Source organism: Camelus ferus, chromosome 9, assembly GCF_009834535.1.
Source record: "Camelus ferus isolate YT-003-E chromosome 9, BCGSAC_Cfer_1.0, whole genome shotgun sequence".
Lineage (NCBI taxonomy): Eukaryota > Metazoa > Chordata > Mammalia > Artiodactyla > Camelidae > Camelus > Camelus ferus.
In genome coordinates, this window is record NC_045704.1 from 7221927 (window position 1) to 7290794 (window position 68868).

The following is a 68868-nucleotide window of genomic DNA, read 5'->3' on the forward strand; positions in this document are numbered from 1 at the left end:
CATGCTTAATGTCACAGGAACATCTGGGTGCGTTCTTAGAAGAGGCACATTCCATCTAGTTGGCTGCAGCCTCCTCCACTCCCTCTTCGACCATTTCTGCACTGATTATGGTTTCCACTGGACCCAGGGGTCTTACAACTAGCACCATTACCTCTAAGAATTGTGCACATCAGAAAGTATCAGGTTCCTTGTAGACTGGGGGAGCACAGGTCCATCAAAAGTCTCTGAACACCCCGTAATCTCTAATTTGACAAAAGGAAAAAACTCATGCCACTCTCAGAAGCACCTGGAGTGAGAGTCAACCCAGCCCTATGGCCCCCCAGTTTCCCCAGTGTCCTTACACTGAACAAGGAAAATGCACATTCCCTGTACATTCACGGCTTTCTCTACTGAGAAGTCCCCAACATTGAGAAAGATTTGCCCGTTAAGACATTTCCCACATTCAGTGCACTCTTAAGGCCTTTCTCCTGTGTGACTTCTTTGACGATAACTGAGGGTGGAACTACCGGTAAAAGATTTCCCAGTCAGTGCATCTGAAAGGCCTTTCTGCTGTGAGCCCTCTGGTGATAACGGAGGCTGGAGACAGCGGTAAAGGATTTCCCACATTCACTGCACTTAGGTCCTTCTCCAGTGTGAGCTTTCTGATGACCACGTAGGAGGTAATTTAAGGGAAAAGATTTCCCACATTCAGTGCATTTGAACGGCCTTTCTCCAGTGTGAGCACTCTGGTGATAACGGAGGTTGGAGCTAGAAGTAAAGGATTTCCCACATTCACCGCACTTATAAGGTCTTTCTCCAGTGTGTGTTCTCTGATGAACACGGAGGAGGTAATTGGTGACAAAAGATTTCCCACATTCAATGCATTTGTAAGGCCTTTCTCCAGCATGAGCTCTCTGATGATACTGGAAGCTGTGACTAAAGGCAAAAGATTTTCCACATTCACTGCACTTATAAGGTTTAGTTCCTGTGTGAACATTGTGGTGTTCACTAAGCCTACACTTATTATGGAAGGATTTCCCACACTCACTACACACATAAGGTCTTTGTCCTGTGTGAACACTCTGGTGTATTCTGAGACCATTTCTACGGATAAAGGATTTCCCACATTCACTACATCTATAAGGCCTTTCTCCAGAATGAAGTCTATAATGAATACGCAGAGCATCACTAGAGATAAAAGATTTCCCACATTCACTACACTTATATGGCCTTTCTCCTGTGTGAACTCTCTGATGATAACACAGATTGGATTTATTAGTAAAAGACTTCCCACAGTCACTGCACTTATAAGGTCTTTCTCCTGTGTGAGATCTCTGATGATATGTGACAGAAGACTTAGACATAAAAGATTTCCCACAGTCACTGCACTCATAAGGATTTTTCCCAGTGTGAACTTTCTGATGGGAACGGAGGTTGTATCTATTGGTAAAAGATTTCTCACATTCACTGCACTTATAAGGCTTTTCTCCTGTGTGAGATCTCTGATGATATGTGACAGAAGACTTAGACCTAAAACATTTCCCACAGACACTGCACTCATAAGGCCTTTCCCCAGAATGAATTCTCAGATGGTAACGTAGGGCGTTGTTACTGGTAAAACATTTCCCACACTCACTGCACCTTTTATAAGATCTCTTTCCAGAATGAACTTCCTGACGGGAACAAAATCTGGATTTAAAGAGAAAAGGCTTCCCACATTCACTGCACTCAGAAGGCCTTTCTCCAGAGTGAACTCTTAGATGACTAAGGAGGCTAAAACTAGTGGTATAAGATTTCCCACAGTCACTGCACTCATAAGGCTTTCCTCCTCTGTGAGATTTCTGATGGTATCTTAAGGCAGACCTAGAGAAAAAAGATTTCCCACAGTCACTGCACTCATAAGGCCGTTCTCCAGAATGAACTCTCTGATGACAACGGAGGAAGTAGTTAGTCTTAAAGGCTTTCCCACAGTCACTGCACTCATAAGGCCTTTCTCCAGTGTGAGATTTCCGATGATATGTGAAAGAGGACCTAGACGAAAAAGATTTCCAACAGTCAACGCACTCATAAGGCTTTTCTCCAGAATGACTTCTCTGATGGTAACGGAGGTTGGAACTAAAAGTAAAAGACTTCCCACATTCACTGCACTTATACGGCTTTTCTCCTGTGTGAGATCTCTGATGACGTGTGAGGGCAGCCTTAGATGTAAAAGATTTCCCACAGTACCTGCACTCAGAAAGCCTTTCTCCAGAGTGAACTCGTAGATGACAACGGAGGTTAAAACGAGTGGTGTAAGATTTCCCGCAATGACTGCACTTATAAGGCTGTTCTCCTGTGTGAGATCTCTGATGATAAATGAAGGAAGACTTCAAGTTGAAACATTTCCCACAGTCACTACACTCATGAGGCCGTTCTCCAGAATGAACTCTCTGATGACGACGGAGGAAGGAGTTAGTGGTAAAGGCTTTCCCACAGTCACTGCACTCATACGGCTTTTCTCCTGTGTGAGATCTCTGATGATAAATGAGGGCAGACCTACAGCTAAAAGATTTCACACAGTCATTACACTTATAAAACCCTTCTCCAGAGAAAACTCTCTCACGTGGAATCAACTCAGACCTATCGGAAAAAGACCCTGCACAGTCACTGCACACGGAGCTGCTTGCACCATTGTGCAATTTCTGGGGATAAATGAAGTCAGACTTGTGGCTCAGGGATTTCCCACATTTGCTGCACTTGTCCTGTCTTGAACCAGTACACATTTTTCCATGTTGACTGAAGGTTGAGTTTTGCCTAAACGTTTTGCCACATTGGTTAAACACATGAAGCGTTTCTCCAGAGTGGATTCTATGGTGCATAACAAATGAGACTTTGTACCTAAATGTTTTGCCACACTCACTGCACACAAAGCGTGGTCTTTCAGTGTCGACACCCTGGTCCTGAACAAGTGTGTGTTCAGGGCCGAGGGCTTTGTCGCATTCTCCTGAAATGGGACGACTTCTGCTTTGTAAAGCTGTGGCTGTATTTGGCTTCTCCACAGTAGGTGTGGCCTGTTGCTGCAGAGGTCTGGCATTGGCCACGATTTTCCCGGAAGTAAAAGGATCATGTGACACGTGCAATCTGTGGCTCTTGAGAAACGAAGCCCCTTGCACACTGCTTTCCAAAGGTATATAGAATTGTGTTGCACACGCCCCACACCTCAACAGTTTCTGGCTGTGTCCTGTTCCTTGCTGCTCAGCCACCTGGAAAATGTCTCTCAAAACAGGACCACACATCTCACAGGGGTGGGTCTTCTGGGAAGACGAAGCGGCCTCAGGAGACCCAGCCTGGGTCACCGCTTCGGGAACAGTCTCTTCACAGGATGTCTCATCACCCCCAGCTCCACAGCAGCAACCTGAATGCAAAGTGACAATCGTGAAGGACACGTAGACTTCATGGGTGTGGGGGAGGGGGGCCGAGCTCACCACAAATGTGTGACAGTCTCACGTAAGAATGAGGGTTTTCACGCAGATGGGATGCTTTTCAAGACTAGGGAACTGGAATTGAGTTTGAGCAGCAGCTGCTGTGCATTACTGGGCCCCTAGAGTCTGACAATGGTGGAGACCTTACCCGGGGAAGGACACAGAAACAGGCTGTGACACAAGGATGCGCAGAGTCTAGTACTCACTTCTCCGACCACAGCTTCCTGTGGGGCCTTTTCCACTGCTGATCTGAACCTCAGCAGAAGGGTGGGATCAAGGCCATGAAAGCACAATCACAACACATGCAATGGCACCAAAACCCTGTATGAACAAAGACACAGGCCAGCTGTATTCATAACACAGCCCTGATGCTACACTGTCCCCAGCTGCCGTTTACCAGGATCAGGCCCCTCCGAGCCCACCTACCCATGGCTGCAGTCATGTTCATACCACGATGCACAGAGGACCCTTCTCTCTAAGTCCTATCTGCAACCACCTGGGACATGCAGGACACAAGCAGTGAAGGAAAAACGGGACAAGCGAATGGCCACTGCTGTCCCACAGCAACGCAGCACACAGCAGCCCCGAGAAGGGCACAAGGTGAGTGACCTCACCAAATAGCAGAAAAGGAGACACCATCCTTCACCAGTGACAAAAACAATTCCACGGCTGCCCAGGAAGGAAATCGCTTAGCCTTACAAGGCTCAAGAGTCAAATTAAGAGCTGACTACAACACACTGGAGCATAAAGAAAGGAACCAGCACACAGAAAGGATGGCTGGAGACACTGTGTTAGCACAGACATCTGGAGAACACTAGGAAATAAGGGCTGGGCTGTCACTGGGCTTACTATGTCAGCCACAAGGGGGAGCCATTGCAGCCCTGGTGGCCTGCTCTGCAGGAGACGCCAGCTGCCTGCTCCACAGAGGACACTGGAGCTTGCGCCAGCCAGCTACCCAACAGCCACGGCAACAGCACATGCCCTGGAGTGTCCGAAGCTACAGGGCCACACCTCGGTGAGAGCTGCCGTTGTGACAATCTAGGATCAGGGCTGCCACCCCCTTCCAACCCTGTGCACGTCCTGGAGCCAAAGTGCTGCACCTACTCTGTGGCTGCTGGCATTCCAGAACCTGCCGCCACTCTGTAGCCACCGCTACATCTCGTACTACTGTGTCTCAGGGCCAGAAGACCACTTCGCTACAGAGTCGCCAGCTCTACCGCCCCCTAGCCACTGTGATCAGGTGTGCGGCCACACACAGACCCCGGGGCTGCTCCCTGCGTGGCCACATCTCACAATCCAAAGGCAAGGCTGCTCAAGACTAGGCAACGACCCACACCCCAGAACTGCTGTCACCCCACAGGTGCCCGCCTGTCAGACACCAGGGCCAGCACAACCAACAGGGAGCCCAAGAGCCAACTGGGCACCAACATGGATGGATCCCTTTGGCCAGAAGCTCCTCCGTCCATGGGAGAAAGAGTTCGCGAGTTCCCCAGCAGCCTTCCCCACCGCTGTGGACACGCTCAGCCTCGCTGACTGAGAACTCCTGATACCTTCACCGGGGGTGACTTCAGGTGAAGCTGCTGCACTGACACCAACACACCTGGCTCTTCCCCAGAGTCACAGTGGCCACAGACGATCAAGCTGGCACCGCTGCACCCACCACAGGTGGGGTCTTTCCCCACCAACACGGTAACACCCAGTCTGCAGGAAACAGGCTGCACCAACAAATCAGCACACATTGGCGCAAGGCTACAGAAAACCACCACCGCCCAAAATCAAGGAAACGTGAAACCAATACAGAATACCATAATTTAGCTGAAATCACACCCAAGGAAATGGAGATCTACCAAGTATCAAAGAATTCAACGTAAATGTTTGAACAAAGTTCAGCGAGCAACAACATAACCCAGAGAGACAATTCAACAAAATAAGGTAAACAATACACACACACACAACTTGTTCAACACACAGATAGAAATAATACAGAACTAAACGGACTGACTCAGTGTGCACTGGGTACACCATGCAGAGCAGAGTGAGCACTATGCTCACCTAAGCGCTCACCTGCAGGTGCCTGCACTCACTCACCTCACGAATACTGGCTGCGAGGAACAGCAGGATGCAGGAATCACCCCATAATTTCAACCAGTGCTCCTGAGTTTCTGGCGTACCCGATCCCTAACAGGGCACTCAGATAGGAACAGGTGGGAAATGAATCACTGATGGGATTCTTAATGGGATACAACAGGCCGCTAAGATACATCAACATAAGAAGAAATGCAGTGGGGAGGTGGGGATGGTGTATCCCAGTGGGTACAGCATGGGCTTAACATGCACCATGTCCTGGTTGGTTCAAGCCCCAGTATTTCCACTATCAATCAATCAATTGATCAATGAATCAAGCAATCTAATTACCACGACCCCCCCCCCAAAAAAAGAGAAAATAAACACCTTTATATCTCAAGGAACTGTTGAAAGAACAAACTAAACCCAAAATTACCAGAAGAAAGGCAGTAAGAATTCTCAGGGCAGAAATAAATGAAAGAGACTACAAGACAAAAGACAAGGAGTTCACTTTTGAAAAGTTAAACAAAATTGACAAATCTTTACGTCCACAAAGAAAAAACACTCAGATAAAATCAGAAATCAAAGAGACATTACAACTATTAACACAGAAACACAAAGGAGTATAAAAGACTACTATGATGAGTTAAATACCAACAAATTGCATAACCCAGAAGAAATGGATACAATCCTACAAACCATTTAACCGAGACTGAATTGTGAAACTGAAAAAACAAACAGACCTAACCAGTAAGGAGATGGAATCAATTATCAAACATCTGCCAACAACCAACAGCCCAGGACCAGACAAATTCGCTGGTCAAGTCCATCAAATATTTCAGAAGAATTAGCCCCATCCTCCACAAATTTCCAAACATTGAAGAGGATGAACCTCTTCCAAACTCATTTTATGAGCTCAGCATTACCCTGCTACCAAACCTACACAAGGACACTACAAAAAAGCTGCAACCCAACATTCATGATCAACACATAAGCAGAAATATTCAGTAAAATACCACAGACCCAAATTCAGCAGCGCAAGAAAACATACACCCGGAACAACTGGAGTCACCCCTGCGATGTAAGGATGCCTCAAGGTACACAGATCAATGCGATACATGCGATACAGCTCTTGAGCAGAATGGAGAATAAAAAGCATATGATCTTTGCAATTGATGCAGAAAAAGCATTCCAAAAACTTCGGCACACTTTTATAGTAAAAACTCTCAACAAACTAACTACAGGAGAAGCGTACTTCACCATGACACACGCCATATATGACAGGTCACAGCCTAGTCCATATTTATAGTAAAAGCTAAAAGTTTTCCCTCTCCAATCTGGAATGACACAAGGATGGACTCTCTCATCACTTCTGTTCAACTACAGGAGTCTACCCAGACCAATTGGGCAACAAAAAGAAGTAAGTGGCCTCTAAATCTGAAAGGAAGAAGCAAAGTCTTCTCTACAGATGACACTTAAGGACTCTCCCACAGAACTGGTAAGAGTGCATAAACAAAATCAGAAAGTTGGAGGATACAAAATTAACATACAAAAATCACTTGAACTGCAGCCCAGTAACAATAGACTATCTGAAAAACAAACAAAAAAAAGAGTGACAGTTTCGAAAGGAAGAAACAACTGCAGTTAACAGCATCAACACCAATACATACTTAGGAAGGAAATTAACCAAGGAGCAGAAAAATGTGTATGTGAAAAAGTGTTTAGTCACTGATAAAGGACATTAAAGGTGGAAATAAATGGGAAAATGCCCAGTGTCCAGGGATTGGAAGAGTTAATATTGTGAAAATGGCCGTAATACCCAAAGTCCTCTAGTTTGTATGCAACTCCTACTGAAATTCCAACACTATTTTTCCCAGAAATAGAGAAAAACTACCTGTGCAGACAACCACAAAAGAGCCTGAACAGCCAATGCAATCCTGAGAAGATCAGAGTGAAAAGCATCTCAGTCCTACCCTCGAATCATATTACAAAATGACGGTAATCAAAACAGTATGGTACTGGCATAAAAACGGACAGGCCAGAGAACAGAAGAGACAGCCCAGAACAAGCCCAGGCATCCGCAGGCAGCTGGCCTTCGGTAAGGGCACAAACCGCACACAGGAGCAAAAGCACAGTCTCTTCCGTGAACACTGCTGGGAAAACTGCATATCCACATCAAACGTATGAAACTGGATTCCCATATTCCAGGACTCATGAAAACGAACTCAACAAGGATTAGACACCTCAATGGAAGAGCTGAAACCGTAAACTCCTAGAAAAACATACACAAGAGGGCTCCGTGACACTATCCTTGGTAATCAATTTCAAACTTTGGCACCAAGGAGGGAAGGTATAACTCAGTGGTTAGACTACATACTTAGCATGCACAAGGTTCTGACTTCAATCCCCAGAACCTCCATTTCCATAAATAAGTAAACCTAAATACCTCTGCCCCTCACCCCAGAAAAACATACAAAATATGGCACCAAAAGCACAGGCACCGAAAGCAAAAGCAAACACGTGGGACTACATCAAATTAAAAGGTTGCTGAACAGCAAAAGAAAAATTCAACACAGTGAAAGAGATACAAATGGTTAACCGGTGCTCACAATCACTAATCCTCAGCGGAAATGTAGATCAAAACCATGAACTGTCACCTCAGGCCTGTTAGAATGACTTAGCCAAAAGACAACAGGAAACATGTTGGCGAGGATGTGGAGACAAAAGAGAGCCTTCGAACATTGTTGCTAAAAATGCAAATTAGTGCAGTCACTGTGGAAAGTATTACAGTTATTCCTCAATAACTCTAGGTATATATGAACTAAATCAGTATCTCCATTTTTATTGCAGCATTATCTGCACAGACAAGAGATGGAAACCTTCTAAGGCGTCTATTAGTGGATGAAGTGACCATGAAAATGTGGTATACACACATGCAAATATACGTGAAGAAATATTCAGCCGTGAAAACAAAGAACCCTGTCACTAGCAACAACATAAATAAACCTGGAGGACATTATGCTAAGTCAAAGAAGCCACTCAGACAAAGACACATAAGTATGCTATTACTTATAAGGAGAATCTTCAGAAAACAAAAATAAAGTGAACTCAGAAACAGAAAGAGAAGGCCAGAGGCTGATGACTAGGTAAACTGGGAGATGCTGGTCAAAGGATATACTATCATTTACAAGACCAGAAAGTTCTGAACATCTAATGCACAGTATGGTGACTGTAGTTATTAACACTGCATTGTCAAGCTGCAATTTGCTAAGAAAGTACATCTTAAATGTTCTCACCAAAAGAAAAAGAAAGAACAAATAAATTAAGTTAGCTCACACGTTAACTCCACAGCGATAATTATTTTAAAATAGCTATGGATATCATCCTGTTACATACTTTAAATATATAGAATTTTATTTGTGCATTGTACCACAATAATGGTGGGTGGGTGGGGACAGGGAGAGAGGATGTCTAAACATCACAAAGAGAACAATACAGGAAACAGTTGAACCGTAGCTCAAAGTCCAGGTAAGTACCCACCATGACAATGGCTGCAATTCCATACACAGGACAAATCCAGGCACATGGAATTGTCAGCTCCAGTTGGGGCCACAGAAATTGCATGGATCTGGACACACTGCCCCACTCAGGGAAAGGGGAACCAAGGTGCATCCATTAGCCTTACTGCAAGACAGCTGACCTCCAATCCTTCCCCATGAGGGTTCAGTACAGCAGGTACTAAGGCTGCAGGAGAGAGAAGAGCAGTGCAAACACCCCAGCCTTCCACCTGCCACAACTCCCCCAGAAAACTGCGGAAGCAAGCACTGCCTGCAGCACGTTTGAGGACAGAGCACCACCTTCACAAAGGGGAGTGAGGCAGGACACAGAGCCTATGCCACTGGGGAGGGGGAAGCGGAGGGGACGGTCTCACCCAGTGAGGATACAAGTGCATAGTTCTTCAGCATCACATCGAGGTACAGGCGTCTCTGAGCCTCATCAAGGAGCCTCCATTCCTTCCCGGAGAAGCGCACGGCAACATCCAGAAAGCTCACACCACCCTGTCATGAAGGGGACAGACGAAATCTTGAACGTTCTCCCTCTGACAACCCACAATCCACCTCCCCACACATCTATGCCATTCCCACCCTCCACCGGACCTCCCACCTGACAGAGGATGCCAGGCCCTGGTGCCACTGATGCCCACAGTCTCCTCACTGCCCGTTAATCAGTGTTCAGTCCTCAGCAACAACAGACAGGGGCACACACATGCCATCTCAGCTCTGGGCCTGGCCTGAACGGCCCCAGCCCTCCTGCCAAGCAATTCCTCTTGGATCTCCCAAATCACGCCTGAAAGACACAAGCTCGCGCTTCACCCTTAAGTCTTCAACACCAGGGTCCAGGAGCCATCAGCTCACACCTCCTCTCCACGTGCACATCACAGTGTAGACTGCACCTCTCTCGCATCTTCAGAACCTACCCTTGCACTCCCACAGCCCTGCACACTTCCTGCTCCACGCCACAGGAGTCTCCCGGGACACACCCATGTGCTTGGCACAAGGCCTGCACAGAATGCTTGAAAAATTCAACTACGATTCAGCACAACCATGGTCCTCTAATGCACCGAATGCCAGGGAAAGCGTCCAACATTGCACAGAAGACCTCCCCAGCTGCCTCTAATCCTTGCTTCACTATTAGCCACCGGGAACCAAGAGTCAATTTCATACTCCCATGATCCTGCTGCGTTTCTGTACCGCCAGGCTATCCCTTCAGCAGCCACAACGCTCCTCTCTCCACTCAACCTTTGTGGAAACCCCAGCCCTGAAGATCTCCCTACCAGGAACAGTGACGACCATATTTGCCCCAGACCTCTTCCGTCAGAACAAGACTCAAACTACCTGGACCCCATCAAACCTCACCTTAAAATTCTGGAAAGCTATACACTGCTAAATAAGCAGCACTCCCAGCCTCCCTGCCATCTTGTCTCAGTTCCCGCTACCTCTCCCCAGCCATCTTCCATCCACTCATCCCATGGAAGCCTTGGCCACCTGCCCGATCAACTCCTCTCCCACACCGTTCCCACTGCCACTTCACCTCGCTTGCATTTGCACTGCCCAGCAAACCCAACCAGGCACTCAGCGAGAGCCACTTCTTAGCACACACCCGTCTTTTCGACCTACTAATAGCATTGCCACCGTAACCTACGTTCCCCTCCTAATTGTGTTAAACAGCTTCACCCTCGTGCACATAACGGCCATCATTTTTGAAAAGTCTCCATCCTCAACGACTTCCCTAGCTGTCCAGACCTGCCTGTCCAGCTACCCGCTTGTTGCCTACACTCACTCTTCTCTGAAACATTTCAGACTCTTAAGAGCGGAAATAAACTTACAGTATCGCCAAGGAAAATTAACCTACTGCTAACGTCCCTAACGAACGGATGGGCCTTCCATCTGTCGCCTACTAGGACGAAAGACTAGGTCGTCCCTCACTACTACTTCCCTTCTCTCACCAAGAGCAACACCCCCAATTCCGAGAGGCCCTTCTCCAAAAGTGGATCCAGAATTCAACTACTTCTCACACATCCAGTGCGGTCACTCTGGTCCATCAACATTCACTACTGACTCTTGCGATTAATCCTCCTGTGCTGCCTGCCTCCTCCCTTCCCCCCTGCCCCCTGCCGCCAGTCGGCTCTGGTCTCTGCAGCTAGATGGAGCCTGTTTTGGTCTGGGTTGCTGTACCCTGGACCCGACTCAGTCCGAACTCCAGCCTTTACATGTACCCTCCTCTCTGCCTGGGGGCCCGTCCCCGCGCCGTCATGCCGTCCGTCAGAAACACGGCCCCACGCACGGCCGCCTCCCCGGCCTGGACCCCGGCGCCCGGGCCGCAGGCACGCGAGCAGGCGCCCCGCACTCGGGGCTCTAGTGTCCGGCGGGAGAGGGCGGTGCGGGCCCGGAGGACGCGCGTTTACCTGAGGCGGGTCCCTCAGCGCGGCCGCCGCCATCGGGGTCTGAGGGCGGAGCGGGGCCGGGAGCCGTAGGAGAGGAGAGGAGACCGGGAGCGGCGGGACAGGAGGGGTCCCGGGCGTCGGGTCCGTATCCCGGGCCTGGCGCGATGCCCACCGGGGGGCGTCACGGAGCCTCGGACGCGCCTCGGTGCAGCGGGCCAGCGTCTCCTTCGGACCTTTTCGTTCCCGGCCCGCCACGCAACAGGAGAGACGCAGAAATGAAGGCTACAGGTGTGAGGGCACCCTGGCTGGCTAGGCGGGTGCCCCCTTCCTCCCTCACTGCCCCATGAGGAGCCTCGCCCCCGACAGAGGTCAAGGGAACGGCAGCAGCGGGCCGACTCCGCCGCCGGAGCCGCCAAGCAAACTGGCCGCCGGCAGAAGAGGCCGGAAGTCCCGCCCCTGACGCATGCTCAGGCGGGGAAGGCCCGCATCCTGCTCCCGTATTGGCTCATGCCTCGTGTCTGTCTGCCTTGGCCCTACTTCCGTGTGACGTAAGTCCCGGGGCTCTGACGACCTCAGGGAAGAAAGTTCTCCAGCCTGAGGGCAGGGATGGTGGCCACGAGGTTCCCTGAGGAGTGCAGGAAAGTGATGCTCCTCCCGCGCGAGCCGCTTTGCTCCCTGTTCATGGCGAGAAGAGCCGTTGCTTCAGACTCCTCGAAGCTCATCCTGCCTTCAAAGAACAAGTACTATTTTAGACGTTGGTCAGGGAATGCTGTCCGCCTTTCCAGTTCTAAGAGGACGAAGCCCGAAGCCGCTGCCGCCGCACCCCCACGCCCAGGTGTGCCCCGAGCGGAATTCAGGATGGGGCTAAGCAGGAAGAATTCTGGGCTTTGGACAATGGCCTTAGATAGCTAAGATGCATACCTAAAGGCTCATTTCAAGGACCCCAGATTCTTGCATCTTCCTCTACACAAAAAAAAGCACTAAGCACTGAAATCATTAACTTGACTTGTCTGTGCTTTGTGATTACCAACAACCTTTTAATGTTTGAATACCTTTCTTCGTTTTTTCTTTTTCCCAGCAAGAAATCTCCTGTATACTCTGGCTCCACCCTTACCTCTATGAAGCAGATCCTCCGAGCTGAGAAGTTAACTCTAGAGCTATACTACTGAGCAAGGGCGCTAAATAAAACTTCTCTCACAAGTTTTCGGTTGTGCGGTTCTCTTTGGTCCACCATCGAAGGAAGTGGAGCATCATTCCATACAGCTATTCAGACGTGATTAAGTCCATGCATAGCTGGAAACGATGTTATTGCTCTTCAAATAGTTGTAGCCTGTAGCTTTAGAGTCACTTTTGTGAGTTTCAGTGTGATTAGTTAGGAACAATAGAAAAGATTTTATACAGGTCCTAACTGGGAAGAAAGAAGAGGGATGTGGTAACAGAGAAAACAAAATCAACTGAGTAAATTTTAAAGATGTATTTGGCTTTATTGATTGAGTCAGGAATTGAGCGGCATCCCACCTGGCAAAGTGGAGAGCTCCAAAGGGCCCCAGGAAGGGAAAGGTTTTTTAAGGGAAGACATGGAAGTCATCACTAAAACAGATGATTTCAGGCTTAGGTAACCTACCTATGGGGGGACAGATGATTACCTCATCTTCCTTAGGGGACAGAGAGGGCCCATGTGACAGATTACCTCATTGGTGCTGAGCAGCAAATTCCTAACTGACCAGTTAAGGCTGTTTTTCCAGGGAAAGAAGCCGCTTCAGTTCCCTCTGATAGTCAGACCCTGTTTGTTGTCAGGGCCTAGCATAACTACATTTGGAACCTGTGATTTTCTTCCACAGATGGTGGGCCACCCTGAACTAGATGAACAACCAGATCTCAGGTTTCGCCCAAAGCCACTCTCTGGCCTGTATACTTAGGGGTTCTCTCACCCACTGAGGAAGACTTTTATCCATATAATATCTTTTTTAACCATACCCTCAGATACACACAAATTTTTTTAGGAATCAAACAAAAAATGACTTAAGATACAATTGTCAGGTACCAGACAGAAGCTGCTATTTTCAGTTGGAATATGCGTGCAAAAGAGAGCAGCTGAACCCTAAAATAAATGGGTATTGGGGGGAGGGTATAATTCAGTCGAAGAGTACATGTCTAGCATGCATTAGGTCCTGGGTTCAACCCCCAGTACCGCCATTAAAATAAATAAATAAACATAATTACCTCACCCCCCCCAACAAATGAACAAAAACAAAAAAGGGGTATCTAAACCCCATGATGTCATCTTTCTGCTAGGAAGTGAGTATTATGTCTGCAAGCATTGGCGTGGCATCTTATAGGTGAAGTTGAGACTATCTCAGAAAAACCATTGCACGATGTGCATTTCAGAAAGCAGTTAGTAATGTTTATGTATTTCTTGAAAGATAGTAGCAGGAATAGCTCTGGGGAAACACCGGTGAAAGATGAAAAAAGTTAAGACCTCAAGAAGATTTACAAGATAGATTTCTGAAGTCAGAAAAGATAGAAGAACCGTGGAGAGAAAGTATAGCTCACGTGGTAGAGCACGTGCTTACCATGCATGAGGTCCTGGGTTCAACCCCCAGTTACCCCTCTAGAAAGAAATGACAATAGTTATCTCCCTGCCACACCCCAAAAAATGGTAGAATCAAGTTGGGCATGTGACTGTCCTAAACCTTGGTCATTGTGTGAATTTCGTCTCCCAAATGTGATTTTTTTTTACCTTTATTATAGTATGATTCCTGTACCAAATGTGATTCATTTTCATTCCTGGAAGCATGGAGCAATACTCCTTTACAGGGAGAGTTACAGAGGACATTTAGTGTACCTAGAATACTAAAAATAAGAGAGAAATTGAGTTGTCATGTTTATTCACTACCCTAACAAATGTTCCCTGAGCACACACTGAGTTTTCAGGAACTTTTTCTGGGTCCATGGGAGAAATTCCGGCACAAGAGAAGCAAAGAGCACTGCCTTTACGCAGCTTCCATTATGTTTAAGGAAAACACAAGAAATAGGAAATAGGAAATACTATGTTATATAGTATGTTAGAATGTGGCAGGTGCAATGGAAACAAGGAGAAAAGGTAGGTGATTTTGCGGAGCAGGGGGATGGGATGTACTATTACCCCGAGCAGTAAGGAAGCTGAGCAAGAATGAGCCTTGTGGGGTTTTGTGTGGTGGTTGTTTTGTTAAATGACAAGTAAGGTACATAAAAATTTTTTGATCAAATATATATATATATATATATATTAGTGAAGTGTACTTGATGTACAACATTAGTTTCAGGTGTACAGCAAAGTGATTTAGCCATACGTATACATACATATACATATATATATATAATATACATATATATACACATATTTTTTCACATTCTTTGCCATTGTAGCTTATTATAAGAAATTGAATAGTTCCCTGTTCTGTACAGTAGGCCGTTGTCATTTATCTATTTTACTTGCTTTATTTAGTTTTCTTCTAGTTGAAGCATAGGCAGTTTACAATGTGTCACATTCTGGTGTACAGCATACTGTTTCAGTCATACATACACATACACATATTCCTTTTCATATTCTTTTTAATTATGGATTACTATAAGATAGGGAATATAGTTCCATGCGCTATACAATAGGACCTGTTGTTTATCTACTTTGTATATAGTAGTTAGTATCTGCAAATTTCGAAGTCTCATTTATCCCTTCCCAACACCTTTCCTCTCTGTTAACCGCAAGTTTGTTCTCTATGTCTGTGAGCCTATTTCTGTTTTATAAATAAATTCATCCATGTCTTTTTTTTTTTTGATTCTACATATAAGTGATATCATATAGTATTTTTCTTTCTTGAAGAGAGCAAATTTTGAGCAAACACCAATTCAAACTGGGCAGCACCAGGCAAAACTAGGGGAGAAGCTTTTGTAGAGCAATAAGGGAAACAGAGCAAGGACTTATCTGCTTGGCTATAGCTTAAGGCGTTGTTTTATTCAGGAAAGCCTAGTTGACTGTTGGTGATTGGTCGTTCCTAGGTTTCTATTTCTTACCTAGAGGCGTTTACAAGAATATAAACTGGCTCGTTTTCCCCTCCTTTACAAGGCTACTAAAGCATTGGCTCCACCTCAGTCTAAAGGCTTCCTCCTTTAATTACAGTTCCAAGAAAAAGAAGCATGTGGCTAAATGGCTTCCCTGTGTGGTGTTCCCACCGGGGACTGCGCAGTGGAAGTCCGGAGACTCCAGTTCTTACAGCTATTAGTCTGCTTGGCTCCTCGCAGAGACTCTCCGGGAGGTATCCCTGAGAAATCTTAACTCTGCTGTTCTCTGCAGATCTGCATCCCCGTGTACTGGGGCTTGGAGGAAAGCAGCCTGGCCTTCCGTAGACAACTTCTGACAGTTTCATCTCTGCACTGACCGTGTCCTTCAGTATCAAAGAGGGACCCATCAGAAATGCTCATTCTCAGACAAGAACCCAGATCTATTCACACAGACATTTTAGCAGCAAGGCCCAACAATCAGTGATTTAAGGAGGGGAGGGTATAACTGAGTGGTAATGTGTGTACTTACTGTGCATGAAGTCCCGGGTTCATTCCCGAGTACTGCCATTAAATATATACGTATATATAAATGAAAATGAGGGAAGGATATAGCTCAGTGGTAGAGCGCGTGCCTAGCATGCACGAGGTCCTGGATTCAATCCCCAGTACCTCCATTTAAAAAATAAATAGTGTGTATGTATGTGTGTGTTTGTGTGTGTGTGTATGTGTATGTGTATGTGTATGTGTACGTATATATATATAAACCTAATCACCCCCCCTCCGAAAATGTATCAGTGATTTAAGAAGACTTCAGGTGATCCAGAGGCACGTGTTAAAAAATAAGTAACAGACCCCAAACAGAGTCATTCACTGCTCATGGCACCAAAACAAGACTGAAGTGCAGTTCTGACCTTCAGAAGAAACTTGATCCACGAGTGTGGAATTTTCTGACTAGGGCCTATGAGGTAATCTGTCACTTTGGCCCTCTCCATCCCCCCAATACAGGAAGAAGAGCAATCTACATGACAAGACCTTTGCGCTTCCCTTCCTTCCCCCAGAAAAGGTGTTCTGGCTTTAAAATAATCCTCCCTTTTCTTTTGCTAATACCTTCTGGGCCCAACCCTTCTTCCTATGAAAAGCTTCCATATGTACAACCCTTCAGAGAGCTCCTTCTGGTTCCTATGTGGATGCTTCCATTGTCACGATTGCCTAATAAAACCAGTTAGGTCTTCCTCATGCTGTGGTTGCTGTGGACAGGGTGCCTGAGATTCTTGCCAGTAAACAAAGTGAGAAGGAAAAGACAGGCTGGGCTAACAAGCTAACTCATCAATCTAAATTTAACAAGTGTCGGATTACTAATCAGAGTTCTGCTGGGTTAACTCGTCAATCTAAGTTAGTAAGTGTCGGTTTGCTGATTCTCTGCTCATGTTTTTTTTGCTAGCCAGCTAAATTTTCAGAGAGACATTTCTGGCCTTGGAATGTCAGTTTGCTACCTCCCTGCCTCTGCTTTTGTGATAATGATGCTGCTAAAGCTGCTCCATGCCTATTGGCCAAATACCCGAAACTTGTAAGTTTTAACCCTATAAAACCTCGTGCATACTTCTTGGAGGTGCTCAGAGCTTTGGAGCAGAAGCCCCTCTGAGCCTGCCGGCATAATAAATCTAAGTATGCAAACCCTCCAAGTGGTGCTTGTTTCTTGACTGGCCTGTCATTTCCGTAATATTTCTGGAGGCCCCAGTGAGATTCAACCACACTGGCCCCTTGGGCCGCTGGACTGGTGGCTCCGGCCAACTGGGGGACGGGGCTCCAGCAGTGAACGAGGTGGTACCACCTGATGGTATTCCGGGTTCACTTTCGTGAGGGCGACTCAGTCCCCCCGGGTGACTGGGCTACAACCAGAGCCAGACTCAATGGAGAGACAGACAGACTCACCAGGTGGCCGTCCAGACAAGGTAGGAACCCCCAGGGAGAAATCAGGTCCTGTCCCAGGGGACAGAAGAGGAGGCGGATCCCCTCCTACAGGAAGCAGGATATTCGCATTGGTGGGAGGACTGTTGTTAATGTAATGTAATGTAATGTAATGTAATGTAATGTAATGTAATGTAATGTAATGTAGTGTGTGTGTGTGTGTGTGTGTGTGTGTGTGTGTCACCGGCACTGGCACTGGGGGGAAGGGGACATAAAACAGCGTATAAGTAAACGATCCCTTTACCCTTGGGGACTAAAACGAGACCACTTTAAAATAAAGTTTCAGACGCTACCTTGTCACCCGTCCCCCGGAATATCCTGTTGCGATCAATAAGCCAACCTCAATACTACCCCTCTGTCTAAAATACAGCCCGCAAGACCTGAGCCAGAGGGAGCCACCCCAGCACTGGCTGGAATCCTCTTTTCAGGTCCCCTTTTTGGTCCATTTATTCTGCCACCGGCCAGCCATCCTGGCCTCATATTTTGTCAATTTACGCTATAGAGAAGGCTTTGTGCAGGGACCCCTAGAGCTCATCCAGGCCCAGGGGAGCCTCAGGGACACTCGCCTATCGTGAAGCCCTAACTCACTGCCACCGCTTGCAGCCAAGCAGACAGATGTTAGGCCCAGCGAGGCAGCGGGGTTTTTGAGAACTGCACTGCCTCGAGGAATGGAAAAGAAAACAGAGCTACTGGGGTCACAGTCCTCGGTGCCAAGAGCAGACCCACACCTACAGGTCATAAAATCAGTGAACTGAAAATAATGGGAGCCTCTAAAACAAGCTGACAGCTCTGGACTGCATGAATCAGAACTTCAAAAAGGGGTTCTCGGGAGACTATGGAGTTTAAGTGACCCCTGGCAGGCTCCATACTTTGTGGGAACTTAAATGGTCGACCTTTGGAGTCGGGTGGCCCTCAGGAGGAACTCTGGACCTAGCAAAACTATGAGCAATCAAATAATCACTGGAACCCCAGGTCACCCAGATCGATTCCCGTACACTGACTCCTGGCTCAATATCACCCAGACTCTACCCCCATGGATTTGGTTCGGCTCAAATGGACCTGGAGAATGCAAGATATTAGCAGCTCAGCTGGTCCAGGCCAAAAAAGACAGATAGAAATAAGCCTACTTTCCAGGGAGACACAGAAGACGAGATGTGCCTGCCCCTTCCGTTTGCCCCCGGGTCACAGACATCTCTGGTCCAACTGGAGACACCACCACCCTCTGTGTCAACACCTCCCCAACCTGAGGACCCAAAGGCAGAGCCCTGCCCCCAGCCTGAGCCGGTAGGAAAGAGACTCCGCTCAGCACAAGCTGGGAAGCCAGCAGCACCGGCCCTCCAAATGCCACTGCAGGACACACAAGGGCTGCAACAAGTCAGGGAGGACAGGACTGTTCAGCGCACGCACCCCATACTCTGCGACCAACCCTTTAGCACCAAAGACCTTCTCAATAGGCGCCATCATACTCCCTACTCTGAAAAACTGCAGGCATTTCAATCACATCATGGTCTGACCAGAATTAAGAAGAGCTTCCACAACAATAGTAGATGAAGAGCCACTGGTGAACCGGCCAGGATTTCTGCCTGTCCCCCCCCAAAAAGAAGCAGAAAGTGTCAGAGCTGGCCGTGGATGGCGTTAGGGGTAGCCACGCCTAGCAGGGTCAGCGGACAGAGCATCCCCCACAGCCCTGGCACCGCCCCCACCTCGGCCGCCACTGCCACCGCCACCATGGGAACTGCCGGGGAGTGCCGGCCCCTGCCCAGTCCTGAAGCAATGCTGGGACAGTCATGGAGTTCTGTCACGAAGACATGCCAATGTTTGGTCTCTGTGCAGCCCACGATGATTTCTACTGGGTGGTATGTGACGACTGTAATCAGACTGTCAAATCGCAGGCTCTTACTGACCTTGTAGAGAATGTCTTTCATTCTCACTGGCCCACCTGGGGAAATGTTCACCAGCTGCTTCTGACTCTTTTCAATACTGAGGAAAAGAGACACATTCTCACTGAAGCACGAAAATGGCTGCAGGGCCAAGCCCCCAGGGACACACTGGATGTTGAGGGGTGGCCATAACACGGGCCCTGACACCAGACCAGACTGGGACTTTCTCTTGGAGTCCTGACTCAGAATGTGGGGCCACGGCAGCGCCCTGTGGCCTATTTGTCTAAAAGACTGGACCCTGTGGCATCAGGATGGCCACCCTGTCTGCGGGCCCTCGCTACCACAGCCACCCTGGTCAACGAGGCAGACAAACTCACGCTGGGACAGACTTGAAATGTAAAAGTGCCCCATTCTGTGGTGGCCGTGATGAACGGCCCAGGTTACACATGGGTAACTAACACAAGGATGACCCACTACCAGGGGCTCCTATGTGAAAGTCCAAGAGTCCGTCCAGAGACTGTGCGAACCTCAAACCCAGCCACATATTTGCCTGAGGGGGAAGGTCAGCCTGACCACGACTGAAAAAAAAAATCATCAAAGAAGTGTATGCAAGCAGGCCTGATCTAACCGACAAGCCCCTGCAAAACCCAGATTTGGAACTTTTCACAGACGGCGGCAGTTACATGCAGAATGGACAACAGCGAGCAGATCATGCTGTAACAACAACCCGAGAGGTAATAAAGGCAGAGTCCCTTCTCCCAGGATGGTCTGCTCAGCGAGCAGAGATCTGGGCACTGGTCCAGGCACTAAGGGAAGGGAAAGGAAAGCAGGTCAATATATACACCGATTCCAAATGTGCATTTGCAACCTTGCATGTGCATGGAGCTATCTATAAGGAGAGAGGACATTTCACTGCTGGGGGAAAAGAAATCAACAACAAAGAAAAAAGTTTACAGTTACTGGAGGCAGTATGGGATCCAAAGCAAGTGGCCCTTATTCACTGCAAGGGACACCAAAAAGGAATTGACCCTGTGAGCCAGGAGAACAGGCTGGCTGATCAAAAGGCAAGAGAGGCAGCCGCCTGGGAACACTCAGTAATTAAAGTTATGGCAGCGCCAGAGCTACCCACTGCCCCAGAATGTAGCCACGACGAAAACAAGTGGACACAGGCTAAACGAGGGAAAAAAGGAAAGGACGGATGGTGGATCATGACAGATGGAAGGGTTTTCATCCCGGGACGACTAGCTTATCGCATAGTCCAACAACACCACGAAGCCACACACACGGGAAAAATGGGTTTGGAGGCCCTCCTAAAGCAATATTTCCTGGTTTCTCGTCTCCCTACTCTGTGTGCATCAATCTCTCAACGCTGCTTGCTCTGTGCTCAAAACAATCCAAAACAAGGGCTCACTGGGCCAACAGGAGGACAGCGATGCAGATCGGCTCCCTTCAGAGATTTAGAAGTGGACTTTACTGAACTTGGGCCCAGTAAGGGATAAAAGTACCTGCTGGTTTTTGTCTGCACCTTCACAGGGTGGGTAAAAGCCTACCCCACCAGGACAGAGAAAGCAAGAGAGGTAACAAAGGCTCTCCTCACGGGTGTCATCCCTCGGTTTGGAATACCTGCCTCCATCGGGTCTGACAATGGACCCTCCGTCGTGGCAGAGATTGTACAGCAGGTGGCAGAGGCACTGAGCATCCGCTGGAACCTGCACACAGCATACCGGCCTCAAAGCTCAGGGAAGGTAGAACGAATGAACAGAACTCTAAAACAAATGATAGCTAAAATCAGCCAAGAAACCCAGCTCCCCTGGGTGGACATTTTTATCCCTGGCTCTGTTAAGAATTAGATGCACCCCAAGACTTAACATTGGGTACTCTCCGTTTGAAATCCTCTATGGGCGACCACCACCTTTAGTCAGGATGGGAAATCCCACCCCAGAAATAGGAAATTCAGGGCTCCAACAACAACTGTTGGGACTAGGACAAGTACTAAGGGAAGTTTGGGGTTGGGTAATGAAGAGAACCCCCATTTCATTAGAAGTCCAAGTGCATCCCCATAAACCAGGTGACCAAGTATGGGTGAAGGATTGGAAAAACGAACCTCTCAAGCCAACGTGGAGGGGACCATATTTAGTGGTATTAACCACTCCTACAGCTGTTAAAGTTGCAGGAATCAACCCTTTAGAACCACCACTCCAGGGTTAAGAGAGCGACTTCACCTCAGAGGGACCATGGAAAATTGAGAGCATACCAGGAGACCCGCTCAAGTTCAAGATCGAGTGACCAGAGAAGGATCGACGAGCCCTGCTCTTGCCACACCCGGAAGCTGGCTAGTCAACGCACGGCCAAAGCCTGAGGAAAGCTCAACGAAGCTGTTAAATGTGTTCCTCTTGTGCTCCCCTGCGTCTTTCTCTGTTTGCTATACTAGCCTGCGTATTGGCGGTGGGGCTGCCCAGCACCGCCACACCTGACTGGAATATAGGCCATAGGACACTGGTAGCTATTTTATACCTTGTTATAACTGGTGCCATAACCGCAGCATCATGTCTAAGATAATCCTAAGGCTGACATTACTGATGCTGATGCCCTCACTCCCCTTGGCTGCACAATGCACCTACGCTGAACCGGGTGATAGGTGGTCCATGTACCAACCTGTACTTTCAGCTTATACTTATCCGCCGAGTCAATGCTATGACTCCACCTCAGAGTGCACATATCAGGGCAGATCCTACTGGACTGGCACGATTAAGGCTTATTATGTATCTGGCATCAAGTGCTATGGCACACCGGGCAAGCTAGTGTGCCGGACCAAGCAAACACATTATGGGATGAATGATGGAGGAGGGGTACAGGACCAGGCACGCCGGCAAGCAGTCCAACAAGCAGTTCAGAGGCAACACCAGAAGTTATTACCTACCCGGGAGCCAATAAAGCTTCCATCATTAGCCAAACCTCGGGATCTGGATCCACAAATAAGATTGGCTGTTGGCCGCAGTCCATGGGATTCTCAATCATTCCAATCCAGACCTGGCTAAAGGTTGCTGGCTATGTACCTGGCTTTACCTTTGACAAACCTCACTAAGACTTCCACTATGACTAATAGCGATGTTGCCTCTACCACTAGGAGTTCAAGGCTGAACTGGGTACAGCTTGCAAACAAGGCACCAGAATGCTATTTCAATAATGGAACTAATCCTTTAGAGGGCACTCTAACTATAAAACAATGTATTAAAACCTCTCACTCTATGGGCCAAGTGTGCCAGCCCACGCAAAGATGGTGTTCTAATAACGGGACTTACCTTGTGTGTGGCGAACTTGCCTACCGGTGCCTCCCTGCCGGATGGGCAGCTTTATGTGCTTTGGCTTATCGCACTCCCCGAATGGACATTATGCCTAATAATCAAAGTCTACGTATCCCCGTCATAACTCATCAGCATCCGCGAAGAATAAAACGAGCCATACAAGTGAGCCCCTTGCTAGTGGGGCTTGGAGTGGCAGCAGGGGTGGGCACGGGAATCAGTGGCATAGCTTCATCCTATTACTATTATCAGCTTACAGGTGAGTTCAGCCAAGATCTCCAATACCAGAAACCGAGGGAGCTCTGCAAAATCAGGTTCACTCTCTGGCTGAGGTGTTCCTACAAAACAGAAGGGGTCTGGACCTACTCACAGCCAAAGAAGGGGAACTATGCCTCTCCCTAAATAAAAAACGCTGTTCTTATGCCAATCAATCAGGAATTGTCAGAGGGATGGTTCAAGAGTTACAAGACTGAGTGGAAAAGAAAAAACATATTTTAGACAAGAGCCCATGGACAGGCCCCTGGGGCTGGACCTCCTGGCTGGCACCTTTCATAAGTTCCTTGCTTCTGATTTTTCCAGCTCTGCTATTTGGGCCCTCTGTCCTAAACTCCTTGACCCGCTTTGCCAGTGAGCAGACAGAGACTATAAAACTCCAGATGTCAGCCTCCAATTATGAGCCCCTGCAACAGGTGAGTGATGCTGTTTACTCCAACAAGGGTTGTGAGAGCATGAAGAGGGGGGAATGTGAAGGAAGACAGGCTGGGCTAACAAGCTAACTCGTAAATACGCGTGTCATAAGTGTCTGGTTACTGATCTGAGTTCTGCTGGGCTAACTAATAAAACTAAGTTAATAACTGTTGGTTTGCTGATTCCCTGCTCATAATTTTTGCTAGCGAGGTGGACTTTCAGAGAGACATATCTGGCCTTGAAATGCTGGTTTGCTGCCTCTCTGCCTCTACTTTTGTGATAATGATGCTGCTAAAGCTGTTCCATGCCTATTGGCCGAATACCCCAAGCTTGTACTTTACCCTATAAAACCTCGTGCGCACGTCTTGGAGGTGCTCAGAGTGTCGAAGGAGAAGCCCCTCTAAGCCCGCTGCTGTAATACATCTGAGTACTGCAACCCTTCAAGTGGTGCTTGTTTCTTAGCTGGCCTGTCATTTCCATAACAAAACCTCCTGGCCAGCTATAGAATGTTAGAACTGTGGTTGTAAAAGTTTATCGGTACACATGTCTTATTTTAATTTTTAAAAACAATGTGTAGAAGTCAAATTCTCTACTGTTTATTCATGGATTACTTCTCCTTTACAACCAGAGAATGTGAAAATCCTCCCATCCTTATACTTGCTGCAGAAAAACCATATTTACAGCATGACATCCTTGTAGAATGGCTTTGCACATGGGTGAATTGCTGTACGTGGGTTGGTGTGTTCAAATATGTTCCTATTAATATTGTTTTTCTTAGCACAAGAAAATCCTACTTTACCAATCTGCACTCCATTACTTCCTCCATTAACCATGCATCTTGGAAACCCAACTGCTGAGGAGTTTGGCTCTGACTTCCTCCTTCTAAGGCCAGGGGCCAGGAGGCGCCCAACTGGCAGGACCTGGGGGGGATCCAGTGCCCCTGCATTGCAGACCACCACGACCGTGCTGTGTCCTCAAGGGCCGCCCAGGACAACAATGACCAGGAACTCTGGGCAGGGCATTGTCTTTGCGATGAGTGGTAGAAGCAAGGACATAAAACACCTGGACAAGGCACGGAACCCTCTGTCTCCTGGGCCCCACCCCTGTTCTCCTGACCAGTTATCATCCACCTTCACCTGAACCTGCACCCCACCAGGATCGCCCCTTCCTCGCTGTCCCCTGACGTACCACCTCAGATCAGATGTGTCCTAACAGCTTGGGGCAAGTAGGCCTCAGAGGAGAAAATCTCACCAGTTTCCCTTGGGAACCTTACCCTGTGGCAGCCTGGAGGCCCTTCCACCTGAGTTTCCTGGGCCTGAGTCCTCCTGAGACACCTCACCAGGGACACAGAGGCCCACAGTGTCACCCTCACCCAATGGGTGTGTCTAGAAAAGCAGCCACAAGTGATGGTGAAGTCCATGAAGGGGAAATACTAGTGGGAAACCATCAGTCAATAATCACAAAAAAAGAAAGATGAAAAGAACTTTGAAGAGTGTTCAGAGGATGAGAATCCCTTACAAGGAATCAGATGAGGCCAGAGGGAATATGGCTGTGCAGGGGATCTTCCCAGCCCTCCACTTCATTCCCACTCTCCTCCCACTGCCCCTCTGGGGAGGCTGCATATCGGCTCCAGCACCAGATGGCTACTGAGATGAGGCCACTAAGGGATTCTACTGCCCCTCCCAGGGTGTGCAGGGAGGTCCCTCCCCTCTGGCTGGTCAGGATTCTCTCTTCAGCATGAGGCCGCTGGCATCTCCAGCCACCTCCCAGTCCGGAAACCTGTTGTCTGCCTGGCCTTTTCAAGTCTCCTGCTGCACAGGCTAAGTTCAGTTTTCACGAAACACCCAGGGGACCCCAAGGAGAATTTCTCAGCTCCTTCTCTGAGTACATCCCACTTTCACGGTGGGAGAATTTGTACCTTGGAAATTGGCAAAACCTACAAAGTGCAGCTAAATTTATTGCTTTACTGAGTGCTGGGACTTAAATGATGGAAACAGCAAAAACATATTGAAAAAAATTGGGAAATGATATGATCAAAAATTGTACAATAGATGTCTACGTGGTAAACAGCACATTATACAAACGTTCAAGGTCACAAATCTCTAGGGAAGTATAATGAAAACCAGAGAGATAGCACTACTCATTGACTCAAAGGGCTGACATTCGGGATTGCCACAGGGAGCTGGGGTGTAGCTCACCGGCAGAACACACGTTCAGCATATATGAGGTCCAATTCCCAGTATCTCCACTTAAAAAAAAAAAACCGCTTATCATGGACTTTGAGGAACTGGAACTCTCCCACAGTGCTGATGGGAACACAAAAGGGAACCGTTCTTTTCGATCAGTTTCTCACTCTCAAAAGGAGTTAAACATTCACCTGCCCCATGACTCACACATTCCACGGAATTATCAACGAAACATAAAGGAATCATACATCCATATAAAGAACTGACACAAATGTTTGTAGCAGCTTTATTTTCCATAGTGAGAACCCAGCAAAATAACACTCAGAAAACACCCAGAAAAAAGATGAATGCATAAACGCCCAGTGATACACTCAAGGAATACTACTCAACAGAAAATAGCTAAGTCACTCATATACATCGCTGATGAATCTCAAGTAACTAGGCAACAACGGAAATAGGAAGAAAAAAAGAGTAAACACTTTATGATTCCAATCAGATAAATTCACGAAAATGCAGAGGTATTTACTGCAAGGGAAAGGAAACCAAATAATACTTGGAGAGGTGAGAAGGGCAAGGAGACACTAGAATAGGACATCAGCTAAACGTACCGCAACAAACATGGGCATGACCAGGACTGTGGTGGTTTCAGAGGCTCATTCCTAGGTGAAAACTTATTAACTTGTATATTTCAAATATATGCAGCTTAGTACACGTACATTATACCTTGATAAAGCTTTAAAAATTGACTCAAGATGAAAAATTGGTATGTCCCACTCTTTGAAAAACAGGTTTGGCAACCCTGTATTGAATCCACCAACTCTCTCCGACTGCCCGCTGGGGGTCACTCGGAGCTCAGTCGCAGCAAATCCAGGGAGCAATGACGTACACTTCTACTGGAGGCAACACAAAGGCGGCCTGGGTCACAACAGCCACAGCCTCCTTCTCCTTTTTGTCTTGCCTCTGCAGTGAGGGCCTTGAGGTCAGATTCACTAGCCCCCACAGAACCCAAAACAAAACCTTCCACATATATTGCATGACAGTGACTCCAGCTACGCATGATAAACACACCTGGAGGTCCCAACATTTGTGTACAAACCGATCCTGCATGCTCAATGTCACAGGAACATCTGGGTGCATTCTTAGAAGAGGCACATTCCATCTAGTTGGCTGCAGCCTCCTCCACTCCCTCTTCGACCAGTTTCTGCACTGATTATGGTTTCCACTGGACCCAGGGGTCTTACAACTAGCACCATTACCTCTAAGAATTGTGCACACCAGGAAGCATCAGGTTCCTTGTAGACTGGGGGAGCACAGGTCCATCAAAAGTCTCCGAACACCCCGTAATCTCTAATTTGACGAAAGGAAAAAACTCATGCCACTCTCAGAAGCACCTGGAGTGAGAGTCAACCCAGCCCTATGGCCCCCCAGTTTCCCCAGTGTCCTTACACTGAACAAGGAAAATGCACATTCCCTGTACATTCATGCCTTTCTCTACTGAGAAGTCCCCAACATTGAGAAAGATTTGTCTGCTAAGACATTTCCCACATTCAGTGCACTCTTAAGGCCTTTCTCCTGTGTGACTTCTCTGACGATAACTGACGGTGGAACTACCGGTAAAAGACTTCCCAGTCAGTGCATCTGAAAGGCCTTTCTGCTGTGAGCCCTCTGGTGATAACGGAGGCTGGAGACAGCGGTAAAGGATTTCCCACATTCACTGCACTTAGGTCCTTCTCCAGTGTGAGCTTTCTGATGACCACGTAGGAGGTAATTTAAGGGAAAAGATTTCCCACATTCAGTGCATTTGTAAGGCCTTTCTCCAGTGTGAGGCCTCCGACGGTACTGGAAGGTGTAACTAAAGGTAAAGATTTTCCACATTCACTGCAGTTAAAAGGTTTTTCTCCCGTGTGAACATTGTAGAGTTCACTAACCCTACACTTACTATGCTAAGATTTCCCACACTCACTACACACATAAGGTCTTTCTCTCTTGTCAACCCACTGGTGTTTTCTCAAACTGCTTCTTTGGATAAAGGATTTCCCACATTCACTACATGCATAAGGCCTTTCTCCAGAATGACGACTATAATTTCAACACAGAGCATCACTAGACATAAAAAATTTCCCACAGTCACTGCATTCATTAGGCCTTTCTCCAGAGTGAACTGTGTGATAACAGAGATTGGATCTAGTGGTAAAAGACTTCCCACAATGCCTAAACTTATAAGGTCTTTTTCCTGTGTGAGGTCACTAATGATATGTGACAGAAACCGGAGACATGAAAGATTTCCCACAGTCACTGCACTCAGTAGGCCTTTCTCAAGAGTGAACTTTTAGGTGATTACGGAGGTTAACAAGACTGGTATAAGATTTCCCACAGTAACTGCATTTAAAAGGCGTTCCTCCTCTGTGAGATTTCTGATGATATCTTAAGCCATGCCAAGAGATATAAGATTTCCCACAGTCACTGCACTCATAAGGCCGTTCTCCAGAATGAACTCTCTGATGACAACGGAGGAAGTAGTTAGTCTTAAAGGCTTTCCCACAGTCAACGCACTCATAAGGCTTTTCTCCTGTGTGACATTTCTGATGATATGTGAAAGAAGACTTAGACCTAAAACATTTCCCACAGTCACTGCACTCATAAGGCCTTTCTCCAGAATGAATTCTCAGATGGTAACGGAGGGCGAAGTTACTGGTCAAAGATTTCCCGCATTCACTGCACCTTTTAGAAGACCTCTTTCCAGAATGAACTTCCTGACGGGAACAAAATCTGGATTTAAAGAGAAAAGGCTTCCCACAGTCACTGTACTCAGAAGGCTTTCCTCCTCTGTGAGATTTCTGATGGTATCTTAAGGCAGACCTAGAGGAAAAAGATTTCCCACAGTCACTGCACTCATAAGGCCGTTCTCCAGAATGAACTCTCTGATGACAACGGAGGAAGTAGTTAGTCTTAAAGGCTTTCCCACAGTCACTGCACTCATAAGGCCTTTCTCCAGTGTGAGATTTCCGATGATATGTGAAAGAGGACCTAGACGAAAAAGATTTCCAACAGTCAACGCACTCATAAGGCTTTTCTCCAGAATGACTTCTCTGATGGTAACGGAGGTTGGAACTAAAAGTAAAAGCCTTCCCACATTCACTGCACTTATACGGCTTTTCTCCTGTGTGAGATCTCTGATGACGTGTGAGGGCAGCCTTAGATGTAAAAGATTTCCCACAGTACCTGCACTCAGAAAGCCTTTCTCCAGAGTGAACTCGTAGATGACAACGGAGGTTAAAACGAGTGGTGTAAGATTTCCCGCAATGACTGCACTTATAAGGCTGTTCTCCTGTGTGAGATCTCTGATGATAAATGAAGGAAGACTTCAAGTTGAAACATTTCCCACAGTCACTACACTCATGAGGCCGTTCTCCAGAATGAACTCTCTGATGACGACGGAGGAAGGAGTTAGTGGTAAAGGCTTTCCCACAGTCACTGCACTCATACGGCTTTTCTCCTGTGTGAGATCTCTGATGATAAATGAGGGCAGACCTACAGCTAAAAGATTTCACACAGTCATTACACTTATAAAACCCTTCTCCAGAGAAAACTCTCTCACGTGGAATCAACTCAGACCTATCGGAAAAAGACCCTGAACAGTCACTGCACACGGAGCTGCTTGCACCATTGTGCAATTTCTGGGGATAAATGAAGTCAGACTTGTGGCTCAGGGATTTCCCACATTTGCTGCACTTGTCCTGTCTTGAACCAGTACACATTTTTCCATGTTGACTGAAGGTTGAGTTTTGCCTAAACGTTTTGCCACATTGGTTAAACACATGAAGCGTTTCTCCAGAGTGGATTCTATGGTGCATAACAAATGAGACTTTGTACCTAAATGTTTTGCCACACTCACTGCACACAAAGCGTGGTCTTTCAGTGTCGACACCCTGGTCCTGAACAAGTGTGTGTTCAGGGCCGAGGGCTTTGTCGCATTCTCCTGAAATGGGAAGACTTCTGCTTTGTAAAGCTGTGGCTGTATTTGGCTTCTCCACAGTAGGTGTGGCCTGTTGCTGCAGAGGTCTGGCATTGGCCACGATTTTCCCGGAAGTAAAAGGATCATGTGACACGTGGAATCTGTGGCTCTTGAAAAACGAAGCCCCTTGCACACTGCTTTCCAAAGGTATATAGAATTGTGTTGCACACGCCCCACACCTCAACAGTTTCTGGCTGTGTCCTGTTCCTTGCTGCTCAGCCACCTGGAAAATGTCTCTCAAAACAGGACCACACATCTCACAGGGGTGGGTCTTCTGGGAAGACGAAGCGGCCTCAGGAGACCCAGCCTGGGTCACCGCTTCGGGAACAGTCTCTTCACAGGATGTCTCATCACCCCCAGCTCCACAGCAGCAACCTGAATGCAAAGTGACAATCGTGAAGGACACGTAGACTTCATGGGTGTGAGGGAGGGGGGCCGAGCTCACCACAAATGTGTGACAGTCTCACGTAAGAATGAGGGTTTTCACGCAGATGGGATGCTTTTCAAGACTAGGGAACTGGAATTGAGTTTGAGCAGCAGCTGCTGTGCATTACTGGGCCCCTAGAGTCTGACAATGGTGGAGACCTTACCCCGGGAAGGACACAGAAACAGGCTGTGACACAAGGATGCGCAGAGTCTAGTACTCACTTCTCCGACCACAGCTTCCTGTGGGGCCTTTTCCACTGCTGATCTGAACCTCAGCAGAAGGGTGGGATCAAGGCCATGAAAGCACAATCACAACACATGCAATGGCACCAAAACCCTGCATGAACAAAGACACAGGCCAGCTGTATTCATAACACAGCCCTGATGCTACACTGTCCCCAGCTGCCATTTACCAGGATCAGGCCCCTCCGAGACCACCTGCCCATGGCTGCAGTCATGTTCATACCACGATGCACAGAGGACCCTTCTCTCTAAGTCCTATCTGCAACCACCTGGGACATGCAGGACACAAGCAGTGAAGGAAAAACGGGACAAGCGAATGGCCACTGCTGTCCCACAGCAACGCAGCACACAGCAGCCCCGAGAAGGGCACAAGGTGAGTGACCTCACCAAATAGCAGAAAAGAAGACACCATCCTTCACCAGTGACAAAAACAATTCCACGGCTGCCCAGGAAGGAAATCGCTTAGCCTTACAAGGCTCAAGAGTCAAATTAAGAGCTGACTACAACACACTGGAGCATAAAGAAAGGAACCAGCACACAGAAAGGATGGCTGGAGACACTGTGTTAACACAGACATCTGGAGAACACTAGGAAATAAGGGCTGGGCTGTCACTGGGCTTACTATGTCAGCCACAAGGGGGAGCCACTGCAGCCCTGGTGGCCTGCTCTGCAGGAGACGCCAGCTGCCTGCTCCACAGAGGACACTGGAGCTTGCGCCAGCCAGCTACCCAACAGCCATGGCAACAGCACATGCCCTGGAGTGTCCGAAGCTACAGGGCCACACCTCGGTGAGAGCTGCCGTTGTGGCAATCTAGGATCAGGGCTGCCACCCCCTTCCAACCCTGTGCACGTCCTGGAGCCAAAGTGCTGCACCTACTCTGTGGCTGCTGGCATTCCAGAACCTGCCGCCACTCTGTAGCCACCGCTACATCTCGTACTACTGTGTCTCAGGGCCAGAAGACCACTTCGCTACAGAGTCGCCAGCTCTACCGCCCCCTAGCCACTGTGTTCAGGTGTGCGGCCACACACAGACCCCGGGGCTGCTCCCTGCGTGGCCACATCTCACAATCCAAAGGCAAGGCTGCTCAAGACTAGGCAACGACCCACACCCCAGAACTGCTGTCACCCCACAGGTGCCCGCCTGTCAGACACCAGGGCCAGCACAACCAACAGGGAGCCCAAGAGCCAACTGGGCACCAACATGGATGGATCCCTTTGGCCAGAAGCTCCTCCGTCCATGGGAGAAAGAGTTCGCGAGTTCCCCAGCAGCCTTCCCCACCGCTGTGGACACGCTCAGCCTCGCTGACTGAGAACTCCTGATACCTTCACCGGGGGTGACTTCAGGTGAAGCTGCTGCACTGACACCAACACACCTGGCTCTTCCCCAGAGTCACAGTGGCCACAGACGATCAAGCTGGCACCGCTGCACCCACCACAGGTGGGGTCTTTCCCCACCAACACGGTAACACCCAGTCTGCAGGAAACAGGCTGCACCAACAAATCAGCACACATTGGCGCAAGGCTACAGAAAACCACCACCGCCCAAAATCAAGGAAACGTGAAACCAATACAGAATACCATAATTTAGCTGAAATCACACCCAAGGAAATGGAGATCTACCAAGTATCAAAGAATTCAACGTAAATGTTTGAACAAAGTTCAGCGAGCAACAACATAACCCAGAGAGACAATTCAACAAAATAAGGTAAACAATACACACACACACAACTTGTTCAACACACAGATAGAAATAATACAGAACTAAACGGACTGACTCAGTGTGCACTGGGTACACCATGCAGAGCAGAGTGAGCACTATGCTCACCTAAGCGCTCACCTGCAGGTGCCTGCACTCACTCACCTCACAAATACTGGCTGCGAGGAACAGCAGGATGCAGGAATCACCCCATAATTTCAACCAGTGCTCCTGAGTTTCTGGCGTACCTGATCCCTAACAGGGCACTCAGATAGGAACAGGTGGGAAATGAATCACTGATGGGATTCTTAATGGGATACAACAGGCCGCTAAGATACATCAACATAAGAAGAAATGCAGTGGGGAGGTGGGGATGGTGTATCCCAGTGGGTACAGCATGGGCTTAACATGCACCATGTCCTGGTTGGTTCAAGCCCCAGTATTTCCACTATCAATCAATCAATTGATCAATGAATCAAGCAATCTAATTACCACGACCCCCCCCCCAAAAAAAAGAGAAAATAAACACCTTTATATCTCAAAGAACTGTTGAAAGAACAAACTAAACCCAAAATTACCAGAAGAAAGGCAGTAAGAATTCTCAGGGCAGAAATAAATGAAAGAGACTACAAGACAAAAGACAAGGAGTTCACTTTTGAAAAGTTAAACAAAATTGACAAATCTTTACGTCCACAAAGAAAAAACACTCAGATAAAATCAGAAATCAAAGAGACATTACAACTATTAACACAGAAACACAAAGGAGTATAAAAGACTACTATGATGAGTTAAATACCAACAAATTGCATAACCCAGAAGAAATGGATACAATCCTACAAACCATTTAACCGAGACTGAATTGTGAAACTGAAAAAACAAACAGACCTAACCAGTAAGGAGATGGAATCAATTATCAAACATCTGCCAACAACCAACAGCCCAGGACCAGACAAATTCGCTGGTCAAGTCCATCAAATATTTCAGAAGAATTAGCCCCATCCTCCACAAATTTCCAAACATTGAAGAGGATGAACCTCTTCCAAACTCATTTTATGAGCTCAGCATTACCCTGCTACCAAACCTACACAAGGACACTACAAAAAAGCTGCAACCCAACATTCATGATCAACACATAAGCAGAAATATTCAGTAAAATACCACAGACCCAAATTCAGCAGCGCAAGAAAACATACACCCGGAACAACTGGAGTCACCCCTGCGATGTAAGGATGCCTCAAGGTACACAGATCAATGCGATACATGCGATACACCTCTTGAGCAGAATGGAGAATAAAAAGCATATGATCTTTGCAATTGATGCAGAAAAAGCATTCCAAAAACTTCGGCACACTTTTATAGTAAAAACTCTCAACAAACTAAGTACAGGAGAAGCGTACTTCACCATGACACACGCCATATATGACAGGTCACAGCCTAGTCCATATTCATAGTAAAAGCTAAAAGTTTTCCCTCTCCAATCTGGAATGACACAAGGATGGACTCTCTCATCACTTCCGTTCAACTACAGGAGTCTACCCAGACCAATTGGGCAACAAAAAGAAGTAAGTGGCCTCTAAATCTGAAAGGAAGAAGCAAAGTCTTCTCTACAGATGACACTTAAGGACTCTCCCACAGAACTGGTAAGAGTGCATAAACAAAATCAGAAAGTTGGAGGATACAAAATTAACATACAAAAATCACTTGAACTGCAGCCCAGTAACAATAGACTATCTGAAAAACAAACAAAAAAAGAGTGACAGTTTCGAAAGGAAGAAACAACTGCAGTTAACAGCATCAACACCAATACATACTTAGGAAGGAAATTAACCAAGGAGCAGAAAAATGTGTATGTGAAAAAGTGTTTAGTCACTGATAAAGGACATTAAAGGTGGAAATAAATGGGAAAATGCCCAGTGTCCAGGGATTGGAAGAGTTAATATTGTGAAAATGGCCGTAATACCCAAAGTCCTCTAGTTTGTATGCAACTCCTACTGAAATTCCAACACTATTTTTCCCAGAAATAGAGAAAAACTACCTGTGCAGACAACCACAAAAGAGCCTGAACAGCCAATGCAATCCTGAGAAGATCAGAGTGAAAAGCATCTCAGTCCTACCCTCGAATCATATTACAAAATGACGGTAATCAAAACAGTATGGTACTGGCATAAAAACGGACAGGCCAGAGAACAGAAGAGACAGCCCAGAACAAGCCCAGGCATCCGCAGGCAGCTGGCCTTTGGTAAGGGCACAAACCGCACACAGGAGCAAAAGCACAGTCTCTTCCGTGAACACTGCTGGGAAAACTGCATATCCACATCAAACGTATGAAACTGGATTCCCATATTCCAGGACTCATGAAAACGAACTCAACAAGGATTAGACACCTCAATGGAAGAGCTGAAACCGTAAACTCCTAGAAAAACATACACAAGAGGGCTCCGTGACACTATCCTTGGTAATCAATTTCAAACTTTGGCACCAAGGAGGGAAGGTATAACTCAGTGGTTAGACTACATACTTAGCATGCACAAGGTTCTGACTTCAATCCCCAGAACCTCCATTTCCATAAATAAGTAAACCTAAATACCTCTGCCCCTCACCCCAGAAAAACATACAAAATATGGCACCAAAAGCACAGGCACCGAAAGCAAAAGCAAACACGTGGGACTACATCAAATTAAAAGGTTGCTGAACAGCAAAAGAAAAATTCAACACAGTGAAAGAGATACAAATGGTTAACCGGTGCTCACAATCACTAATCCTCAGCGGAAATGTAGATCAAAACCATGAACTGTCACCTCAGGCCTGTTAGAATGACTTAGCCAAAAGACAACAGGAAACATGTTGGCGAGGATGTGGAGACAAAAGAGAGCCTTCGAACATTGTTGCTAAAAATGCAAATTAGTGCAGTCACTGTGGAAAGTATTACAGTTATTCCTCAATAACTCTAGGTATATATGAACTAAATCAGTATCTCCATTTTTATTGCAGCATTATCTGCACAGACAAGAGATGGAAACCTTCTAAGGCGTCTATTAGTGGATGAAGTGACCATGAAAATGTGGTATACACACATGCAAATATACGTGAAGAAATATTCAGCCGTGAAAACAAAGAACCCTGTCACTAGCAACAACATAAATAAACCTGGAGGACATTATGCTAAGTCAAAGAAGCCACTCAGACAAAGACACATAAGTATGCTATTACTTATAAGGAGAATCTTCAGAAAACAAAAATAAAGTGAACTCAGAAACAGAAAGAGAAGGCCAGAGGCTGATGACTAGGTAAACTGGGAGATGCTGGTCAAAGGATATACTATCATTTACAAGACCAGAAAGTTCTGAACATCTAATGCACAGTATGGTGACTGTAGTTATTAACACTGCATTGTCAAGCTGCAATTTGCTAAGAAAGTACATCTTAATTGTTCTCACCAAAAGAAAAAGAAAGAACAAATAAATTAAGTTAGCTCACACGTTAACTCCACAGCGATAATTATTTTAAAATAGCTATGGATATCATCCTGTTACATACTTTAAATATATAGAATTTTATTTGTGCATTGTACCACAATAATGGTGGGTGGGTGGGGACAGGGAGAGAGGATGTCTAAACATCACAAAGAGAACAATACAGGAAACAGTTGAACCGTAGCTCAAAGTCCAGGTAAGTACCCACCATGACAATGGCTGCAATTCCATACACAGGACAAATCCAGGCACATGGAATTGTCAGCTCCAGTTGGGGCCACAGAAATTGCATGGATCTGGACACACTGCCCCACTCAGGGAAAGGGGAACCAAGGTGCATCCATTAGCCTTACTGCAAGACAGCTGACCTCCAATCCTTCCCCATGAGGGTTCAGTACAGCAGGTACTAAGGCTGCAGGAGAGAGAAGAGCAGTGCAAACACCCCAGCCTTCCACCTGCCACAACTCCCCCAGAAAACTGCGGAAGCAAGCACTGCCTGCAGCACAGTTTGAGGACAGAGCACCACCTTCACAAAGGGGAGTGAGGCAGGACACAGAGCCTATGCCACTGGGGAGGGGGAAGCGGAGGGGACGGTCTCACCCAGTGAGGATACAAGTGCATAGTTCTTCAGCATCACATCGAGGTACAGGCGTCTCTGAGCCTCATCAAGGAGCCTCCATTCCTTCCCGGAGAAGCGCACGGCAACATCCAGAAAGCTCACACCACCCTGTCATGAAGGGGACAGACGAAATCTTGAACGTTCTCCCTCTGACAACCCACAATCCACCTCCCCACACATCTATGCCATTCCCACCCTCCACCGGACCTCCCACCTGACAGAGGATGCCAGGCCCTGGTGCCACTGATGCCCACAGTCTCCTCACTGCCCGTTAATCAGTGTTCAGTCCTCAGCAACAACAGACAGGGGCACACACATGCCATCTCAGCTCTGGGCCTGGCCTGAACGGCCCCAGCCCTCCTGCCAAGCAATTCCTCTTGGATCTCCCAAATCACGCCTGAAAGACACAAGCTCGCGCTTCACCCTTAAGTCTTCAACACCAGGGTCCAGGAGCCATCAGCTCACACCTCCTCTCCACGTGCACATCACAGTGTAGACTGCACCTCTCTCGCATCTTCAGAACCTACCCTTGCACTCCCACAGCCCTGCACACTTCCTGCTCCACGCCACAGGAGTCTCCCGGGACACACCCATGTGCTTGGCACAAGGCCTGCACAGAATGCTTGAAAAATTCAACTACGATTCAGCACAACCATGGTCCTCTAATGCACCGAATGCCAGGGAAAGCGTCCAACATTGCACAGAAGACCTCCCCAGCTGCCTCTAATCCTTGCTTCACTATTAGCCACCGGGAACCAAGAGTCAATTTCATACTCCCATGATCCTGCTGCGTTTCTGTACCGCCAGGCTATCCCTTCAGCAGCCACAACGCTCCTCTCTCCACTCAACCTTTGTGGAAACCCCAGCCCTGAAGATCTCCCTACCAGGAACAGTGACGACCATATTTGCCCCAGACCTCTTCCGTCAGAACAAGACTCAAACTACCTGGACCCCATCAAACCTCACCTTAAAATTCTGGAAAGCTATACACTGCTAAATAAGCAGCACTCCCAGCCTCCCTGCCATCTTGTCTCAGTTCCCGCTACCTCTCCCCAGCCATCTTCCATCCACTCATCCCATGGAAGCCTTGGCCACCTGCCCGATCAACTCCTCTCCCACACCGTTCCCACTGCCACTTCACCTCGCTTGCATTTGCACTGCCCAGCAAACCCAACCAGGCACTCAGCGAGAGCCACTTCTTAGCACACACCCGTCTTTTCGACCTACTAATAGCATTGCCACCGTAACCTACGTTCCCCTCCTAATTGTGTTAAACAGCTTCACCCTCGTGCACATAACGGCCATCATTTTTGAAAGTCTCCATCCTCAACGACTTCCCTAGCTGTCCAGACCTGCCTGTCCAGCTACCCGCTTGTTACCTACACTCACTCTTCTCTTGAAACATTTCAGACTCTTAAGAGCGGAAATAAACTTACAGTATTGCCAAGGAAAATTAACCTACTGCTAACGTCCCTAACGAACGGATGGGCCTTCCATCTGTCGCCTACTAGGACGAAAGACTAGGTCGTCCCTCACTACTACTTCCCTTCTCTCACCAAGAGCAACACCCCCAATTCCGAGAGGCCCTTCTCCAAAAGTGGATCCAGAATTCAACCACTTCTCACACATCCAGTGCGGTCACTCTGGTCCATCAACATTCACTACGACTCTTGCGATTAATCCTCCTGTGCTGCCTGCCTCCTCCCTTCCCCCCTGCCCCCTGCCGCCAGTCGGCTCTGGTCTCTGCAGCTAGATGGAGCCTGTTTTGGTCTGGGTTGCTGTACCCTGGACCCGACTCAGTCCGAACTCCAGCCTTTACATGTACCCTCCTCTCTGCCTGGGGGCCCGTCCCCGCGCCGTCATGCCGTCCGTCAGAAACACGGCCCCACGCACGGCCGCCTCCCCGGCCTGGACCCCGGCGCCCGGGCCGCAGGCACGCGAGCAGGCGCCCCGCACTCGGGGCTCTAGTGTCCGGCGGGAGAGGGCGGTGCGGGCCCGGAGGACGCGCGTTTACCTGAGGCGGGTCCCTCAGCGCGGCCGCCGCCATCGGGGTCTGAGGGCGGAGCGGGGCCGGGAGCCGTAGGAGAGGAGAGGAGACCGGGAGCGGCGGGACAGGAGGGGTCCCGGGCGTCGGGTCCGTATCCCGGGCCTGGCGCGATGCCCACCGGGGGGCGTCACGGAGCCTCGGACGCGCCTCGGTGCAGCGGGCCAGCGTCTCCTTCGGACCTTTTCGTTCCCGGCCCGCCACGCAACAGGAGAGACGCAGAAATGAAGGCTACAGGTGTGAGGGCACCCTGGCTGGCTAGGCGGGTGCCCCCTTCCTCCCTCACTGCCCCATGAGGAGCCTCGCCCCCGACAGAGGTCAAGGGAACGGCAGCAGCGGGCCGACTCCGCCGCCGGAGCCGCCAAGCAAACTGGCCGCCGGCAGAAGAGGCCGGAAGTCCCGCCCCTGACGCATGCTCAGGCGGGGAAGGCCCGCATCCTGCTCCCGTATTGGCTCATGCCTCGTGTCTGTCTGCCTTGGCCCTACTTCCGTGTGACGTAAGTCCCGGGGCTCTGACGACCTCAGGGAAGAAAGTTCTCCAGCCTGAGGGCAGTGTTGGTGGCCACGAGGTTCCCTGAGGAGTGCAGGAAAGTGATGCTCCTCCCGCGCGAGCCGCTTTGCTCCCTGTTCATGGCGAGAAGAGCCGTTGCTTCAGACTCCTCGAAGCTCATCCTGCCTTCAAAGAACAAGTACTATTTTAGACGTTGGTCAGGGAATGCTGTCCGCCTTTCCAGTTCTAAGAGGACGAAGCCCGAAGCCGCTGCCGCCGCACCCCCACGCCCAGGTGTGCCCCGAGCGGAATTCAGGATGGGGCTAAGCAGGAAGAATTCTGGGCTTTGGACAATGGCCTTAGATAGCTAAGATGCATACCTAAAGGCTCATTTCAAGGACCCCAGATTCTTGCATCGTCCTCTACACAAAAAAAAAGCACTAAGCACTGAAATCATTAACTTGACTTGTCTGTGCTTTGTGATTACCAACAACCTTTTAATGTTTGAATACCTTTCTTCGTTTTTTCTTTTTCCCAGCAAGAAATCTCCTGTATACTCTGGCTCCACCCTTACCTCTATGAAGCAGATCCTCCGAGCTGAGAAGTTAACTCTAGAGCTATACTACTGAGCAAGGGCGCTAAATAAAACTTTTCTCACAAGTTTTCGGTTGTGCGGTTCTCTTTGGTCCACCATCGAAGGAAGTGGAGCATCATTCCATACAGCTATTCAGACGTGATTAAGTCCATGCATAGCTGGAAACGATGTTATTGCTCTTCAAATAGTTGTAGCCTGTAGCTTTAGAGTCACTTTTGTGAGTTTCAGTGTGATTAGTTAGGAACAATAGAAAAGATTTTATACAGGTCCTAACTGGGAAGAAAGAAGAGGGATGTGGTAACAGAGAAAACAAAATCAACTGAGTAAATTTTAAAGATGTATTTGGCTTTATTGATTGAGTCAGGAATTGAGCGGCATCCCACCTGGCAAAGTGGAGAGCTCCAAAGGGCCCCAGGAAGGGAAAGGTTTTTTAAGGGAAGACATGGAAGTCATCACTAAAACAGATGATTTCAGGCTTAGGTAACCTACCTATGGGGGGACAGATGATTACCTCATCTTCCTTAGGGGACAGAGAGGGCCCATGTGACAGATTACCTCATTGGTGCTGAGCAGCAAATTCCTAACTGACCAGTTAAGGCTGTATTTCCAGGGAAAGTGGACGCTTCAATTCACTTGGATAGTGAGACCCTGCTTGGTGTCAGGGCCTAGCATAACTCCGTTTGGAACCTGTGATTTTCTTCCACAGATGGTGGGCCACCCTGAACTAGATGAACAACCAGATCTGCTTTTGGTTTCGCTCAAAGAGTCTCTCTGGCCTATGTATTTAGGGGTTCTCTCACCCACTGAGGAAGACCTTTGTCCATATAATATCTTTTAAATCCATACTGATGAAGGAAAACAGTTGCAGGACATGAGGAGGGCCAAGTCCCAGGTCTCAGTTGAATTCCTGAGACGTGCCCCGCCAGGTGTGGGTCCTTGTCTTCACGCAGGAAAGAATTCAAGTGCTAGCCACGGTTGAGTAAAGGTAGATTTATTTAGAAAGATACATATTGCATACAGTGTAAGGCAAGAGAAAGGGAAGGAAAGAGGTCAGGGAATTGGGTGCTCAGGTTAAATTCAAAGTAGGTACACACTCCACAGACAGAGTGTGGATGTCTCTAAAGGGGAGAGAGAGGGCAAAGTGCCACTAGGCATGGTATTGTCACTTTTTATGGTCTCAGTAGCTTCACTGGCTTATAGGTGGGATCAATCCCACCACCCTGGGGAAGGGTCTGAGATTACCAGGACATGGGCCATCGCCCATTCTTTTAGCCTTGGGGCTGTCATGGAGCCTGTGGGCATGTTATTTGATCAGGCTGTTACAATGAGGATATAATGAAGCTCATGGTCTATTAGAAGTCAAACCTTAATCCTCAAGGCTAGCTAGGAGGTGAGTTTTCCACCATTTTGTTGCTGTCATTCCTTGAGTGGGTATGCCCTGCCCCCTTCCCTCCTGTCTCAATACCATCAGATGCAAACAATTTTTTTACGAATCAAACAAAACAATGACTCAACTCATATAATTTTCGTGTACCAGATTGAAGCTGCTATTTTCAATAAGAATATATGTACAAAAGGGAGCATCTGAACCCTGAAATAAAGTGGTATCGGGGGGAGGGTATAGTTCAGTTGTAGAGTACATGCCTAGCATGCATGAGGTCTTGGGTTCAATCTCCAGTACCTCCGTTTAAAGCTTTTTAAACCATCATCTCTGCACTGACCATCTCCTTCACTATCACCGAGGGACCATTTAGAAATGCTCATTCTCAGTCAAGAACCCAGATCTATTGACCCAGACATTTTAGCAGCAAGGCCCAACAATCAGTGATTTAAGGAGGGGAGGGTATAACTCAGTGGTAATGTGCGTACTTACTGTGCATGAATTCCTGGGTTCATTCCCAAGTACTGCCATTAAGTATATACATATATATATAAATGAAAATGAGGGCAGTGTATATTATAGCTCAGTGGTAGAGCACGTGCCTAGCATTCACAAAGTCCTGAATTCAATCCCCAGTACCTCCATTTAAAAAATAAATAGTGTGTATGTATGTGTGTGTTTGTGTGTGTGAATGTGTATGTGTATGTGTATGTGTACGTATATATATATATATATAAACCTAATCACCCCCCCTCCGAAAATGTATCAGTGATTTAAGAAGACTTCAGGTGATCCAGAGGCACGAGTTAAAAAATAAGTAATAGACCCCAAACGGAGTCATTCACTGCTCATGGCACCAAAACAAGACTGAAGTGCAGTTCTGACCTTCAGAAGAAACTTGATCCACGAGTGTGGAATTTTCTGACTAGGGCCTATGAGGTAATCTGTCACTTTGGCCCTCTCCATCCCCCCAATACAGGAAGAAGAGCAATCTACATGACAAGACCTTTGTGCTTCCCTTCCGTCCCCCAGAAAAGGTGTTCTGGCTTTAAAATAATCCTCCCTTTTCTTTTGCTAATACCTTCTGGGCCCAACCCTTCTTCCTATGAAAAGCTTCCATATGTACAACCCTTCATAGAGCTCCTTCTGGTTCCTATGTGGATGCTTCCATTGTCACGATTGCCTAATAAAACCAGTTAGGTCTCCAGGTGTACTCAGCTGAACTTTATGAACACATGCAATGAGACACTCTGTCCTCATGCTGTGGTTGCTGTGGACAGGGTGCCTGAGAATCTTGCTGTAAAACAAACCTCCTCGCTAGCTGCAGAATGTTAGAACTGTGGTTGTAAAAGTTTATCGGTGCGCATGTCTTATTTTAATTTTTAAAAACAATGTGTAGAATTCAAATTCTCTATTGTTTATTCATGGATTACTTCTCCTTTACAACCAGAGAATGTGAAAATCCTCCCATCCTTATACTTGCTGCAGAAAAACCATATTTGCAGCATGACATCCTTGTAGAATGGCTTTGCACATGGGTGAATTGCTGTACGTGCGTTGGTGTGTTCAAATATGTTCCCATTAATATTGTTTTTCTTAGCACAAGAAAATTCTACTTTACCAAACTGCTCTCCATTATTTCTTCAATTAACCATGTATCTTGGGAACCCAACTGCTGAGGGTTCCCAAGAACTGACTTCCACCTGCCACGGCCAGGGGCCAGCAGGCGACCAACTGGCAGGACCTGTGGGGATCCAGCGCCCCTGCCTCGCAGACCAGGAGGACTGTGCTGTATCCTCAAGGGCCTCCCCATACAAGAACGACCAGGAACTCTGGGCAGGGCATTGCCTTTCGGATTAGCGGTAGAAGCAAGGACCTAAATTGCCTTGGCAATGTGTGGAACCCTCTGTGTCTCCTCGGCCCAACCCTGCTCTCCTGCCCAGCCATGATTCCTCTTGACCTGACCCTGAAACCCACCAGGATCATCCCTTCCTCGCTGTCCCCTCTGAGACACCACCTCAGATCAGATGTGTCCAAACAGCTTGGAGCACGTGAGCCTCTGAGTAGAAATCCTTACCAGCTTCCATGGGGAACATTCCCCTTTGGCAGCCTGGAGGCCCTTCCACATGAGTTTCCTGGGCCTGAGTCCTCCTGAGAAACCTCACCAGGGACACAGAGGCCCACAGTGTCCCCCTTGCCCGATGGGTGTGTCTGGAAAAGCAGCCGCAAGTGATGGTGAAGTCCATGAAGGGGAAATACTAGTGGGAAACCATCAGTCAATAATCACAGAAAAGGAAAGATGAAAAGAACTTTGAAGAGAGTTCAGCGGATGAGAATCCCTTACAAGGAATCAGATGAGGCCAGAGGGAATATGGCTGTGCAGAGGATCTTCCCAGCCCCCATTTCTTTCCCACTCTCCTCCCACTGCCCCTCTGGGGAGGCTGCATATCGGCTCCAGCACCAGATGGCTACTGAGAGGAGGCCACTCAGGGATTCTACTACCCCTCCCAGGGTGTGCAGGGAGGTCCCTCCCCTCTGGCTGGTCAGGATTCTCTCTTCAGCATGAGGCCGCTGGCATCTCCAGCCACCTCCCAGTCCGGAAACCTGTTGTCCACCTGGCCTTTTCAAGTCACGTCCTGCACGGGCTAAGTTTAGTTTTTCACCAAACACCCAGGGGACCCCAAGTAGAATTTCTCAGCTCCTTCTCTGAGTACATCCCACATTCATGGTGGGAGAATTTATACCTTGGATGTTGACAAACACTATAAGCCATAATGAGATTTATGGTATTACTGAATAGCTATGTTGCTGGTGGATGCAACCTGTGTTCCAGGGTCTTGTCCAGTTCCAGAAAGAATGCAGAGACAAGACGTAGTTGTTAAAAAATGTAAAGTGAGGATTTATTAAGTGATAGATTGTACAGTCTCAATGGGAGAGCGGGCAGGCTAAGGTGAGCAACGGCCCTGTTTCTTTGGCAAGTTAGTTTCATAGGCTATAAAAATGAATGAGCGGTTTATTCATTGGGGACGGGGAAGGGCTTAGGGTCGTACTCCCTGATTATCATCCCAACTCCGCCTTCCCAAAGGGAGGAGGGATTTTTGTCCTTATTTAGTCTGGATCGGAAGTGTCATGGCACCAGTGCATGATGGTTACTTCTGATCTGCAAGCCTAATTTTATTGAAATGAGGGCATAATGAGCAAAAGGTTACATTCGGACACTTGAACTTCCTGCTTTTTCTCACCTTTCTTTGTTGGTCTCCAGGCCAAATGGTTTGGCCCCTTATCAGCCCAAAGATTCCTCCTTTTCTTTCTCAGCCCAGGGACCCCTGGTGCTTACATGATGTATGGTTTCCTGCATTTGGCTTGTGCCCCTCCTTGCTGCCAAATTCCTGCCATGTGGTCTGTGTACCCCTTTCTCTGCTCATATCTATATATGTGCCTGCTCTAACACCTGGACTTAGGACAGTGATGACAATGTTAAGAATGCAGACTAAATTTAACTGTGTATGATGTTTTTGGCTATGACATTGTGAATGACACAAAAAGTTTGGGGGTGGGTGTGGCTCAGGGGTAGAGAGTGTGCCTAGCATGCATGAGTTCCTGGGTTCAATCACCAGTAGCTCCATTAAAATAAATACATAAATACATAAACTTAATTACCTCCCCCCAAACAAAACAAAACAAAGAAGCATCAGTGATGATCTCAAACAAGGTGGCAACATGATGAACTCAGAGGGGAAAAAAAGTAAAAACACTTTATGATTCCAACCATATAAAAGTCTGGAAAATGAAAACTAATCTGCTGTAAAGAAAGTAAGCTGATGGTTGGTGGGAGAGCCAGGAAGGGCGTAGAGAGAGATTACAGAAGTACAAGAGGTAAATACGCACGGATTTATGCATATACCTATTTATACATAAATATGATATAGTTTCACAGGTTCATATATGTGGTAAAACTTACCAAACTGTGAATTTTAAACATGTGTATTTTAATGAATGTCAATTATACCTTAATAATCCTTTAAAAAACAGGTAAAAATAAAACCCCAGACCTCCCACTCTTCAGAAAATAAGCTTTGGTGACTCCATTTTGATTCTACGTGTCAACTGAAATAAATGTGCAGCCTTAAAGTTAAGAGTTACGTTTTATTTGGTGGGAGGACTGGAGCCAGGAAGACAGCCTCTCAGATGGCTCTGAGGGACTGCTCGGAAGAGGTAGGGGAGCAGCTAGGATATATAAGGAGCTTTACAACTAAGACCAGGTAGTTGGAACAATAAAAGGTTACCTGTTATGTAAAGAAAACCAAGCATCTCAAGTTAAAGAATTTAGTGCTTTTCTATGTATGGGAGGAGGCAAACATTTGGGCTCACTGAATTCATTCCTTTGACAAGCACCCAGCTGTCTAGGGCCGGTGTCCTGTCCTTTCTTATTCTGAGTTCGCTCAGAGGGCATCATTGTGAGTGGCTGCAGAGTCTGGTCTGCAGACCTGTCCCCACTGGGGGGTGGCGGCAGCCGCTGAGGACTTGGTTTCAGCATTCTTTGTTTAGTGATATGGTTGCAGTATTGTCACTCACATTGCAGTATTTTCATTCACATATCTGTCCTCCTGTCTGAGCCAGGCCAGTCTTGCGTCCATGACTGGGATCAATAAAGGCGGTTTTCACTTGTGTCAACAGGAATGCTGGCGGGGCTGGGTCACAGAATCCACATCCTTGGACCATGTGATCTCCCTTCTCTTTTTTCTTGTTTTGCCACCTGCATGGCAACTGCCTTGTGATGAACATCCTGGAGGCTAAAGGAACTGCAACAGTCAGTACTCAAAAGGCCTTGCTTCAGCGTGAGTTCTCCAAATTTTAGAAGACTGTATTTTTGGCTAGATTACCCGTATCATTCATATTCACTTCAGCTCAGTCTATTTATCAAAATATCATAAACTAGGAGGCTTGTAAACAACAGAAATTTATTTCTCTCAGTTGTGGAGGCTGCACGTCTGACATCATGACCTGCAAGTGGTCAGGTTCCGTGTCTGGGAAGGTCCTGCCTCCTGATTCATAGATGAGCATCTTCTCACATTGGAGAGAGGGAGCATGCTCTCTCCAGACTCTTGAAAATTGTTATGTCTTTGTTCACAGGCATCACTTCGGGAATGTGGATTTGGTCTGCCAAAACTTCACACGTAACAGAAGATTACACACGTAAGATTTAATTCCGGGAGGGTAAAGAGACAAAAGAGAGGTAATGGTTTGGTGAAGCCAGGGAGAGGCAGTGAAACTGTGGTGTAAGTCCAGCCAGCCTCCACCCTTTCCAGATTTTGAAGGGAGAATGCCAGCATTTTAGTGCAAATGCTACTAAAAGCTTCATGCAGTGAATCTCAGTTTGAACAAACTAGCAAAGCTTAAGCGACCCCCCTGCCCCCACAATAACCCACCGCCACTCTCCTCTCTCTCTCACCAGAATCATAAAACTAATGATTTTGCTGCAGACTTCAGAATGATCTAAAATGGAAAAGCCAGTTAGAGGCCTTCAAAGATGTGAAAAAAATCAAAACATTGATCACCTTAGAGTGGAGGGTGTAGCTCAGTGGTAGAATGTGTGCTCAGCATGCACGAGGTCCTGGGTTCAATCCCCAGTACCTCCATTAATAAACAAACAAACAGACCTAATAACCCCCCCCAAAAAAACATTGATCACTTTGGCAGGTCTCAGCTTGGCGCATGGAGCGTGGAGTTACTGCCTAGATTCCAGGAGGCCCAGGACTTTTCCCTGCAGGATGGGATTTGAGCTGTGAGTAGGCAACTTGCAGAAAGTAAAGGTTAACTTTTTTAACCTTTTAAAATTTTATTTCTTTTCTTTTTTGGGGGGGTGGTAATTAGGTTTTTATTTATTTATTTATTTATTTCTTAATGGAGGCACGGGGGATTGAACCAAGGACTTATGAATGCTAGGCAAGCACACTACCACTGAGCCACACCCTCCCCGCTGTATAATCTTTTTATTTCAAAATGCAGTTAAGACTAGGATGAATGGAGAGAATTTGTAATATGTTCTTTGAACATATTACCCACTTTTTACAATCATCCATCACAATGTTAGCAGTTACTCCATCTTCTTTTTAATGTCAGTTTTAACGAACCACTGAAACATTTTCTGACTCTGTTCAACAGACGTCTCTTCACCATTTCTTCTGCATAATCCTTACATTTCTCCCCAGCATTAAGCCCCACTCAAGGGCTGAACCAGGAGACCCATAACATCATACCTCACGTCATTCCGTCTCCACTTGTGTCACAGAACCAATCATCAGCTGGCTCAGGGGGATGGAGCTAGGAGGTACAGCACTGAGTGACTCTTAGGCTGTGATCTGTAGCCCCCACAGCCTCTAGCTGCTTCCCTGCCTTTATTTTTGCTAGAACAAGGGGTGGGAAGAAGCAGCTGAGGAACCATACTCGTGGCTGACATCCCTTCAGCATATTTCCTCTGCGATGCACTTAGCACAGCCTACAGACTCCAGGCCTCACTCCCGTTCTTCCTCCTCATGAGTGCAGCACTTTTGCAGACCCAACCCAGTGACGGCCTGGAAACCAGCCTGTTAACAAAGTCCTTCCTCACCACCCTCTGTCATCTTTCTTTCTGCACAATAACCCCTTAGTCGTTATTGGAATCAGGATAAGGGGGTTGTATCAAATATCCCAGTCTTATCACCAAGTGCAAACATTTCATGAGTATTATAACTGAAAATACTTGCAAGACTCCATACAGCAGACTCGTGTGAGGTTTTCTTACAAGCAAAGGATGCCACGTAGGAAGACAAAGAAAAAGCAGGACTGCTTTGGGGTCCAGAGACATCCAGGCAGTTTCCCGGACTCTTATTCACACAGTGCTATGATTCGCTCCCAGACTGAGCCACAGGTATCTGAGTGGTGAAGCCTGGCTTCAGGAGAGCTCAAGTTGGAAGATACCAGCAGGGATTTTTATGCCTTTCTGGTAACAGAGTTGAGCCAGACGGCCTAACCATTACGCCAGTCAGAAACCATCAGCAACCAAACTCACCCTAGCTTTGTCCCAGGATTTCTGGATGTTAAACAACCCACACTTAACAGGGAAACTTACAGAAAGAATGACTACATTCGAAGGGAGTTTTCAAATGTCACAGTCTGCCTTAACAGAAAGGACAAATGAAATCCTACAGGCAACCCTGTTTCCTTCAGCATCTCTCTCCTCGTGCCCTGGGAGGCAGGGCAGCAAAAACTGGCAACCAATTACTCTTTCAACATGATCACTAGGAACACTGGCTAAGTCACGAAACCCACATCTCTGGAACCCTAGGTCTCCGTCCCCTCAGGCCCCATTTTCCTGCCTGCCCAGCAAGACCCCTGACCTGAACCATCAAGAGCCTAAAGGAGTCCACAAAATGCTTAGATTATTTGCCCTGCAAGTGACATCAGCCGTAGGAGCGACAGAGCCCTCCCATCCCACAGGGTGGGGATGCCTGAGCAGTGCTTTAGCGTGGGACGTCCCTCTAGGGTGTTGTAATCTCTCCAGCCACTTATTACTCACAGCCCGCATTTCAGTTCCAGTATAGTTTCCACCTGGCTCCTGTAAGTCTTCCAGCCAGTGATACCTGCATATCGAATTCTGAACGTGGGCTCCTTGGCAGGTACCAGAGGACAACTGCTTCTTAATTATGCTTGGGAATATGAAACGTTCTCTGGGAACCAGGGACCAACTGCCCCTCTTCATACTTCAGGACTCAAAAATAAAACCAGCATCCAGGCCAAGTGATGTGTCTCACACAGCCCAAAAGTCTTTCCGACAAGGCCTTGGGTGGCAAAGCAAATTAGGCCAGAAATGGATCGCTATTCTTTGCCACCGTACTGTCCGCTCTGAGGCACAGAAAACTGGGGATCCCCACATAATTTGTTTATCCTTTCGTGCTGGTAGGACACAACTGTGTCCTCCACAGACCCCACACAATGAACAGAACCCTCATGATGGAGGGTGGCACCAACAAGGACTTTCTGTGTAGCACAGGGAACTAAACTCAATTTCTTGCAATAACATATAATGGAAAAGATTCTAAAAAGAAAAAACACGTATGCATCTGTGTATGTATAACTGAATCGCTTTGCTGTACAAATAAGTTTACATAATTTAATTTTTGCCAAAGGGAAAAAAGAAAAATTAAAGGTGGCTCAAAGAATAAGGACTTTATTATTGTGTGCATGTGGGCAAATGTGAGGCTCACAACTGCAGATGAGCCTGAGAGATGCACGTTGGCGAATCTCTGCAAGCTCCTGGAGAATCCATCTGATGTGCTGGTTCTTTCCAGGCCGAAACCAGTCAAGAGGGTGAAAATGAGGCCCCCAGCAGGCTACTGAGGCCAGTCATGACTCCTTCCGGGGACCGGGGAGACAGCAGAGGGCTGCCTGCCCACGCATACTGGCTAACTGACACACGCGCTGGCACTTTGCAAATGGGAACTGGAGGATGGTTTATACCACCGGCAGAGGCACTTGACAGTTTAGAACATGCACCACAGCTCCCGAAAGCACCACACACACGTGGCACTACAGGGAACCCTCCTGTTGCAGAACTTCCAATCTCTGAGGTTTCACTGACTGATGGCCCTTTGCTCTGGGGAGAGCTGTTAGGCTGAGCGAGGAGACAGCACATTCCTGGTACAATCCTTTGTCCAGCATAGACTTCCTGTGCCGAGTAAGGTCTGGTCTTAAGGTAAAGGCTCTCCTACGTCTGCCGCACTCTTAAGCACCACTAGGAATTCTCAAGTGGGCAGTAAGTTGGGAACACTGGCCAAAAGATGTCCCATGTTCACTGGCCTCTCAAGGCTTTCCTCCCATGTGAATCCTCTGGTGGAGAACAAGCGTGTACTTGCGGTGGAACTCTTTCAAACCACATTCACTGTACACATATGGCCTCTCTCCAGTGTGCACCTTCCAGTGCCGAATAAGGTTTGGCCTCTGGGTAAAGGCTTTCCCACAACTGCTGCACTCGTAAGGCTTCTCTCCAGAGTGAACTTTCTGGTGCTGACTGAGTTTAGAGATGCAGCTGAAGGCTTTCCCACACTTGCTGCACTCATAGTCACTGCTATGAATTCGCCTGTGCACGTTGAGGTGGGAGCTCTGGCTAAAGGACTTCCCACACTGGCTGCACTTGTAAGGCCTCTCTCCAGTGTGGATTCCCTGGTGCTGGGCAAGTGTGTCTTTTCGGGTGAACACTTTCCCACATTTGCTGCACCTGTGACGCTCTGCCAGGTGGTAAGGGCTCCCCCGAGCTCCATGCTCTTGGGGGGCGTCATCCTGCTGTGAGGGCCCTGGTGCTGAAGCAGGTCTGAAGGGGCTGGAAAGTCCATTCCGCCCGCAGTGTGTATGTAGGGCTTCTCCAGCACACATATTCTGCAGCTTCTCATGGAGTCCCTGCCCTTGCCCCTCCTGAAGAATTTCTCTCCTCCTTGCTGCCCCTGGTGCTGGTGACGGTCTGCGCTGAACCAGAACTGCTCCCCACACGCCTCACACATGTATGGTTTCGGGCTGGCTTTGCCCCCTGGCATTCAATCGGGTGTTAGATGTCTTTCAGTGGCGGGCCAGACACATCGCACAGGTGGGTCTTCCGACCTGCCAAATGGGTCCTGATCTGTGACACTCCTGAAGAAACGCTCTGCTCAGAGGACACAGCCTCAACCTCCACTCCACACCAACAACCTGAAAGTAGAGAAGGGCCTGATGAGATGCATGCTGACTCTGGTGGAGGGTAACCCTGTCAGACATAGGTCTGACACCTCCTGGGTAACTCTATGGGACTGATGGTCACGGAATGGGGGAGGCCTCCCGAAGGCAAGGATATGAGGGCAGAACACAGCCAACAGCTTCCAGCAGGATGCTGGCTGTTGTGACACGTGAGTGTTAGGCAGAGAGCATGTTCAGGCGCAGGAAAATCCAATGACAAGTGAGTAGCTGGTGTTCAAAGGCGACTTGAGGACGTGTGTGCATCTTGTGACACACTGAGTGCAGGCTGATGTTAGATACAAACGACTATGTACAGAACAGATAAACGAGGTCCTGCTGGACAGCGCAGGGAACTATGTTCAATGGCCTGTAGTAACCTGTAATGAAAAAGAATGTACCGGTATGTGTAACTGAATCAACATGCTGTATACCAGAAACTAACACATTATAAATCAATTATACTTCAATTGTAAAAAATGGGAAAAAAAGAAGTATAGGCCAATATTGCAGAAGAATGCAGACTGAGCAGGGAAGAGGGAGGTGCAAGGCAGAAGCCACATGCTAGAAGTCAGACCTGAAATAAGGCTCAGTGTCAGGAACGGGGGAGGACAGGTAGAAATGTCACGTGGCCAGAGGCCTTGAAACCAAACGCCGGTGGGGACAGTCAATACTTCTGGATTTGAACCCAGACATGGCATCATGTCCTTCACCGGTGTCCACTCACCAGGTCCAGATCCGGGCTGAGCCTCTTTCTCTGTGGCTGGTATCAGATTGAGCTGGCCAGGCACCCAAGGCTCACCCCCTTGCTGCAGCAGAGTGACCGAGTGTGAATTGGAGGATGTGATGCCTACAGGAAACCCAGGACAGGTGAGTATCGCCTCAGAGCAACCCATCTTGTGACAGACCACAAGATTAAAAAAAAGTAATTACAAAAAGAACCTTGAAGGAAGGTTCTGCAGGAATCCAAAGGTCTCTGTAAGCTAAATGGTGACTCTGTGAGTGCCTGTAACTCCTGGTACAATTGAGCCCCAGAAAACGTCACCTGGAGGAAGGAGACAGAACCCTGGGCACAGAGCTGTCACAATTCTGGACAGAAGTGCCAAGACTAGTGGGATCCGCTGGGCAAACCCTGTCTTGTGACCCCGAAACCTTTGTCTACACAGCTTCGTGGGTCAGTAAGAGGTGAGGAAACGCCACAGAGCTTAGCCGAGGCACCCGCTTCAGGGAACAGCTAGAAAGCAGTGCCCATGATCTGATGGTGGGAAGGACACAGTGGTCCCTGGGGAAAAGGAGAAAGGAGATGGGGTTGGGGGGAGGATCTTACTCAGGGAGGCTAAAAGTGCCAAGCTCTCCAGCATCACGTCCCAGTACAGGCGTCTCTGAGCCTCATCAAGGAGCCCCCACTCCTCCTGGGAGAAGTACACGAACACGTCCTGAGATTACACAGCCCTGCAAAGATGGGACAGCAAGATCCGTGAGAAGTCTCTTGACTGAGAATCCCCACTCTACCTACCACCCCCAGGTGCCCAGGTCAGAGGAGGTACCAGGCATTGGTACCAGGGGTCCTCGCGCTCTCCTGTGTGCCCCATGGTCACTGCGTCAGCCCGCAGCAGCAAGCGGCTGTGAGGCAGATGCCCATCTCCTCTCCTGTCAGCCAGTCCCCCTGGGTACCCCGTACTAGACTTCCTAGACACAAGCCTGGGCTCACTCTTTTCACTTAAGCCCTCAATAACAGGGTCCTAGGACAATCAGTTTAGGCCCCTTCCTCACATGCACATCATTGGAGCATGCTTCCCCCACGTCTTCAGCTACCTACCACCAACTTTCCAGCCCACACCATGGATATCACCCTGGACTGCCCACGTGTCACTCTGCACACTGCATGGAGAGAATGCTGGGAGACAGAATCAGGATCCCATCTTGTCCCAACCTCCAATGGCCCCTACCGCCAAAACCCCCATTTTGGCTTTGAAGGCTTCCTAATCTGGCTCCTTTCCTTTCTCCAGTCACAGACATTCAGAACCGCACGCACACCTCAGTTACCCCCTGCCCTCCTCCACATCTCAGGTGCACACTCTATTAGTTTCCCATTGCCGCTGTAACAAATCGGTGGTTTAAATCAACAAAAGCTTATCATCTTACATCTGGAGGTTGTGAGTCCAAAACGGGCTTCCCTATGCTAACGACAAATCAAAATCAGCATTATAGTCCTTCCAGCAATTCCACAGAAGAAGCTGCTGCCTTATCTTGTCTAGCTTCTGAAAACCTCCTGCATTCCTTGACTCATGGCCCCTTCCTCCATCTTCAAAGCCAGCAACTACACCATTCTGACCTGCTTCCTTCCTCAACTCTCCTTCTTTGACTCTGATCCTCCTGTGATTATACTGGGTCCACTGGATAACCCAGGATAATCTGTCCATCTTGAGATCCTTAACTGAATCACACACATAAAGTCCCTGTTTCCATGTGGGATAATATATCCAAAGGTTGTCAGGAGGTGGGTGTGGGGGTACAGCTCAGGGACAGAGCGTGTGCTTGGTGTGCACGAGGTCCTGGGTTCAAACCCCAGTAGAAGGAGTAGAAGAGGTTCCAGGAATTAGGAAACGGACATCTTTGGGAGACTGTTACTCTATCACATACACGAGGTCCCCACACCACTCAACTTTCCTACCTACACCCCATCCTCTGAAAATGAACTTTACAGATGATCTCTCCAGTTCAGTTGCTGGCATTTCCAGCAGCTTCATCCAAAACGCTGGGTCACCTCTCCTTCCCTTCCCTCTCACAATCCACTTCAGAAGAGAAAATCAGCCCCAGTAAAATAACAGCCTGAAAACGCCACCTCTCGTGCTGCCTTCATGGCAGTCAGCCTGGCCCAGCCCACCAATGCTCATATACATGACTGCAGTGCCCGCCTCCCTGGTTTCCCTGTGGTGTGACCATGCGTGAAAATAAAATTCTCCAACACCCACAGCATGGAGCCAAAATGGTCAGGACTCTCGTAGAAGCTGCCCTCTTCCCTTTTACACCCAGTTCCAACTTAGGGACCAGCCAGCTTTCCCATCCCGCTGCCTCTGCACCTCAGCTAAATGCAGTGACGGCGCCCAACTCCCTTGCTGTCAGCAAACTCTGAATAAACGGCTTTTGTTTGTTCTCATTTGGTGGGCTTCTTTTATTTCCACACCTGCCTCTGCCCTCCCCTGCCCCTTCAGTCTGTCCTCTACTCTACAGCCAGGGGGAGTCTGCTGAGACTGCTCCAAATTCCCTATGGCTCCCATCATCCTCAGAATGGAGGCCAAGAATCCTCTGTTTGCCATTTCAGGCCTGAACCCTGCCCCTCTTTTGTCTCCGAGAGGAAGCGACCCGTGAGTCACCAGCAACTCACAGCTCAGCCTCACCTCCAAGCACCTGAACGTGCCTGGGACGCCATCCATCCCTCATCTTTCTGGGTTCGACAGGGGACTCCTCCGTGTAGTGATGGCTTGGGTTGAGCCTGCAGACACAATTTCCGGGGCAGAGGAAAGCTAAGAAGTGTAATCCCACATATTGGGAGGGTGAGGGCTTAGCTATCAGTTTAGCTGCTGTCACTGGAGCAGCTGCTACCACGCCAGGGGATGGAGGCGCTAGTCCCCAGTAAATCTACACCACAGGAAACCAGATGGGGCACCAGAAGCTCTGCCCCGACATGACGTGCTCACAGGAAAAGATCCCTCTCCTGGGCCACTATTGGTGGAGAGCTGCCACCTCATGGTGCAGAAACTCCTGGGTACTGTAGTCCCCATGGCACCACCAGCCACTGAAAGGAAGCCTAGGTGGTCACAAGGTGGAAAGCAAAGGAATTATTTATTGAGCACCTACTGTGTTTTTAGCCCACTGGTTGCTCCCAAGCCTTAGGTTGCATCTCACACCTTAGAGTCCCTGCAACCAGACCATGCTGGTACCAAAACCAAGTTCGGCTACTTGCCACTCAAAAGGCCAATATTCAAGAGACAAGTGTTGGTGGAAAAGGAAAGGTTGCTTTATTTGAGGCCATAAACCTGGGAAGACAGTGGACTAATATCCTGAGACCATTTCCAAGTTGCTGGTTAGGAGCCCAAGGTCCTAAAGGCTGTGTGAGGGAGGGGCTGCAGGGGGCGTGATCAGCCTGTGCTCACCTCTCAGATTAGTTGGCATCAAAGTGAAGTTTTCATCATCACCCATCTTCTGGTTTCAACCAGTCTGGGGTCTACATGCTTGCAGTCAGCAGTTTTCCATCTGGTGGGGGGCTGCTTCCTGTAAAATCTCCCGCAGGTGCTCCATATCCTGAGTGGGATACACTGGCCCTGGCTGCTCTGGAGATTCATGGCTGGTAAATCCCAGCCTCAACCCTCCAATCCTGGGACCCCAGGCCAGCAGTTTCACCTCCATGATGTGAAATGAAGATAAAACCTCCCTTGCAGATCTGTGAAGTGATTTAAATGTTCCTCAAACATAAACATCCGTTCATTAAAATGGCAGAACAAAAAGTACCAACATCTTGGTGAGGTTATGTACCAAGTGCTTTAAACAGTGCAAGGTGCACAATTAGTGCTAGATACATGGTTCTCATCACCACAGACTCGGGCCCTCAGGTACCCACGTGGTGGGAGGGGAGTCAAGGCTGCCTACTTGCGGAGTTAGGGGCAGTATCTGTCCAAAGTCACATACACACACCCTGGACCTACAAGTAGTCTTAACAGGAATGATTAAAGATTTTACAGACAAGGGAGGGAAAGAGCTCAGTGGTAAAGCATGTGCATAGCATACATGAGGTCCTGGGTTCAATCCCCAGTACCTCCATTATGAATAAACAAACCAACCTAATTACCTCTCCTCCAAAAAAGTCTTTAAAATAAAATAAAATAATTTTGAGGAAGAAAATAATCACACATACAGAATGACGTCATCAATTTCTGGTAGCCTGTCAGCCTAGGGATACATTCTTCCAGGCAAGATGCTTCAAGATCTATACTTTTAAGAAGTATTTTCCCTCAGGACTAAGGACAGCATAGGGGTGTGGCACAATTCTTCCATATCTTACTTTCAAGTTCACAAACTTTGAATTTGCATTAGGACCAGTCAGGTGGTGTTTGGCTTCCAATTCACCATGGAATCTACCACGTGGTGTCTAGTGCCTGACTTCAGGGCCTGAGCTCTAGGGGGAGGCTTACCTGGGTTTGCAGCTAGTAACCCCATGGTTAAGTATGCTACATTAGGCAGGACGTCTCACTCCTCCAAGCCTCAGTTTCCTCATTTCTGAAATGGGGAAATAACAGTATTCACGGCACATGGTTGTTGGGATTATTACCTGGGGAATTACATGACATGCTCTGGTCATTCTCCCAACAGTGCTTCAAACCCTTCACACTGGGGAGAAAAGGGAACCCTCCCACACTGCAGGTAGGAATGTAATTTGGTGCAGCCATTATGGAAAACAGTATGGAGAATCCCCAAAAAACTAAAAATAGATTTACCATATGAACCAGCAATCCCACTGCTGGGCATATATCCAGAGAAAACTCTAATTCAAAAAGATACATGCACCCCAACATTCATAGCAGCACTATTTACAATAGCTAAGACATGGAAACAATCTAAATGTCCATCAACAGAGGACTGGATAAAAAAGTTGTGGTATATTTATACAATGGAATATTACCCAGCAATAAAAAGAATAAAATAATGCCATTTGCAGCAATATGGATGGATCTGGAGATTGTCATTCTAAGTGAAACCAGAAAGACAAAGAAAAATACAGTATATCACTCATACGTGGTATCTAAAAAAAAAGAGGATAAAGACACAAGTGATAATGAACTTATCTACAAAACAGAAACACTCATAGGTATAGTAAACAAACTATGGTTACTGGCAGGGAAAGAAGGTGGGAAGGGATAAATTGGGAGTTTGAGATTCACAAACACTAACTACTATATTTAAAATAGATAAAAAATAAGTTTCTTCTGCACAGCTCAGGGAACTATATTCAATATCTTGTGGTAACCTATAATGAAAAAGAATATGAAAATGAATATATGTATGTAGATGTATGACTGAAACATTATGCTGTACACCAGAAATTGACATATTGCAAACTGACTATACTTCAATTAAAAAAATTAATTAAAAAAATTTGGGGGGGTAATTAGGTTTATTTATTTATAATGGAGGTACTATTTGTTTGTCTCATCAGTCTGTTTTTTTTCTTAAAGAGTCCTCACTGAAAACCTAAGTTAGGCAGAGGTAGGGTTCTACCTCCCTTACACTCACTAAAACCACAAACAACATATAGGGAGTGTGGGCAGAAACACTTCCTGTGCTGGGACGACTCATACTAAAGGAATTCTTTGGTAGGAACTTCCTATGAGGCAAGATGCCCCCAGTGAGCCTGTCCTTGGAACATTTGGTCAAAAACACAAGGAGGCTGGGATAGTCTATCACATGGCCTTTGAGGTACATGCCTTTAGCAAGACTGAATAAAGTGAAATCACTCCTGGCACCTTCTCTTAGAGCAAGCTGTTAAAGGGGTTGAACAGGTAACACTATCAGACACCGACTTCCGTGGCATCCCATCTGCTGCTGCCAGGCCAGGCTCCTCATGCCCTACACAGCCTTCTCTTCTCACAGTCACCGGACAGACAGAATGTCTCTCCTTGGGGGGAAGTCTCAGGAACGCCCACCCTTTCCCCCCTGCCCTCAGCCACAGCCCTCCCCTCTCACCCCAAGGACCATTTGAAATAAGATGAATTAATTAAGATTAAGATCGCTACCTTTAAATCTGATGTCCAGCAGGCCTAGCCACACTCTACACCCTGTGGACATCCAACCCAGGCCCTTCTCCAGAACTCCAGATCTTCCAGTCTAGCTGCCATGTGACCCTTCCACTCTGAGACATCTCAGAATCAACGATGTCCACTCTGAAATCTACTCCCTAGTTTGACTTCCTGATTTCCATGTTCAAGATGTCCTTGAAAAATACCAAAAACAAAATCAAACAAATTTAAAACTTGTTTTTTCGCTATGAATCACAGCCACATCTGCCTGCTATATCTTTAAAATCTATCCAGAACCCGATCACTCCTCCCCGCTCTCCTGGCACTACTCTGGTCAATCCACCGTCAAAACATCCCTGGAAGCCGCGGCAGTAGCCTCCTTACCGGTCTTATCCATCCTCACATTCCTTGCCCCAACCTAATACAAAAGGGTGGGACACTCTGCTCCGTGCTGATAGGACACGACTCCCCGGATTGCCCGAATGCCTCTGGCTCAGCCCGGCCTCCAGGCCTCCGCACCTGCGGGTCCCCCGCCCGGGGGCCCCTCCCCGCGCCGTGACGCCGTCTGTCAGAAACACGGCCCCACCCGCGGCCGCCTCCCCGGCCTGGACCCCGGCGCCCGGGCCGCAGGCACGCGAGCAGGCGCCCCGCACTCGGGGCTCTAGTGTCCGGCGGGAGAGGGCGGTGCGGGCCCGGAGGACGCGCGTTTACCTGAGGCGGGTCCCTCAGCGCGGCCGCCGCCATCGGGGTCTGAGGGCGCGGCGGGGCCGGGAGCGCAGGGAGAGGTCAGCATCCAGGTTCCGGATGCGGATACCCGGCCGCAGGGTCACCTCAGGCGTCGCGAGCCCCGAACCTCCGCTCGCCTACCAGCTGGGAGGGCAAGGCCTCCTCACGCGCCTTCCCGATTCCTCCCCCTTGGGGCCGAACCAAGAATTCTAGATCGGGTAGAACCTCACTAGAACGACAAAGCGTCCGGTTGCCAGGAGGACGATGGAAGTCCGGCTCAGACGCCTTCCGCATGCACGGAAACGCCCCTCCCCCGGGGTCGCTGGACCAGCGGGACGTGCGGCGCATAGGCTTCTGGGTAATGTAGTCCCTGGTGAGCCGTTGGCCAAGGGAGAGGTTCAGGGTCCAGGCCTGGCCTCCTGGGAAAATGCTAAACAACACTAAAAAGAGGTTTGTAAATGGTATCCTTAAATCCCAAGGATGGGGCGGGGCTTCTCTCCTCTTAAACGGCCTGTACCCAGATTCCGTGGAGTGATGGAGTGATGGTGTTTCAGGTAACCTGGAAAGCCATAAAGCCAAGTGGACACACCACACCACCAAGTCCATGCCTGGGAGTTAGTAACCATTACCTTGTTACTTCTTTTGTTGTTCTTTGATTTTTTTTGCCAGGGAGTTAATTAGATTTGTTTATTTTTTTTAATGGAGGTACTGGGGCACTCTACTGAAGGAGAAATAATAAAATGGCCACACTTAGGCTAACAAATTCTTTGCTTACTGCTTGCTTTTAAAACAGTCGGCAAACCTGACTAACCGGACACTGTCCCCAGGCCCATTGTTAAAACCTAAGGTTTTTTTATTTTTTTTTTTAACATTTTTAATTGAGTTATAATCATTTTACAATGCTGTGTCAAATTCCAGTGTAGAGCACAATTTTTCAGTCATACATGAACATATATATATTCATTGTCACATTTTCTTCTCCGTGAGCTACCATAAGATCTTGTATATGTTTCCCTGTGCTATACAGTATAATCCCGTCCATCTATTCTACATTTTGAAATCCCAGTCTGTCCCCTCCCACCCCCCGTCCCCTTGGCAACCACAAGTTTGTGTTCTGTGTCTATGAGTCTGTTTCTGTTTTGTATTTATGTTTTGTTTTTAGCTTCCACATATGAGCGATCTCATATGGTATTTTTCTTTCTCATTCTGGCTTACTTCACTTAAAATGACATTCTCCAGTAACATCCATGTTGCTGCAAATGGCATTATGTTGTTGATTTTTATGGCTGAATAGTATTCCATTGTATAAATATACCATAGCTTCTTTATCCAGTCATCTGGTGATGGACATTTAGGCTGTTTCCATGTCTTGCCTATTGTAAATAGTGCTGCTATGAACATTGGGGTGCACATGTCATCCTGAAGTAGATTTCCTTCTGGATACAAGCCCAGGAGCAGGATTCCTGGGTCATACGGGGAGTCTATTCCCAGTCTTTTGAGGAATCTCCATACTGTTTTCCACAGTGGCTTCATCAAACTGCATTCCCACCAGCAGTGTAGGAGGGTTCCCCTTTCTCCACAGCCTCTCCAGCATTTGTCATTTGTGGATTTTTGAATGATGGCCATTCTGACTGGTGTGAGGTGATACCTCATTGTAGTTTTGATTTGCATTTCTCTGATAAGTAGTGATGTTGTACATTTTTTCATGTGCCTGTTGATCATTTGTATTTCTTCCTTGGAGAATTGCTTGTTTAGGTCTTTGGCCCATTTTTGAATTCGGTTGTTTGTTTTTTTCTTATTAAGTCGTATGAGCTGCTTATATATTCTGGAGATCAAGCCTTTGTCAAAACCTAAGGTTTTTGACTTTGCTATTTTTACCTTGCTCTGACAAGTAAAATTTATAGTCATGTTTTCTGAGTCATTTTTCAGGAAAAGAGTTATGGAATAACAAACTCAGGAGAATGTCCAGACTCTTCAGAGTTCCTCCGTGACACCAGCTGGGTCTAACCAGATAAAGAAGGTGCAGGCTGATGACCTGCCAGACCACCAGATGGTCCCATGAGTGACTCATGAAGATTTAGGAGAAATTTTTACCAGACACCCTTGTTGATTGTTATCACCTTTGTGTTCCCACACGTTTGTCTATATAATCACTAAGCCCCAACCTCAAGGTGAGTTCACAGGTTTGAAGCCACTAGCCTGCTGTGAGTCCCCTTTACCTGGCAAAGTAATAAAGCTGCCTCTTTCCTTCTAAGCTCTAAGACCTTGTCTCTGAGTTATTTGGCTTGTCGGAGACTAGGGCTGATCTCTTGGCAACAAATTCTTGGTGGCCAGTGTGGGGAGTAAACCACCCTCTTTTCTAAGAGGGGCCTTAGGTTCCGCCTCGCTTCCGGGCCAACTGGGCTTGGACGAGTGCCCCTCCATGCTGATGGGAGGGACACGGAGAATGGAGCCCCTTTTGCTCTGTGGATCCTTTTCATCCCTTGCCCTTCCACCCGTCAACAGACCACACTCACCCGATCTGAGTCCTTGGAGGAAGAAAAGACAGTTCTGTTTCTTCCGAAGCATCTCATTCGCATTTGATCTGCAGGACTAGGGTAATTTCCTGGTGAGGACCCTTGATCTCGCTTGGGTGTTCCCTAATTAGACAGGTGGGGAATTCTCCTTTGCATTTGAAACAGGTACCCATTTGTCACGCAGATCTCTGGCTAGGTGAACTTGGAAGCAAATACGCTCGAAATTTGCATTAAATTTTTTTAATTTGGAATTTGAATTTGTTTTAGCCTGTCATTTGTTAGTCTGTGCTTCCACCTACCGATAAAGCCTGGTATTGCAATTTGGAATCTGTATTTTGTATTTGCGTTTGTATTTGGAGTAAGTTACTATGGGAGGCATGCCATCTAGTCCATCTAACAGCCCATTGGGTAATATCTTGAATGACTGGTCTAATTATAGTTATCTACCTGCGACTAAGAAAAAGATAATATTTTATTGCAATACTGCTTGGACAACGTATAACTTAGGCTCTTGGGAACAATGGCCTGAAAATGGGTCATTAAATTACTCTACTATTCTCCAGTTAGAATTGTTCTGTCAGAGAAATGGTGAATGGGAAGAAATACCATATGTACAAGACTTTATGAAAGCCCTAAAACAAAAACCAGCAGAAAATACGTCTGTTTTTCTGGAATGGATCCATCAGGCTTATTGAAAGTACAGCATCCTTTCAGGATTTCAATCCTGAAAATGTATGCATGGTAAATAGGACTCGTATAAGCCAAAGATCAGATGATATAAGGCAGAAATTAAATAATATAGGAGCAGGAGCCAAAAGTCCTGGGGAATTACTGGAGGTTGCCTTTAAAGTTTATAAAGCCAGAGAAAAAAGAAACAGAAATCCTGTCAATGTTATGATAGAAACCCATGAAAGCCTTTAGTCAACAAAGGCCCAGAGGACAAAAGAGAGATAAGAAAAAGCCAGCTGTGACTGTTGATCAGTGCGTTTATCGTAAGGAGGAAGGGCATTGGAAAAAGGACTGGCCAAAACTAAAATGAAAAAGGAGAGAGAGAGAGAGAGAGAGAGGGAGAGGGAGAGGGAGAGAAGGAAGTACGAAAGCTTTCCAATGTAAGGGTAACCCCCCCCCCCAAATTGCATAAGAAGAAGATAGTGACTGATGGGGCCCGAGGCTCTTAGCCACGCTAAGGACCCCCATAAGAATTGCCACCCAAGAGCCTCGGGTACAACTGACAGTGTGGTCTCAGCTAGTGGACTTTCTAGTTGGTACTGGAGCAGCATACTCCGTTCTGAACTGTAAATTGGAAACACTATCAGAAATGTCTGTCCCAGTAATGGGAATTACAGGGGTGCCAATGACTCGACCACTGTTACAACTTCTGGAAAGCAAACTTTGAGAAAGGGGGAAGTTATTTAGAATTTGGCTTGTCAAGGACAGATGAAAGTCTTAAATGTCTTGCATAGAAGTTAGTAAAAATGTTTAGCTATCTAGACAGGCAACTTTGATTTGTTCCATCTGCTAGAAAACCAATTTGAATCCAGTCTCTTGTAATTGATGAGTCTCTTATGTCTGTGTGTTTGTACGTATCTGTATGTGTGTTGCAGATATATGGCATTGCTGAAATTAATTTGTAAAAGAGCTCTATTTAATTGGCTTAAAGAAAATTAAGTGCTTCTATAAAGACTCAGAAATATAAATGTAACTGGTCAGAATGAAAGTCGGGTTCATGTGATCTAAAAAGAAAAAATATTCAGTACTGAATCGATACCTGGTACTTGAAGCTGGCTTAAGCTTATTGGTTTGATTAATATAGACATGTCTTTAGATTAATTAATGTTAAACATAAAACTATTATTGTACTTAGGTTTAATAGAAGTCCAATACGGATCACACAAACCCTTAAATGTTTGGGACACCATGAGGTCATCTTGTTTTGAAGTGATCACCATTTTGCCTGTTATTGTAGGTAGGCATCTGCACAGGGAGTTGAGATGATCACTGAAAAAATTCCTGTGAGTTGTTAATCATGATTCTGGAGATACATGAAGATAGTGGAGGAAATAGCTCTGAGGAATTATTTACAATAGATGTAAAAAGGTAAGTTCTCTCTGAAGTTTGAGCCTTAGTACTGAAATATGAGTGTTATTGAACTCAGGTTCAGCTGCTCCCCACTCAAAATCTAATAATCAAGGGGCAAATTTTGGTACAAAGGAAAGTTCCTTTATTCAGAAAGACTGGTAATCTATGGAGAAGATTGACTCATGTCCAGAAACTAACTCCAAAGATTCTACTCAACCATGACATTTTTTAAAGTGGAAAAGGGGGGAAGAATCTCAGTGAGTCATTAAGGGAGGAGGTTGGATTCTGCATCATTCTCCATTGTGTGCAGACTGGCTGACTCTTCAGATATTACCTTGCCCATGTGGTCTGCCTGCAGGATTGCTAAGGGGGCTGTTGGGAGTAGAGAGCTAATCATTCTTCAGCTACTTAATTTTTGATTCTTATTTCTTTTAATCTAGGAAAAGAATCAACAAGTTAGGCCAGGCATGGTGTGCATTCAGGAGAGCACGTCAGGAGTTAGGTTAAATTGCCTCATGATCTCATTCCTGTAATTAGGTTCTTTTAAGATTAGGGGGAAACAGAAATGGGCAAACAGGAGAGGGGCAAAAGAGCTGCTTTCATGAGAAGTGAGAGAATAAAACTAAGCAAGTGGCTCTATTAGAATCTTGAACACATTCAAAACATCTACAAATTGTGATTCTTTTTTCTTTCCTGAAAACATGGAGCAAACAGGATATTTAGAAAAAGATGTCAATAGCAAAGTTGTGCTGTCGTGGTAATTCATCACTCCAACACATATGTTAAATGAGCACTTACTGCATTTCAGGCACTGTCTTTTTTTTCTTTCCTTTTCTTTTCTTTTTTTGGGGGAGGTGGTGGTAATTAGACTTATTTATTTGTTTTTGGAAGAGGTACTGGGGATTGAACCCAGGACCTTGTTCATGCTAAGCATGCAGCTCTACCACTTGAGCTACACTCTCCCCTGGCACTATCTTAATTGCATGAGGAATATCACAAATAGGGTTTCCAGGATTCCTATACATACAGGACATGTCCAACATTAATTGATTCTTGCCCTGAATTCTTTCTTATTTTCCCCTGTGCTATACAGTATTCTTGAGCTACAGCCCTGCATTCGTTCTTTTCTTTAAATATGTTTTTATTGACCTATAGTCAGTTTACAATGTTGTATCAATTTCTGGTGTACAGCACAATGCTTCAGTCATATAGGAACATACATATGTTCACTTTAATATTGTTTTCAACTCTAAGTTACTACAAGATACTGAATATAGTCCCCTGTGCTATACAGTATAAACTTGTTGTTTATCTTTGTCTGTCTTTCTGTTTATATTTTTAGTTAGTTTAGTTACATTTCTCGACCTTGGAGAAGTGGCCCTCTGTGGGAGACGTCCTATGCATCCCAACAGTACATTCCTCTCTTGTCACCCAAGGGCCCAGGGTCCAGCTGGTCCCAGTGTAGAGTCTGGCCTGTGTTTGTGGATTCCTTCCACAGGCTTTGGGATTGTTGTTTTCTTATTTCTGGTATCTGCCCCTGGTGGATGAGGCTGGACTAGAGGTTTATGCAGGTTTCCTGGCAGGAGGAGTCGGTGCCTGCCCATTGCTGGGCGGAGCTTGGTCCTGGCCCTCTAGGGGGTTGGGCCCTGTCTAGGAGCTTGCCGTAGATGCATTTGTGGCTCTGGAGGTCTGCTGATGGGTGGGGCTGTGTTCCCACCCAGTACGTTTGGCCTGAGGCTTCCCAGCCCTTAAGCCTACAGGCTGTTGGGTGGGGCTAGGTCTTGGTGCTAATGATACAATCAAGATGTTAGCTAATGTAGATGAACACTCCTGGAATGTCTGCTACCAGCTTTTTTGTCTCCTGGGTGAGGAGCAGCATCCCCCACCTCCCATGGAGACCTTCCAAAACCAGCAGGCAGGTCTGGCCCAGGTTCCAATGAAATCACTATTGAAAAACAAGAAGATAGGGGAAACCTCTGAAATAAAAGAGGACTAACATGCATAACATACACATAAATCTTAAGTATATTATTTATGACTTCAACTTTCAGATAATGAAAAATATTTTGAAGCAGTGGGAAAATTGAACTTGTATACTTATTCTTTTAATTAGTGTGAGGACGCAATTGTCTTATAATAAAAGAGATCTTATACTTTACACATTTATTTGAATGAATTATGGGTGAGATGATATATATAACACATTTAATGCTATAACTATGAACATACTTATGAATTATAAAGGAAATAAAAAAGTATATTTTCATAATGAAAGTTGATCTGTGTGTAGCTGAAAATCCTTTTAGAATTAAAAGAAATATAATTAACATCATAAAAGATATACATAATTGCAATAAAAATAAAAATTAATACAAGTCTAAAAAGGAGAAAAAAATTAATACAAATCTTATATAAGGTTTTTTAAAGTTAAAAATTTAAAAGAAATATTTTACTGATATTGAAAAACAAGTTAAATATAACAAATGTGAGAAAAGTACTAAAAGAAATCTAAAAACCTACCAGAAACTCTAAAAATCAGATCTAGGTAAAAGTAGATAGAACTCACATTTGAGACAGAAAGGCTAAATACTGTGAATAAAAGTAATACAAAAAAAGAAATTGCTTTATATATTTCCAACAAAATGCTAATGTTTCCTCAAATTTTAATTTTTAAATAATTAAAAATTGTATATTAAGTTAAATTTAATAACAGTTAAAATTTTTCAATAACTTCATCGGGAACAGCTTACATATAAACAGCTTGTTCTGGTACCAAAAAACAATACATGGAATAATAGTTCAGAGCAGAGGGTCTAAAAAACACACCTTATAAATATGTGCACAATAAATAAATTTACAGGTGCTTATATGTAATAATCTTGATTATCAGATTTGTAGAGAAAATAAATAATTCAATAAAACATTAAAATGGACTGCAGATTGAATTGGGAAAAAAAATCTCAATTTACTCCTCATATCAAATTACAAAAAAAAAAAACTGCATGTTTAAAAAAATACACTAGTTTTTAAATGAGATTTTTTCTAAATAAATTTGGATATGCATGTCATTATACAGTAAGGTCCAAAATTAAAAAATTTTTATACATATAAATGAAAGCAAAATAACATGAGAATGACACTCAAAATTTAAAATAACCACATAAAATAATTTTAAATATAAAACACAAAAGGACTTATCTATAACATTTTTGGTACACATACAGTTGAAGTTGAGAGCCTTAAAGAACTGGGTACCAATTCTTGAGAAAACATTCAATGTAAGTAAGCAATACATTAATTTGTCAAAATTTCATAGTAATATCAAAATTTACCATTAACCATTCATGGTTATTCAAAATAGGCTAAGAATTTAAAAATATTTTTAAACAATGGCTGTAGAATACTGATAGACTTGTATAATATTTATTACTTAATCATTTTTACTTCTATCAACCACATTTGACTGGGATGTATTTTTGTAAGAACCTGAAATGTAGAAGTTTTGCAGTGCATTCAAATCAGGATTCATAGAAATTAAAATGCTTTTATTTGCAAGTATAATTCTGTGGTTTCCATTATATTAAATAAATAATTTAATTTTTAAAAATATAACAAGTTAAAGTAAAACTTGAATTAAATATTGTGAGAAGAAAACAATGACCCTTAGTGAACCAAAAATTGAGCATGGGAAAAGATCTGGTGTGTGGAATAATATATACAAATAGCATTGATAATTCTGTCTTTTATGATCATAAATTAGATTGGTTTAAAGATGTTTTGAACAGAATTAATGTAGCAGTTAGGGAAAGCAGAGGTTAGCAAACAGAGACTTTCCAGTACATTTGAAAATGAATCAAAATATTTCTGGGATAATCCATCAACTGATAACTGTGCTTTTAGTCTCAGTTATAGAGTAAGTGATTCAGAGCAGAAAATAAGCAGTAACATCATACGTTGTATGGTCAGGCCACTCAAGATGGCTATTCTATTGCTCTCTATACATCCCCTATTCAACAAGTGCCTGCTTCACCTACACCCTACTCACATGACTGACCTTCCTACATACTTGCCCCCACCCCAGGTAGTTTTTATCAAAGGGGTGGTGAGGGGCATGCCCCTCTGCTACTTTCCCTGGTAACCAGTGAGCCAACCTGATGTGAATTGTCAGTTCCCCAATAACTGGTAATCCCACTCCCCACCATCTCCAGTGAAGACTGCTGCCATGTCCTGTCCACTGCACATGGTGGGGAGTAGCTCCAGGACTTTGCTTTGGACATGTAAGATCTCCCTTTCCATTAAACCATTGATGAATCTGTCACTGACTCCGGGCTCTTTCTTCAGTTTTGAAGCAAGTACAAGCCTTGCAGGCCTGAAGGGTGCAGCCCAATGTATGCGTGTGAATTGGATAAAATTTTTCTCAGTAAATTATTCATTTATATAAAATGGAGCAAAACATAGGAAATTGCCAATCCAAAAAATTAGAGTGATACAAGGATATAGCACAAGAGAATTGTGAAAATTAAAGAAATGGAAATACTTTGTATAAAATTTTTGAAATAAATGTAAGTCATATAAAAGCATGAAATAGACAGCACAGGTTCAGGGCAGGAGAAGTGGCATGAACAAGACACATTTCAACAGTTGTGATCTGGGCCAGTTGCGTGATCTGAAGTAGCTTCCTGGAGGATGAGCAGCTCAAGTTTGGCCTTGAAGAATGTGTGAAAATTCATTTTTGGGTGGCTGGGGAATAGTAGGTGGCAATTTCAGAAAGGTGGTTCAAGGCCATTTTATGAAGGATCTTGGATGCCTGGCTAAAGAATTTGGGCAGATTCCACAGGCACTAGAAAACCGTGAATGTTTTTGAGGAGTAAAGCGACTAGACTGATGTTCCTAGAGAGGTGACTCAGGGAGAGGAGGTGGTTCAGAGGATGAATGATGTGAGGAGAGGCCGGAGGGAAGCTTAGCAGTGAGGAGCTGAAGATGTGAATTAAGGCAGTGCAGGAGGATATTCTGGGTGAGCAGGGTTGGTTGGTGCCTTCTACACACACCCAGGAGAGGGAGACCTTCAGAGCCAGGAGCAAGTTTCAGTTGTCCAGCAGGTGGCACATGTGTAAATTGCACTGAGCCTTAAAAATAGAAATAAACTTGCTTATGATAAAAAGTGCTAAGTATTCAATTGAAATAAAATTATTCTATTATATTCTACATTTGAGCACCTTTTTTGAGCACCTTTTAATATTTGTTTTAAATGAAAGTTTTTTGTTTGTTTAAAATCATTCTCAGAGAAATGCATTTACAGTATTTAGTGGGCAGCTTTGGAAATTATGTTTTTATAAACATCGCTTTTAGAAACTACTGTGACCCATTAGCACCAGCAGGATACTTTGAAATAGTTGAATTCTATTTTCTTGCTTGTCCCCCAACTTTAATAACTCATTTGCCTTTTATTACCACTAATATTTATTAACATACTTTTCATATGTTGAAGTCCTGATCATTTTTACTATTCCGGCTACTATAAAAGTGCATTTCAACTCTTAACTTTGAGCTAGTATTGCTTAATGTTTTTAAGGATTATAGCCCTGCTAAAAATTCTATAACGTCTTAAATTTCTTCAATATCCCCTCATATTTCCCCAGAGCTATTTATTGCACTATCTTTGAACAAATGCATCAATACTATTACTAGTTTTCTGATATTTGCATTTCAAACTGTTTCTCTGAGATAATCTCAATTCCCCATGCAGAACTGTACTTGCAATCACTGGAGGGTGATAATCACTTACCAGCAAAAATGTGAGATCATGGAGTTCAGATGAGTTATGAGATGAGATGTAGGGGAGTTATCAGTTAGATCGTTAAACTATAACTTTTTTTTAAACATTTTTTATTGAGTTATAATTAAACTATAACTTAATAAATGCCCTGCAACCTGCCTTCACTGACTAAACTCTATTTATTTATTTATTTATTTATTTACTGAGTTATAATCAGTTTACAATGTTGTGTCAATTTCTGGTGTGCAGCACAATCTTTCAGTCATACATGTATATATATATTCATTTTCATATTCTTTTTCACCGTGTAAACTCACTTTAATTGTTCTTGCAAATTACATATCCTCCAAGCTCTACCTAGCTTAGACAGCATATCACAAAACCTTATAGATAACGCCTCTGAAGGATGGGTCACTATGGAAACAGTTGCTTAAGTTTTTTTTCACGAGCATGGAGCTAGTCTTGACCAGTTCAAACCTGTCAAGAACACCCACCATTCAAATGGGCCTGCCTGAATGTCCACCCTCAGACCATGCTAACGCTACTATTTTCTGAATACTCATCCCATGAAGAAGCACACAACTCAGATATGCATGTGCAGAACACAGACTACTTCACCTCTCCTTTGCCTCTGATCACCATTCTCCACGCCTAGGGCCAACCTCCTCCTTCTCCTCTAAGCCATAAATATCTGAAGCCCTTCCCATTTAGGGAGGTGGATCTGAGACTAGTCCACTTGTCG

At 46.4% G+C, this 68868-nt stretch overlaps 2 protein-coding genes and 1 long non-coding RNA gene across 12 annotated transcripts in view; all 3 read right to left on the reverse strand.

The window, feature by feature from the left end:
• The window catches only part of LOC116665961 (zinc finger protein 850-like), a 5507-nt gene extending 844 nt beyond the window's left edge, over window positions 1–4663 (reverse strand). The window contains exons 1-2 of the mRNA XM_032487426.1: window positions 3647–4663; window positions 1–3373 (exon numbers count right to left, since the gene is read on the reverse strand). The exon at window positions 1–3373 is cut by the window's left edge and continues 844 nt beyond it. Of these exons, the coding sequence (XP_032343317.1) occupies window positions 525–3254 (2730 nt within the window). The 5' untranslated portion in view covers window positions 3255–3373; window positions 3647–4663 and the 3' untranslated portion in view covers window positions 1–524. The remainder of the gene's footprint in view (window positions 3374–3646) is intronic.
• A 6843-nt stretch (window positions 4664–11506) lies between these two features.
• Window positions 11507–38522, reverse strand: LOC102514029 (zinc finger protein 418-like). 4 transcript variants are annotated; one of them, XM_032487437.1, is made up of 3 exons: window positions 37999–38522; window positions 35966–36092; window positions 11507–12175 (listed from the first exon to the last, which is right to left on the reverse strand). In XM_032487437.1, exons 1-3 carry the CDS (start codon window positions 38029–38031, stop codon window positions 12021–12023), a joined length of 315 nt encoding a protein of 104 aa, XP_032343328.1. In that variant the 5' UTR covers window positions 38032–38522; the 3' UTR covers window positions 11507–12020. The 4 variants fall into 4 exon arrangements, with proteins under 4 accessions (XP_032343328.1, XP_032343326.1, XP_032343327.1 ...); XM_032487435.1 differs by lacking the exon at window positions 11507–12175 and adding an exon at window positions 25768–29902 and having other exon boundaries at window positions 37999–38521; XM_014564905.2 differs by lacking the exon at window positions 11507–12175 and adding an exon at window positions 34151–35777 and having other exon boundaries at window positions 37999–38520.
• An 11467-nt stretch (window positions 38523–49989) lies between these two features.
• Window positions 49990–58070, reverse strand: LOC116665969. 7 transcript variants are annotated; one of them, XR_004322811.1, is made up of 6 exons: window positions 57027–58070; window positions 54393–55512; window positions 53637–53731; window positions 51563–51687; window positions 50963–51085; window positions 49990–50214 (listed from the first exon to the last, which is right to left on the reverse strand). It is a non-coding gene; the product is annotated as an uncharacterized LOC116665969 (long non-coding RNA). The 7 variants fall into 7 exon arrangements; XR_004322809.1 differs by lacking the exon at window positions 53637–53731 and having other exon boundaries at window positions 57027–57223; window positions 57741–58067; XR_004322806.1 differs by lacking the exon at window positions 53637–53731 and having other exon boundaries at window positions 57027–57223; window positions 57414–58067.
• Between the last annotated feature and the right edge of the window lie 10798 nt (window positions 58071–68868).

What these genes read in the sequence shown, in the direction of transcription:
- LOC102514029 (XM_032487435.1), bottom strand. Translation starts at nt 38,031, where the DNA reads ATGGCGGCGGCCGCGCTGAGGGACCCGCCTCAG. An exon ending in CGCTGAGGGACCCGCCTCAG is followed by an intron (nt 36,093 to 37,998) that starts GTAAACGCGCGT and finishes CCTTCATGACAG; the next exon opens with GGTGGTGTGAGCTTTCTGGA. An exon ending in TGCACTTGTATCCTCACTGG is followed by an intron (nt 29,903 to 35,965) that starts GTGAGACCGTCC and finishes CTTTGCATTCAG; the next exon opens with GTTGCTGCTGTGGAGCTGGG.